This window comes from Hordeum vulgare, chromosome 6H, assembly GCF_904849725.1.
Source record: "Hordeum vulgare subsp. vulgare chromosome 6H, MorexV3_pseudomolecules_assembly, whole genome shotgun sequence".
Classification (NCBI taxonomy): Eukaryota; Viridiplantae; Streptophyta; class Magnoliopsida; order Poales; family Poaceae; genus Hordeum; species Hordeum vulgare.
The window spans coordinates 58,222,351-58,294,439 of NC_058523.1; the positions used below are offsets into that span (position 1 = coordinate 58,222,351).

Sequence of the window (72,089 nt, forward strand, 5' to 3'; positions counted from 1 at the left end):
GTGCTGCCGGACAATTTTGTGAAGATGTTGGACGGTCATCGGCCACAGAACATGAAGCTGAGGTAGGCCGGCAACGGGCTTCGCAAGCTGTGGGACGTGGAGGTGGCGTTCGACATCGATGGAAGCATGTACCTAGATCGTGGCTGGAAGCAGTTCGTCCGTGCCTACGACCTACGACACGGGTACTTCCTTGTCTTCAGGTACGACGAAAACGCCACGTTCGCCATGAAGGTGTTCGACACGACTATGTGTCGGAGGCGCTACCAGGACGACGACAATGCCAGTACGCTCTGTCTCTTCTTCCTATCCATTAGGCTATGTCTCACACCCATTTTAAAAAAAACTTTTTTGCATTTGGCAAGGAAATGGGAGCAAGAGCAGCGAGTATTGTGACAGGTGCTATGTCTACGGCAGCAACGACTCTGGCTATAGCAAAAGTAGCAGCGACTCTGGCTACAGCAAAAGTAGCAGCGACGATGGCCTCGCGATGGTGATCCCACAACTGGGCGACAGGGCCATGCCAATTCTGGTAGAGGAGTACATCCCACAGCCTGGCCTGGGGCTTCGCCGCTCTAAGCGCATCAGGATGATGAAGGAGAAGGTGAAGAAGCAGGAGTGAAGATCTTAAGAACCTGATGGAGCTTTAATCTTTATAGTGTAAACCTTTTAAGTACGATAGTGTTGAACTGTTACTTCACTTTTAAGTATGATGGTGGTGTGCGTGATGAAATTTTGTGCATGCTCATGGATGCTCATTGATGAAAGATAAAATTATTTCTTTTTGTGCTTGCTCATGGATGCTCCTTGGTTGGTGTATATAACAACCTAAATTAACCCCTAAACCAGCCCCTTTCAAAAAACTCAGCTTCAGCCAGGTGCTGACGCGTGGATGCCTTTTGGTCCCGGTTGGTGTCACCAACCGGGACTAAAGGCCCCCCCCCCCCCCCCCGCCTGGCCTGGCCGCAGCGGCCACGTGGAGGCCCATCTATCCCGGTTGGTGTAAGAACCGGGACTAAAGGCCGAGGGCATTAGTAACGACCTTTTAGTCCCGGTTCCAAAACCGGGACAGAAGGCCCTTACGAACCGGGACAAAAGACCCTTTTTCTACTAGTGTGATAATACGTATAAATCAATTGCACACGTACGTGGACTCACTCAATGCATCATGCTAGCCCAATGCATGTTTGGGTCTACTTACAAATCAACAACCGGGTTCTGTTCACTGATCCACGTTAACATCATCGCTCATGTGTACTCCCTTGGCTCCCCTAGGTTATCTTTCGACCAAAGTCGTGAAAGCTTGTGTTCGAGTAGAACCGGAGCATGTCGAAGTAGAGTGTGTTATTGTTCATCCTTGCATGGAGTCCATCCACAAAAAATAGACATATGTAAAATGGAGAGATCCAAAAATGAAAAATGGTTGCAGGGCAAAATTTTGGGCGGGAAAGGAATTTTTGGGCGGCAAAACAAAATTTTGACCGGTAACACAGAGAGAGGTAGGGCATTTTGCCAACCTGACCCATTTTCAAATTCCTCCGTCGACCTACTACATGTACCTTATGGACTCAAATTCCTTTTTGTGCAAAACACCCACATTTTCACGCCTGTTAAACAATTAATCATGGTAATGATAAGTAGCATATTTAAACCGGTACATATGATACATTTTACAAGTAGCAGAAGTATCGCCACCTCACCATCGTTTTGCCTGACTCTGTCCCCCCTATTGGGGAATGTAGCATGGGAAACAAAAATATTCCTACGCACACACGATGCCTATCCATGGTGATGATCATCTGCGAGAGGGGAGAGTGAATCTACATACCCTTGTAGATTGCTAAGCGAAAGCGTATACAACGCGGTTGATGTAGTGAAACATCTTCGTGACCCAAATAGCAGCCCGTCCCACAATCTCATCACGATCCGTCCCGCGATCCCATCACTATCCATCCCGATCTAGTGCTGAACGGACGGCACCTCCGCGTTCAACACACGTACAGCTCGACGATGATCTCCGCCTTCTTGATCCAGCAAGAGGGGGCAAAGAGGTAGATGAGTTCTCTGGTAGCGTGAAGGCGTGACGGCGATGGTAGTGGAGCTAGTCCAGCAGGGATTCACCTAAGCTCCGCTGAAAACTAGACTAGAGGAGAAACGGATCTAGAGAGAGGGCAACACGTGGCTGATTATTGTTGTAACCCTCAAAAGCTCTAGTATATATAGGATGAGAGGAGGGAGGCCGCCGGTCCTAGGGCTGCCCCTTTGGGTCAGCCGAAGTGGGAGGAGAGGAGTCCTCCTCCAATCATACTCCTAGTAGGATTAGGATTCCCCTTCCACTTGGAAACCTTTTCCACCTTTTGTATTTTCCCCTTATTTTCTACTTCAGCCGCATGGGCCCTTAGAGGTAGCTTCGGCCAGCCCACCAGGGGCAGGTTTGCCTCCTCTCTTGGCCCATGAAGCCCTAGGGTCGTCACACCCCTCCTGGTGGTCCCCGGCACCCTCCCAGCACTCCCGGTACACTACTGATTAGCCCGAAACCTTTTCGGTGACCAAAATAGGACTTCCTATATATTAATCTTTACCTCCGGACAATTCCGGAGCTCCTTGTGATGTCCACGATCTCATCTGGGACTCCGAACAACCTTCGGTCACCAACACCTACAACTCAACTATACCAAAATGTCATCGAACCTTAAGTGTGCAGACCCTGCGGGTTCGAGAACTATGTAGACATGACTGAGACACTCTCCGATCAATATCCAATAGCGGGACCTAGAAGTCCATATTGGATCCTACATATTCTACGAAGATCTTTATCGGTTTAACCTCTATTTCAAGGATTCAGTTAATCCCGTATGCAGTTTCCTTAGTCCTTCGGTATGTTACTTGCCCGAGATTCGATCTCGTATCTCCATACCTAGTTCAATCTCGTTACCGGCAAGTCTCTTTAGTCATTTCGTAATACAAGATCCCGTGACTAACTCCTTAGTCACATTGCTTTCAAGGCTTGTTGTGATGTTCTATTACCGAGTGGGCCCCGAGATACCACTCCGTCACACGGAGTGACAACTCCCAGTCTTGATCCATGCCAACCCAACAGACAACTTCGGAGATACCTGTAGAGCACCTTTATAGTCACCGGGTAACGTTGCGACATTTGATACACACAGGTATTCCTCCGGTGTCCGGGAGTTGCATGATCTCATGGTCATAGGAACATATACATTAACATGCAGAAAACAGTAGCAATAAATTGACACGATCATATGCTATGTTCATAGTTTGGGTCTTGTCCATCACATCATTCTCCTAATGATGTGATCCCGTTATCAAGTGACAACACTTGTCTATGTCTAGGAAACCTTGACCATCTTTGATCAACGAGCTAGTCAATTAGAGGCTCACTAGGGATAGTGTGTTGTCTATGTATCCACACATGTATTTGAGTTTCCAATCAATACAATTCTAGCAAGGATAATAAACGATTATCATGAACAAGGAAATATAATAATAACAAATTTATTATTGCCTCTAGGGCATATTTCCAACAGTCTGCCACTAGCACTAGAGTCAATAATCTAGTTCACATCACTTTGTGATTGTAATGAATCTAACACACATACAGTTCTAGGGTTCGATCATCCCTTGCTTGTGAGCGAGGTTTTTAGCCAACGGGTCTGAGCCTTTCAGATCTGTGTGTGCTTTACAAATCTCTTTGTCATCCTATAGATGCTGCTAGCACGCACCATTTGGAACTATTCCAAATGACTGTTCAACTATATGTATCCCGTTTACTACTCAGAGTCATCCAGATTAGTGTCAAAGCTTGCATCAACGTAACCCTTTACGATGAACTCTTTTATCACCTCCATAATCGAGAAAAATTCCTTAGTCTACTAGTTACTAAGGGTAACTTTTGACCGTTTTCCAGTAATCCATTCGTGGATCACTTTTGTACCCCTTGACAGATTCATGGCAAGGCACACATCACGTGCGTTACACAGCATATCATACTATAGAGCCTACGTCTAATGCATAGGGGACGACCTTCTTCCTTTCTCTTTCTTCTGTCGTGGTCGAGCTTTTGAGTCTTACTCAAATTCACACCTTACAACACAGCCAAGAACTCCTTCTTTGCCGATCTATTTTGAACTCCTTCAAAAACTTGTCAAGGTATGCATTTCATTGAAAGTTTTTTTATCAAACATCTTGATCTATCTCTATATATCTTGATGCTCAATGTTCAAGTAGCTTAATCCAAGTTTTCCTTTGAAAAACTCCTTTCAAACAACCCTTTATGCTTTCCAGAAATTCTACATTATTTCCGATCAACAATATGTCAATCATATATTCTAACCAGAAATTATATAGTGCTCCCACTCTCTTCTTTGTAAATACAAGTTTCTCATAAACCTTGTATAAACCCAAAAACTTTGATCATCTCATCAAAGCGTATATTCCAACTCCGAGATGCTTGCTCCAGTCCATAGAAGGATCACTGGAGCTTGCATACTTGTTAGCATCCTTAGGATTGACAAAACCTTCTGGTTGTATCACATACAACCTTTCCTCAAGCAAACCGTCGAGGAAACAATGTTTTGACATCCTATCTGCAAGATTTCACAAATAATGCAGAAAATGCTAACACAATTCCAACAGACTTTTAGCATCGCTACGAGTGAGAAAGTCTCATCATAGTCAACTCTTTGAACTTGTCGGAAACATCTTTGCGATAAGTCGAGCTTTCTTAATGGCGACTTTTCACCATCATCGTCTGTCTTCCTTTTAAATATCCATCTGTACTTAATAGTCTTACAACCATCAAGTAGTCCAAAGTCCACACTTTGTTTTCATACATGGATTCTCTCTCGGATTTCATGGCCTCCAGCCATTTGTCGAAATCCGTGCCCACCATCGCTTCTCCATAGCTCGTAGGTTCATTGTTGTCCAACAACATGACCTCCAAGACCGGGTTACCATACCACTCTGGAGTAGTATGTGACCTTGTCGACCTACAAGGTTTGTAGTAACTTGATCGTGAAGCTTCATGATCACTATTATCAGCTTCCACTTCAATTAGTGTAGGCGCCACAGGAACAACTTCATGCGCCCTGCTACACACTGGTTGAAGTAATGGTTCAATAAACTCATCAAGTTCCACCATCCTCCCACTCAATTCTTTTGAGAGAAACCTTTTCTTGAGAAAGGACCCGTTTCTAGAAACAAACACTTTGATTCCGTAGGATGTATACCCAACTGTTTTGGATGTCCTATGAAGATGCATTTATCCGCTTTGGGTTCAAGCTTATCATGCTGAAACTTTTTCACATAAGCGTCGCAACCCCAAACTTGTAAGAAACGACAGCTTAGGTTTCTCCAAACCATAGTTCATATGGTGTCATCTCAATGGAATTACGTGGTGCCCTATTTAAAGTGAATGCGGTTGTCTCTAATGCCTAACCCATAAACGATGGTGGTAATTCGATAAGGGACATCATAGTATGCACCGTATCAAATAGGACGCGGCTATGACGTTCGGACACACCATCACACTATGGTGTTCCAGGTGGCATGAGATGTGAAACAATTTTCACATTATCTTAATTGTGTACCAAACTCGCAACTCAGATATTCATCTCTATGATCATATCGTAGACATTTTATCCTCTTGTCACGATGATCTTCAACTTCACTCTGAAATTACTTGAACCTTTCAACAATTCAGACGTGTGTTTCATCAAGCAAATACACTAGTATCTACTCAAATCATCTGTGAAGTAAGAACATAACGATATCCACTGCGTGCCTCAGCACTCATTGGACTACATACATCAAAATGTATTACTTCCAATAAGTTACTTTCTTGTTCCATCTCACTGGAAAACGAGGCCTTCAGTCATCTTTCCCATGTGGTATGATTTGCATGTCTCAAGTGATTCAAAATCAAGTGAGTCCAAACAATCCATCTGCATGGAGTTTCTTTATGCGTTTACACCAATAGGCATGGTTTACATGTCTCAAACGATTCAAAAGCGAGTGAGTCCAAAGATCCATCAGTATGGAGCTTCTTCATGCGTTTTACACCAATGTGACTCAAGCAGCAGGGCCACAAGTAACTGGTACTATCATTACTACTTTGTATCTCTTGGGAACAATTTCATGAACATGTCTATCACTACGATCGAGATTCAATAAACCATTGAAGGTATTTAATCAAGCAAATAGAATAACCATTATTCTCTTTAAATGAATAATCGTATTGCAATAAACATGATATAATCATGTCCATGCTCAACACAAACACAAAATAACATTTATTTAGGTTCAACACTAATCCCGATGGTAGAGGGAGCGTGCAATGGTGATCACATCAACTTTGGAAACACTTACAAAAACCATCGTCACCTCGCCTTTAGCTAGTCTCCGTTTATTTCTTAGCTTTTATTTCGAGTTACTAACAGTTAGCAACCTAACCGGTATTCAATACCCCGGTGCTACTAGAAGTACTAGTAAAGTACACATCAATATCATGTATATCCAATATGATTTTGTCGACTTCGCCAGCCTTCTCATCTACAAAGTAACTAGGGTAGTTCCGCTCCAGTGACTGTTCCCCTCATAATAGAAGCACTTACTCTCAGGTTTGGATTTAACCTTGGGTTTCTTCACTAGAGCGGCAATTGGTTTGTCTTTCATGAAGTATCCCTTCTTACCCCTGCCCTTCTCGAAACTAGTGGTTTTACTAACCATCAAAAAATGCTCCCTTTTGATTTCTACTTTCGTGGTGTCAAACGTCGCGAATAGCTCAAGGATTATCATATCTATCCCTCATATGTTATAGTTCATCATGAAGCTCTAGTAGCTTGGCGGCAGTGACTTTGGAGAACTATGTCAATCACTATCTTATCTGGAAGATCAACTCCCACTCGATTCAAGCGATTGTAGTACTCAGACAATCTGAGCACATGCTCCATGACTGAGCTTTTCTCCCTTACTTCGCAGGCCAAGCAACTTGTCGGAGGTCTCATACCTCTTGACGTGGGCAGGAGCCTCAAATCCCAATTTCAGCTCTTGGAACATCTCATATGTTCTGTGACTTTCAAAACGTCTTTGACGCCTCAATTCTAAGCCGTTAAGCGCTACACACTGAACTATCACATAGTCATCAAAAACGTGTATGGCAGATGTTCGCAACATCTACAGACGACACTCGAGGTTCAACACACTGAGCGGTGCGTGTTGGAAATATGCCCTAGAGGCAATAATAAGTTAGTTATTATTATATTTCTTTGTTCATGATAATCGTTTATTATCCATGCTATAATTGTATTGATTGGAAACACAATGCATGTGTGGATACATAGACAAAACACTGTCCCTAGTAAGCCTCTAGTTGACTAGCTCGTTGATCAAAGATGGTCAAGGTTTCCTGACCATAGGCAAGTGTTGTCACTTGATAACGGGATCACATCATTAGGAGAATCATGTGATGGACTAGACCCAAACTAATATACGTAGCATGTTGATTGTGTCATTTTGTTGCTACTGTTTTCTACGTGTCAAGTATTTTTTCCTATGACCATGAGATCATATAACTCACTGACACCAGAGGAATGCTTTGTGTGTATCAAACGTCGCAACGTAACTGTGACTATAAATATGCTCTACAGGTATCTCCAAAGGTGTTCGTTGAGTTAGTATGGATCGAGACTGGGATTTGTCACTCCGTGTGATGGAGAGGTATCTCGGGGCCCACTCGGTAATACAACATCACACACAAGCCTTGCAAGCAATGTGACTTAGTGTAAGTTGCGGGATCTTGTATTACGGAACGAGTAAAGAGACTTGCCGGTAAACGAGATTGAAATAGGTATGCGGATACTGACGATCGAATATCGGGCAAGTAACATACCGAAGGACAAAGGGAATGACATACGGGATTATATGAATCCTTGGCACTGAGGTTCAAACGATAAGATCTTCATAGAATATGTAGGATCCAATATGGGCATCCATGTCCCGCTATTGGATATTGACCGAGGAGTCACTTGGGTCATGTCTACATAGTTCTCGAGCCTGCAGGGTCTGCACACTTAAGGTTCGACGTTGTTTTGTGCGTATTTGAGTTATATGGTTGGTTACCGAATGTTGTTCGGAGTCCCGGATGAGATCACGGACGTCACGAGGGTTTCCGGAATGGTCCGAAAATGAAGATTGATATATAGGATGACTTCATTTGGTTACCGGAAGGTTTTCAGGCATTACCGGTAATGTACCGGGAATGACGAATGGGTTCCAGATCTTCACCGGGAGGGGGGCCACCCACCCGGGAGAGTCCAAGGACCTTGGGGGTGGCGCACCAAGTAGGTGGGGTCAGCCCAAGGATTTCTTACGCAAGAGAGAAAGAAAAACCAAAAGAAGAGAAAAAAAGGGAAAGGTGGGAAAGAAGACAAGGACTCCACCTTCCAATCCTAGTTGGACTAGGATTGGAGGAGGACTCCTCCTCCTCTTGGTGGCGCAGCCCTTGGGGATCCTTGAGCCTCAAGGTAAGCCTCCCCTCCCCTCCTCCTATATATATGGAGCTATTAGGGCTGATTTGAGACAACTTTTGCCACGGCAGCCCGATCACATACCTCCACGGTTTTTCCTCCAGATCGTGTTTCTGCGGAGCTCGGGCGGAGCCCTGCTGAGATTAGATCACCACCAACCTCCGGAGCCCCGTCACGCTGTCGGAGAACTCATCTACCTCTCCGTCTCTCTTGCTGGATCAAGAAGGCCGAGATCATTGTCGAGCTGTACGTGTGCTGAACGCGGAGGTGCCGTCCGTTCGGCACTAGATTGGAGCGGATCGTGGGACGGATCGCGGGACGGTTCGCGGGGCGGATCGAGGGACGTGAGGACATTCCACTACATCAACCGCGCTTCTCACCGCTTCTACTGTGCGATCTACAAGGGTACGTAGATCGGAAATCCCCTCTCGTAGATGGACATCACCATGATAGGTCTTAGTGCGCGTAGGAAATTTTTTGTTTCCCTTGCGACATTCCCCAACAGTGGTATCAGAGCTAGGTTCATGCGTAGATGTCTTCTTGAGTAGAACACAAAAGTTCTTGTGGGCGGTGATGTGTGTTTTGCTGCCCTCCTTAGTCTTTTCTTGATTCCGCGGTATTGTTGGATCGAAGCGGCTCGGACCGACATTAATCGTACGCTTACGAGAGACTGGTTTCGTCGCTACGAGTAACTCCGTTGCTCAAAGATAACCGGCGAGTGTCGGTTTCTCCAACTTTAGTTGAATCGGATTTGACAGAGGAGGTCCTTGGATGAGGTTAAATAGCAATTCATATATCTCCGTTGTGGTGTTTGCGTAAGTAAGATGCGATCCTATTAGATACCCATGGTCACCACGTAAAACATGCAACAACAATTAGAGGACGTCTAACTTGTTTTTGCAGGGTATGCTTGTGATGTGATATGGCCAACGATGTGATGTGATATATTGGATGTATGAGATGATCATGTTGTAATAGTTAATATCAACTTGCACGTCGATGGTACGGCAACCGGCAGGAGCCATCGGGTTGTCTTTAAACTAACGTTTGTGCTTGCAGATGCGTTTACTATATTGCTAGGACGTAGCTTTAGTAGTAATAGCATGATTAGCACGACAACCTCGATGGCGACACGTTGATGGAGATCATGATGATGGAGATCATGGTGTGACGCTGGTGACAGGAAGATCGTGTCGGTGCTTTGGTGATGGAGATCAAGAAGCACATGATGATGGCCTTATCATGTCACTTATGAATTGCATGTGATGTTAATCCTTTATGCACCTTATCTTGCTTAGAACGACGGTAGCATTATGAGGTGATCTCTCACTAAAATTTCAAGATGAAATTGTGTTCTCCCCGACTGTGCACCGTTGCGATGGTTCTTCGTTTTGAGACACCATGTGATGATCGGGTGTGATAGACTCAACGTTCACATACAACGGGTGCAAAACAGTTGGACACGCGGAACACTCGGGTTAAGCTTGACGAGCCTAGCATGTGCAGACATGGCCTCGGAACACATGAGACCGAAAGGTCGAGCATGAATCATATAGTTGATATGATTAGCATAGAGATGCTTACCACTGAAACTATTCTCGACTCACGTGATGATTGGACTTGAGATAGTGGATTTAGATCATGTACCACTCAAATGACTAGAGAGATGTACTTTTTGAGTGGGAGTTCTTAAGTAATATGATTAATTGAACTAATTGTCATGAATATAGTCTAATGGTCTTTGCGAATTACGATGTAGCTTGCGCTATAGCTCTACTGTTTTTATATGTTCCTAGAGAAAATTTAGTTGAAAGTTGATAGTAGAAAACTTTGCAGACTGAGTCTGTAAAGCCGAGGATTGTCCTCGTTGTTGCGCAGAAGGCTTATGTCCTTAATGCTCCACTCGGTGTGCTGCACCTCGAGCGTCGTCTGTAGATGTTATGAACATCCGACATACACGTTTCTGATGACTACACGATAGTTCAGTACAAAATACTTAATGGCTTAGAAGCAAGGCGCCGAAGACGTTTTGAAACGTCACGGAACAAAAAAGATGTTCTAAAGAGATGAAATTGTGATTTCATGCTTGTGCCCTTGTTAAGAGGTATGAGACCTCCGACAAGATTCTTTGTCCATGAAGTAGAGAAGAAAATCTCAATCATTGAGCGTGTGATCAGATTATCTGAGTACGACAATCGCTTGAATCAAGTGGGAGTTGATCTTCCAGATAAGATAGTGATGGTTCTCCAAAGTCACTGCCACCAAGCTGTGAGAGCTTCGTGATGAACTATAACATATCAAGGATAGATACAATGATCCTTGAGCGATTCACGATGTTTGACACTGCGAAAGTAGAAATCAAGAAGGAGCATCAATAGTTGATGGTTAGTAAAACCACTAAGTTTCTAGAAAGGCAAGGGCTAGAAGGGATACTTCGTGAAACGGCAAAGTAGTTGCTGCACTAATGAAGAGACCCCAGATTAAACCCAAGCCTGGGACTAAGTGCTTTTGTTATGAGGGGAACGGTCACTGAGGTGGAGCAACTCTAGATACTTGGTAGATAAGAAGGCTGGCAAAAGTCGAAAGAAGTATATTTGATATACATGATGTTGGTGTGTACTTTACTAGTACTCCTAGTAGCACGAGGGTATTGGATACCGGTTCGGTTGCTAAGTGATTAGTAACACGAAATGAAAGCTACGGCATAAACGGAGACTAGCTAAAGGCGAGGCGACGATACGTGTTGGAAGTGTTTCCAAGGTTGATATGATCAAACGTCGCACACTCCCTCTACCATCGGGATTGGTGTTAAACCTAAATAATTGTTATTTGGTGCTTGCGTTAAGCATGAACATGATTGGATCGTGTTTATTGCAATACGATTATTCATTTAAAGAGAATAATGGTTACTCTATTTGCTTGAATAATCACCTTCAATGGTTTATTGAATCTCGATCGTAGTGTTATACATGTTCATGATATTGGTGCCAAAAGATACGAGGTAATGATGATAGTACCACTTACTTGTGGCACTGCCGCTTGAGTCATGTTGGTATAAATTGCATGAAGGGGCTCCATGCTGATGGATCTTTATACTCACTTGATTTTGAATCACTAGTGACATGCAAATCATACCACATGAGCAAGGCCTTGTTTTCATTGAGATGAAACAAGATAGTAACTTGTTGGAAGTGATACATTTTGATGTATGCAGTCCAATGGGTGCTGAGGCACACAGTGGATATCATTATGTTCTTACTTCAATGACGATTTGAGTAGATACAAGAGTATTTACTTAATGAATCACAAGTCTAAAATATTGAAAAGTTCAATTCTGTTTCAGGAGTGAAGTTCGTCGTAACAAGAGGATAAGCTGTCTACGATATGATCATAGAAATGAATATATGAGTTACGAGTTTTGGTACGCAGTTAAGACAATGTGGAAATTGTTTCGCAGTTCATGCCACCTGGAACATCATAGTGTGATGATGAGTTTGAACGTCATAGCCACGCACTATTTGGTATGGTGCATGCTATGATGTCTCTTATCGAACTACCACTATCGCTTATGGGTTATGCATTAGAGACAATCGCATTCACTTTAAATAGGGCACCGCGTATTTCCGTTGAGATGACACAGTATAGACTGAGGTTTAGAGAAATCTAAACTGTCGTTTCTTGAAAGTTTGGGGCTTCGACACTTATGTGAAAAAGTTTCAGTCTGATAAGCTCGAACCCAAAGCGGATAAATGCATCTTCATAGGATATCCAAAACAGTTGGGTACATCTCCTATCTCAGATTCGAAAGCAAAGTGTTTGTTTCTAGAAACGGATCCTTTCTAGAAAGTTTCTCTCGAAAGAATTGAGTGGGAGGGTGGTGGAACTTGATGAGGTTATTGAACCATCACTTCAACCAGTGCGTAGCAGGGTGCAGGAAGTTGTTCCTGTGGCGCCTACACCAACTGAAGTGAAAGCTGATGATGGTGATCATCGAGCATCGGATCAAGTTACTACAAGCCTCATAGGTTGACAAGGTGGCGTACTACTGTAGAGTGGTACAGTAACCCTGTCTTGGAGGTCATGTTGTTGAGCAACAGTGAATCTACGAGTTATGGAGAAAGCAATGGTGGGCCCGGATTCCGACAAATGGCTGGAAGCCATGAAATCCGAGAGAGGATCCATGTATGAAAACAAAGTGTAGACTTTGGAAGAACTACTTGATGGTCATAGGACTGTTGAGTAAAGATGGATCTTTAAAAGGAAGACAGACGATGATGGTGATAAGTCACTATTAAAAAAAGCTCGACTTGTCGCAAAGATGTTTCCGACAAGATCAAACGGTTGACTATGATGAGACTTTCTCACTCGTAGCGATGCTAAAAGTCTGTTAGAGTTATGTTAGTAGTTGTTGCATTATTTATGAAATATTGCACATAGGATGTCAAAGCATTGTTTCCTCGACGGTTTCCTTGAGCAAACATTGTATGTGATACAACCATGAGGTTTTGTCGATCCTAAAGATACTAGCAAGTATGCAAGCTCCAGCGATCCTTCGATGGACTGGTGCAAGCATCTCGGAGTTGGAATATACACTTTGATGAGATGATCAAAGATTTTGGGTTTGTACAAGGTTTATGAGAAACTTGTATTTCCAAAGAAGTGAGTGGGAGCACTATAGAATTTCTGATAAGTATATGTGGTTGACATATTGTGGATCAGAAGTAATGTAGAATTTATGTAAAGCATACAAGGTTGTTTGAAAGGAGTTTTCAAAGGAATACCTGGATTGCGCTACTTGAACGTTGAGCATCAAAGATCTATGGAGATAGATCGAAAGCGCTTAATAGAAGTTTCAACAAGATGCATGCCTTGACAAGTTTTTGAAGGAGTTCAAAATAGATCAACAAAGAAGGAGTTCTTGGTTGCGTTGTGAGGTGTGAATTTGAGTAAGACTCAAAACCCGACCCCGGCAGAATAAAGAGAATAGACGAAGGTCGTCTTCTATGCCTTGGCCGTAGAATCTGAAGTATGCCATGCTGGGTACCGCACCTGATGTGTGTCTTGACTCAAAGTCTGTTGAGAGGTACAGAGAGTGATCCATGATTGAATCACTAGCAGCGGTCAAAATTTATCCTTAGTAACTGATGGACTAAGGAATTTTTCTCGATTATGGAGGTGGTTAAAAAGCTTGTCGTAAAGGGTTACGTCGATGCAAGCTTTGACACGAATCCGATTAACTATGAGTAGTGAAACGGATTCGTATAGTAGAGTAGATATTTGGAGTCTTTCCGAATAGCACATAGTAGCAGCATCTATAAGATGACATAAATATTTGTAAAGAACACACGGATTTGAAAGTTTCAGAACCGTTGACTAAAACCTCTCTCACGAGCAAGACGTGATCAGACTCCATAACTATATGGGTGTTGGATTCGTTGGAATCACATGATGATGTGAACTAGATTATTGACTCTAGTGCAAGTGGGAGACTGTTGGAAATATGCCCTAGAGGCAATAATAAATTAGTTATTATTATATTTCTTTGTTCATGATAATTTTTTATTATCCATGCTATAATTGTATTGATTGGAAACACAGTGCATGTGTGGATACATAGACAAAACACTGTCCCTAGTAAGCCTCTAGTTGACTAGATCGTTGATCAAAGATGGTCAAGGTTTCCTGACCATAGGCAAGTGTTGTCACTTGATAACGAGATCACATCATTAGGAGAATCATGTGATGGACTAGACCCAAACTAATAGACGTAGCATGTTGGTCGTGTCATTTTGTTGCTACTGTTTTCTGCGTGTCAAGTATTTGTTCCTATGACCATGAGATCATATAACTCATTGACACCGGAGGAATGCTTTGTGTGTATCAAACATCGCAACGTAACTGGGTGACTATAAAGATGCTCTACAGATATCTCCGAAGGTGTTCGTTGAGTTAGTATGCATCGAGACTGGGATTTGTCACTCCGTGTGACGGAGAGGTATCTCGGGGCCCACTCAGTAATACAACATCACACACAAGCCTTGCAAGCAATGTGACTTAGTGTAAGTTGTGGGATCTTGTATTACGGAACGAGTAAAGAGACTTGCCGGTAAACGAGATTGAAATAGGTATGCGGATACTAACGATCGAATCTCGGGCAAGTAACATACCGAAGGACAAAGGGAATGACATACGGGATTATATGAATCCTTGGCACTGAGGTTCAAATGATAAGATCTTCGTAGAATATGTAGGATCCAATATGGGCATCCAGGTCCCGCTATTGGATATTGACCGAGGAGTCACTCGGGTCATGTCTACATAGTTCTTGAGCCCGCAGGGTCTGCACACTTAAGGTTCGACGTTGTTTTATGCGTATTTGAGTTATATGGTTGGTTACTGAGTGTTGTTCGGAGTCCCGGATGAGATCACGGACGTCATGAGGGTTTCCGGAATGGTCCGGAAACGAAGATTGATATATATAGGATGACTTCATTTGGTTACCGGAAGGTTTTCGGGCATTACCTGTAATGTACCGGGAATGACGAATGGGTTCCGGATCTTCACCGGGAGGGGGACCACCCACCCGGGAGGGCCCAAGGACCTTGGGGGTGGCGCACCAAGTAGGTGGGGTCAGCCCAAGGCTGTCTTGTGCAAGAGAGAAAGAAAAACCAAAAGAAGAGAAAGAAAAAAAGGGAAAGGTGGGAAAGAAGAGAAGGACTCCACCTTCCAATCCTAGTTGGACTAGGATTGGAGGAGGACTCCTCCTCCCCTTGGTGGCGCAGCCCTTGGGGCTCCTTGAGCCTCAAGGCAAGCCTCCCCTCCCCTCCTCCTATATATATGGAGCTATTAGGGCTGATTTGAGACAACTTTTGCCACGGCAGCCCGACCACATACCTCCACGGTTTTTCCTCTAGATCACGTTTCTGCGGAGCTCGGGCGGAGCCCTGGTGAGATTAGATCACCACCAACCTCCGGAGTGCCGTCACGTTGTCGGAGAACTCATCTACCTCTCCGTCTCTCTTGCTGGATCAAGAAGGCCGAGATCATCGTCGAGCTGTATGTGTGCTGAACGCGGAGGTGCCGTCCGTTCGGCACTAGATCGGAGCGGATCGTGGGACGGATCGCGGGACGGTTCGTGGGACGGTTCGCGGGGCGGATCGAGGGACGTGAGGACGTTCCACTACATCAACCGCGCTTCTTAACGCTTCTGCTGTGCGATCTACAAGGGTACGTAGATCGGAAATCCCCTCTCGTAGATGGACATCACCATGATAGGTCTTCGTGCGCGTAGGAATTTTTTTTCCCATGCGACGTTCCCCAACAGTGCGTTAAGGACATAAGCCTTCTACACAGCAATGAGGACAATCCTCAGTTTATGGACCCAGTCCGCATAATTTCTACCATCATCTTTCAACTAATTTTTCTCTAGGAACATATCAAAATAGTAGAGCTACAACGCAAGCTACAACATAATTTGCAAAGATCTTTTGACTATGTCCATGATGATGAGTTCAATTAATCATATTACTTAAGAACTCCCACTCAAATAGACATCCCTCTAGTCATTCGAGTGGCTCATGATCCAAATCCACTAACTGAAGTCTGATCATCACATGAGTTGAGATTAGTTTCAATGGTGAACATCTCCATGTTGATCATATCAACTATATGATTCATGCTCGACCTTTCGGTCTCTTGTGTTCCGAGGCCATGTCTGTACATGCTAGGCTCGTCAAGTTTAACCCGAGCGTTCCACGTGTGCAACTGTTTTGCACCTGTTGTATGTGAACGTTGAGTCTATCACACCCGATCATCACGTGGCGTCTCGAAACGATGAACTGTCACAACGGTGCACAGTCGGGGAGAATACAATTTTATCTTGAAATTTTAGTGAGGGGTCACCTTATAATGCTACCGTCCTCCTAAGCAAAATAAGGCGCATAAAAGGATTAACATCACATGCAAATCAAAAGTGACATGATATGGCCATGAACTTGTGCTTCTTTATCAACATTGTCAAAGCACCGACATGATCTCCATCGTCACCGGCGCTACACCATGATCTCCATCATTGTGCTGTCATCGAGGTTGTTGCACTATCTATGTTGTTACTACTAATGCTACTACTAGCGATAAAGCAAAGCATCTCCAAGTGCAAAAATAATTAAAGACAACCCTATGGCTCCTGTCAGTTGCCGTAGCATCGACGTGCAAGTCGATATTTAACTATTACAACATGATCATCTCATACATCCAATATATCATATCATGTCTTCGGCCATATGACATCACATGCATACCCTGCAAAATCAAGTTAGACGTCCTCTAATTTGTTGTTGCATGTGTTTACGTGGATGCTATGGATATCTAGTATGATCGCATATTACTTATGCAAAGCCACAACGGTGATATGCAAATTGCTATTTAACCTTCTCCAAGGACCGCCTCGGTCAAATCTGATTCAACTAAAGTTGAAGAAACAGACACCCGCCAGTCATCTTTATGCAACAAGTTGCATGTTAGTCGATGAAACCGGTCTCTCGTAAGCGTATGAGTAAAGTTGGTCTGGGCCGCTTCAATCCAACAATGCCGCCGAATCAATAAAATACTAAGGAGTGAAACAAATTTAACATCAACGCCCACAAACTCTTTTGTGTTCTACTCGAGTTATCATCTACGTATGAACCTAGCTCCGGCACCACTCTTGGGGAACGTAGCATGGGAAACAAAAAATTTCCTATGCACACGCAATACCTATCCATGGTGATGATCATCTGCGAGAGGGGAGAGTGAATCTACATACCCTTGTAGATCGCTAAGCGAAAGCGTATATAACGCGGTTGATGTAGTGGAACATCTTTGTGATCCAAATCGCAGCCCGTCCGCGATCCCATCACGATCCATCCTGATCTAGTGCTGAACGGATGGCACCTCCGCGTTCAGCACACGTACAGCTCGGCGATGATCTCCGCCTTCTTGATCCAACAAGAGGGGGCGGAGAGGTAGACGAGTTCTCCGGCAGCGCGACAGCGTGACGGCGATGGTGGTGGAGCTAGTCCAGCAGGGCTTCTCCTAAGCACCACTGAAAACTAGACTAGAGGAGAAACAGATCGAGAGAGAGGGCAACACGTGGCTGATTATTGTTGTAACCCTTAAAATCTCTAGTATATATAGGATGAGAGGAGTGAGGCCGCCGGCCCTAGGGCTGCCCCTTTGGGTCGGCCGAAGTGGGAGGAGAGGAGGAGTCCCCTTCCACTTTAAGTGGAAGGGGAAGGCCAAACCTTACATGTGTAGACCCTGTGGGTTCGAGAACTATGTATACATGACCGAGACACTCCCCGGTCAATATCCAATAGCGGGACCTGGACGTCCATATTGAATCCTACATATTCTACGAAGATCTTTATCGGTTGAACCTCTATGTCAAGGATTCAGTTAATCCCGTATGCAGTTCCCTTTGTCCTTCGGTATGTTACTTGTCCGAGATTTGATCGTCGGTATCTCCATACCTTGTTCGACCTTGTTAACGACAAGTCTCTTTACTCGTTCCGTAATACAAGATCCCATGACTAACTCCTTAGTCACATTGCTTGCAAGTCTTGTTGTGATGTTGTATTACCGAGTGGGCCCCGAAATACCTCTCCGTCACACGGAGTGACAAATCCTAGTCTTGATCCATGCCAACCCAACAGACACCTTCGAAGATACCTGTAGAGCATCTTTATAGTCACCCAGTAACGTTGCGACGTTTGATACACGCAGGTATTCCTCCAGTGTCCGGGAGTTGCATGATCTCATGGTCATGGGAACAAATACATTGACATACAGAACACAGTAGCAATAAACCGACACGATCATATGCTACTTTATAGTTTGGGTCTTGTCCATCACATCATTCTCCTAATGATATGATCCCGTTATCAAGTGACAACACTTGTCTATTTCGAGGAAACCTTGACCATCTTTGATCAACGAGCTAGTCAACTAGAGGCTCACTAGGGACAGTGTGTTGTCTATGTATCCACACATGTATTTGAGTTTCCAATCAACACATTTCTAACATGGATAATAAATGATTATCATGAACAAGGAAATATAATAATAACCAATTTATTATTGCCTCTAGGGCATATTTCCAACACCCCCTCCCACACACTTCTCATTCGGGTTTCCCATCATTTTTCTTGCTAAAGTTTCGTATTTTCTACCACTTATTTATTCGATGTTCTTATTTCTAGCGTGTAACCCCTTCTCACCCTCTAGGTTTTTAGAGAAAAATTTAAATTTTGAGACACCAACCGTCATATAGATTTATATTTCCTTCAATAAGAATGTACTTCCTCTGATCCTAAATACTGCTGTTGGAAAAAATTAAACTACTTTGTTCCAACAACAAGTATTGTGGTCAAAGGGAGTAAATAAAATGTATGAGTCGTTCGGGAATTCTAGTACTACAAAGCAAGCAAGTTATCAGCAACGTCATGATAGAAATTTATACAAATAGAAGTTCACTGGCAACGGAACAAATGGAGGGGGCAGCGGCGGAAGGGGGTGGGGAAAGGGCGCGGGCTGAAATGTCCCTCCCGTCAACCGCTTTCCTATGATACGGGGTACCGTAGAGGCAAGACGGAAACCTGTGTTTTTACGGGTCGGGGAGGGGATTTTGCCACGCCTCTTAAAAAATTTTACGGGGCGGAGGCATTTGCGGGGTCTGATCGAACAACATTTTTTACGTTGACCCGTATTTTGGGTGTTATTTTGCGGGTCGGGATATTATACAGGGTTTGCGATAGATGCTGTTATAGGGCTAGAGGTGCTCTTATTGAAAAAAATAAAAGTGGGCAGACGGTGGCCGGCCGGGCTACTGGGACCCACCCCAGAATTTGGCCAAATACGGGCACATACTCGCGCGACTCCCGGGCCGGCCGTTGTTCGTCCCCCTCCCTCCCGCCCACTCCTTCCACCGTCGCGGACGGCGGCAGGTCGGCGGCGGGGGCCCTCCGCCGTCACACCACCACCGGCGTCCGCGCTCGGCTCCCGCAGACCCAATCCGGGGTAGCCCCGGCGATCGAGGGAGGCGGGTCTCTTCGATTGGCCTCGATCCCTCCGACGCGATTCGGGTGGGAGCCGGTGAGGCGGGGGACGGGGCCCTTCCGGTTCCGAGCGAGGACGACGAGGAGGAGCATCGGGGATGAGCAGCGCGGCCGTTTCCGGGGTGGTGTCGAGGAAGGTGCTGCCGGCGTGCGGCGGGCTGTGCTACTTCTGCCCCTCGCTGCGCGCCCGCTCCAGGCAGCCCGTCAAGCGCTACAAGAAGATCCTCGCCGAGATCTTCCCCGCCACGCAGGTACGAATTTCTACCTGTGACTTCCTCTACCTCGCCCTTAATTTCGTACCACTCTGCAGAAACATGACACATTTTCTTGTGACTGCAGGAAGAGGAGCCGAATGAAAGGAGGATCGGGAAGCTGTGCGACTATGTGGCTCGGAACCCTCATCGCGTGCCAAAGGTACTTTGTTTACTCCCTTCATTGCCCCCTGGACCTATCCACTAAACAATTTACAGCTACTGATAGACCTGCATTCTCTTGCATCATTGCTAACTATGCAGATCACAGAATACTTGGAGCAGAGGTGTTATAAGGAGTTGAGAAAGGAGCAGTACGGCTTTGTAAAAGTAGTTGTGCTGATATACCGCAAATTGCTGGTCTCTTGTAAAGACCAGATGTAAGTCCTGTTACCGAATCCGGTTTTTACGTTGCAGATGGTTTGTTCCATTCCACAGAGAGCAGTTCAGATGTTTGGCTTTTAACTGAAGATAATTTCTGTACCTGAAGTTCTCTTCGAATGGCTCTGAAGTCTAAGAACTGATTCGTTCAGTGCAGGCCATTACTAGCAAGCAGCTTACTGAGCATCATATGCACTCTCTTGGATCGCATGAGGCACGATGATATGCGCATCATAGGGTGCGAAACCTTGTTCGATTTTGTTGTCACTCAGGTATCCCATTTGTCTAGCCAGTATTGGATGACTTTCTTTACTTTATAATAAATAATTCTGTTCTACGCTAAAAGAAGCTTCTGATTTCTAAGTCCATTCCAGGTGGATGGCACATATCAGTTCAATCTGGAAGAACTCGTGCCAAAACTCTGTGAACTAGCTCAGGTGGTAAAGGTGCAAGAGAAGTCTAATGCACTCCGTGCATCAGCCCTTCAAGCCCTTTCGGCAATGGTATGTCCCCTGCATGATTTTTTTTTGGTGGAATGCGCTACGTGATATGATGAGTATATGCCGCTGTACTGCTTTTTCCTGGTATTTACTGCAAATCATATCAGATAAGCATTCCACTCTGGTCAAACAAATGCGAAAGGGTCGCAATTTTGAAATCATGTTAACAATGCCAAGGTGTAACACTAATCAGAATTTCTGTTCTGTAATACCCATTGCAATTCAGTGGATCCATGATTCACTTTATGTTATTATAACTAGCATTAGGTGATTACTTTGAATCCTGATAGCTCTATTTTCTCATCATTCTGTTAAATTGTGTTAAGCGCACAATTAGAAATACCTAGTTGTTTGGTGCGACGGGATTACCCAACTCTTCAACACATTTCCTTCATATCATGGGGCTATCCCCAAGTGGTTTTGTGCACTTTTTAAATATCCGCGACCTTCATCCTCTCCGATCACTTTCTTATTCCAATTTATGTACATGTCACTGCAAATTAACTGAACTAATTATCCTTCAATATTGACATCAATTCATTTTCTTGTGTTGCACAGATATGGTTTATGGGCGAGCTTTCTCATATCTCATCAGAGTTTGATACTGTGAGTAGCCGTCGATAGTTCTTGAATTCTTATACCTTCAGCTGTCAAGGCGCTGATAAGATAATCTATTCCTTTCGTTGTGTTGGAGAAATTTGCTCATATGCTAAATAGCATGGACGTCTGCTCAATTATTATGACAGCTGTCATAGATTTCATGCTCCATCTGTGACTCTAGTATTTACTTCTACAGATTTTGTTTAGATTGCTGGATGCGGTTGTTTTTCACCATACTGAGCTCTCATTTTCTTATGATTCCTTTTAAACATAACCTTTAGGTTGTTCAAGTAGTATTGGAAAGCTATAGTCCTCAAAAGATGCACAATGACAATGATGGCGTTGAAGCTCAAGGCAGTGGGTGGACAGAAGTCCTTAAAGCAGAGGGTCGTGCCTCTCCCTCTCCTTCCCCATTTACCATCTCTAGGACAACTTCTTGGAAGAGCATAGTTAGCGATAAGGGAGAAATCCAATTGCCTGTGTAATATAATCTTCTTTGAACTTCTGTTACTTCAGTTCGTCACCACCTCATGTTTCGTGTGCCGTGTTTCTTAACCGACTCATGTACTGCAGGGAAGTCACCAAGGATCCTAACTTTTGGTCAAGAATCTGCGTACACAACATGGCCAGGCTATCCAGGGAGGCAACCACTTTCCGTCGTGTTATTGAGTCCTTACTTCGTCACTTTGATAATAATAATTCATGGTCATCCCAGAGCACACTTGCTCTCTCTGTTTTATTGGATATGCAAATGTTGATGGAATATTCAGGTGCTCTATTCGTCCCAGAACCTTTCATATTGTACATGCAAGTTTTTATTTATTTGATTTAACCAGCTTCTGCAGGGCAAAACACAAACCTCATGATGTCAATATTGGTAAAGCACCTTGAACACAAGTCTGTATTGAAGCAACCAGAGATGCAACTTTGTATCGTGGAGGTGATAACTGCACTTGCAGAACAATCAAGAGCTCAGGCTTCAGCAGCAACCATAGGTGCTATAAGTGACCTTGTGAGACATATGAAGAAGACATTGCGTGTCGCTGTTGGCAGTGGAGATTTGGAGGTGATAAAGTGGAACGACAAACTCCGGAAGTCTGTTGATGACTGCATAGTTCAGCTGTCAAAGAAGGTCCTTTTGTCTCAAACTGACGCTCATTTTGTGGCATGCTACTTTCTGCTCTTTACTTATTTACTCATTGCAATTCAACCAGAATCTTCTTAGTGTGGTTTACATAACAATATTATGGTTACTTTCAAATTAAACTCTCTCCCTTCATAGCCATACAACTTATTGTCTGGTTTTATTGATCAGGTAGGTGACGCTGGACCTGTCCTTGACATGATGTCTGTGATGTTAGAGAACATATCGCGCAGTCCTCTTTTTGCCATAGCAACTACATCGGCAGTTTATCGCACAGCCCAAATAATAGCTTCTGTTCCGAATTTGTCATATAAGAATAAGGTACGCTCTTGAAACACTTCCTCTTTAATTTATCTTGGTAGCAATACTTGTGTTCTTGAAACGTAGAAATACATGTGCTTTGGAAACTTATTATCCATCATATTTTTCAGGTATTTCCTGAGGCACTCTTTCATCAGTTACTGTTGGCAATGGTTCACCCTGACCATGAAACTCGTGTTGCTGCACATCGTATATTTTCTGTTGTCCTTGTCCCATCTTCTGTTTCTCCCTTTCCTCATTCGACATCCCCAGATCAGCATAATAAGCATGAAATTCAGAGGACACTCTCAAGGGCTGTCTCTGTCTTCTCATCTTCAGCTGCTTTGTTTGATAAGTTGAGGAGGGACAAAAGCTCCTTCGGAGAAAATACACAAGATGGAAGCAGGAATAGAATTTTATACAGCATTGGTGATGAAACTGCTTTACCCAAGGATCTGTCGGGTTCACAAAGCCATAGACACAGCTTCCGAGTTCCTAAATTGTCTGTTAAAAGGGTTTCATCATCATCTTTGCGATCTCCTTCTACATCCCTGAGGGAAGGTCAAAATTCGTCAACTGAATCATGTAATGAAATGGTATGTTCTGTCATGTGAACCTCATCCCAATCTTGGGTTAGTATATGACAGTACCTGACATGCTATTGACATATAAGCAAATCCTTTACTGCGATTAAGATCCTTCTAATTATTTTTCTTATACCTCCAGGAACGTACTTTCTTAAGACTAAGCAGTCACCAGACCACACTTCTGTTGTCATCCATTTGGGTCCAAGCGGTTTCTCCTCAAAATTCTCCTCAAAATTATGAAGCTATTGCTCATACTTATAGTTTGCTTCTATTGTTTTCTGGGTCAAAGGTACTTAACTGCCATCTGTTATATCTGTGTCTATGTTTCCATAACTCTATGTAATTTTCTTGTTGCTTTCAATGCTTATTCTTAACTGTGTGTGTATAAACCAGTTAGTTTTGAAAATCTGTCTTATGTGATTTGCTGATTGTATATGAGAATTTCCTCATCTAATATTATTGTCATTTACTGCTGTTCTTATAGTTCTTATTTTCGGTAGTCTGATATAGTGATATATATGTCTCATTTGCAATATTCTTTATAGACTATTGGCACTCAGTTTCATGATATGGTTTACTCTCTTATGTCTTCTTCCTTTGTTCCTTCAGATAGCAATCTTCGAGGCTCTTGCTCAGAGTTTTCAAGTTGCATTTTCTTTAATGACACATTCACTCCGGGAAACAGGTAAGCTTGCTAAACTACCGAAGTAGTATCTGCAGTAAAAGAAACACAAGTTCTACTTTCACATCACAGTTAAAACTATGCACCATATGCCTAACGATTGCTGGAGTTCCAATTGGTTTTAATTCCTTCATAATCATGTAACCGTTTGCTCTTCCTTGTTTCCTTTAGGTTCGCTGCCACCATCTCGTCGTCGGTCCTTGTTTACTCTGGCTACATCTATGACCATTTTCTCTTCAAGGGCTTTCAATGTGGCACCTCTTATCCCAATTTGCAAATCTATGCTCAATGAAAAAACAGTAAGTGTCTCATCAAATTCACTTTGTTTATTGTATAGTTTGCCTTTTTATCAAACTGTATGTCCGCGAACATGCTTCTTGGCAATTGAACAAATTGTTGAAGGGACATTTAGTAATGCATTCACAGAATTACTTTCAGTTTCACCAATCGCAGATCACATTGTGCCCATTGGTACATTTGTCCTGTAAAATTGTTCTTGGAAGAAGTTTTTGTGCGTTGATGTATTCTCTCCTTTTCTTAACTCGATATTTTACTTTTTGTAGGTGGATCCTTTTCTTCATTTAGTACACGAGACTAAACTTCAGGCTGTGAACGATTGCTCGGAAGATCCATCAAAGACCTATGGATCACCAGCAGATGATGCTGATGCGTTGAAGTCTCTTTCAGCCGTAATATTAATAGGGGGGCATTCACGAGAATTCATGACCTCTACAATCATGAACAGCATAACAGATTTACCAGATGTAATATTCCGTACATTCTTCTTATACATCTCTTGTATTATCCGAATGAAATTCCATGCACCATACGAGTGATAACCTTTTCCAATTTCTTCAGATGGAGTTAGAAAGTATAAGAAGTCAACTGCTAAGCGACTTCTCTCCTGATGAAATGTGTCCAACAAGTGCTCAATTTTTTGAAGTGCCTAGCAAAAATCCACTGTCAGTGTCGGACGATGATTTCTTCCATCAGGAGGTATATATATATATTTCACTAATATATATCTCATTTTCTTTGCTGTTATTAAATACATGGAAATTTCAAGCAGGCCACACCTATCAGTATGGCTAATGGAGCTACACCCACAGGAAATCTTTTGGGTATCGATGAGCTTTTACAAACAGTACGTTCTTGCTCCCAGAAAGCATTGCTAGTAAATGAAATGCTTGTGTTCTGTTATTTCTTTGTTTTCTACAATCTTCCAGTACTCATGGAGTGAATATTTTTTGCCGTAAGCATAAGATATGCTTATCCGACGAAATTATATTATCAATTTACACCGATGTCTTCGCTTTCGACAGGTCGACGCTGGCGCATCTTCTCAAACAGAAAGGTACTCGGTGTCAAGGGCTCCTGACCTCCCATTCAAGGAGATGACTAGTCAGTGTGAGGCTCTCTGTATGGGAAAACATCAGAAGATGTCTGTATTCATGAGCTTCAGCGGCAGCAGGCAAGCAGCTGACCCAGGAAACAAGATCGGGCACACGGAAGCAATCCATATCTCCAACGAGCAGGTGCGGGGTGTATAAGAATTTACTTTCGAGGTGCCTCTTATCGTACCAATGCATTAAATTAAATATCTACAGACACCGAAATACTATGTACGAAGTCGTCAAATAGGGAAGCTGAAAAAAAACCGGCGATCTCCAGACAATAGGCACGACTATGCCATTTTTTTTAGGAATCAGAATCAACAAGGGATTATGGATTGCACTTAGTTAGGCGAGTGGCTAACCTAGTGACCATTTTGTGGTGCAGAACACAAACCCTTTCCTCCAGGAAAACTACCCAGACGATGGTGGCAAGTTACAGGCTGCTGATGGATCGCAGCAACAACATTTGCTGAAGCTGCCGGCATCAAGCCCGTACGACAACTTCCTGAAGGCCGCTGGCTGCTGATGCTCCAGTACAGGGAACCCCGACGTGTGTATGATACGGAAGATCATCGCGTGCGTAGGGAAGTAACAATGTGTCATTGCCATGTGCCCCTTGGGCTCAGAAGCCCAGCATTTCATCCTCTCACGTTCGGTCGTATGTCCAAGTTTACGCCACTGCAATGTTTTTTGGGCAACTTTTCCTCTCCGCCTGTGTATATTTGTAATGTAACATTGTCTTGTATATCTGCTGGCATGCAGTCTTGTCTGCGCCACTGCGTGGACGTGTGTCAGGTCTGCGAGCTTCCAAGAACTCATTAGCCGCGTAGAGCAGCTCAGGCAGCGTGATCGAGCAAGGAGTTCTACTCAGACTCCGGCTGCATGCTGCCAGTCTGCCGTCTCTCCGTAGGCGTTGCTCTGTTAGTCGAACGACCACTGCATGATGCGTGACATCGAGTTAACTGCAGGGAGAACAAGGCACGCTTGACGCGTTGGGAGGGAAGGCTTAGCAGCGCCGTACTAATCGCCGGTCACTTGGGCACAGTCTTCCACAAAGAGCTTAAGCCATTTCTCATTGCCATGGACTCCGCGGTGGGAGCATCCAGAACATCTTCCAGCAGTGAGCTAGCGTCAGCATTGGGGAGGGTCTCTGAGAAAATCCTCTAGGGCGACGCTGCCTGACCTATCAACTAGCAGAGCATGCTCAACTCTTTCCTTCAGCCCCAACGTACGCCTCCCACAGTTATTTTCCACTCTTTTACAGGAGTACGTTTTACAGGAGGAAACAAAAACAACCACACACGCCCAAGACACGCCATTTCAGTGCCAAACTGGCGCAGCCTTTCAGCATAATATGGTGAACGAACCGAGTACGACCTTGTCACATGCCAAGCTACAAAATCTTCAGTCATCTTATCACCTAGAGGAATTTTCAAAATTCTTGCAGCATCAGCCTGTCATAAAACCGTCCGTAATGAGAGCTTCATCCCGATACCCTGTGATTCGGTCAGCTAGTTCATCACGTTTGTGGCGAAGTCACTAGGGAAAAACGAACACATATGAGGCTCCATTCGTAGAAAATTTGCATATTTGTTGATGGAAAAAACCACTAATCCACGGGCCGGGAAGGGAGGAAGTGGCGGCCGGCCAGGGGAGGGAGGGGCAGCGGCGTGAGCAGGTCTTGCCGCTGGCGACGGGGACAGTGGGTAGACCGGCTGGACAGCGGTTGAGCAGCTTGGGGAGGACTCATTGGTTCTTTTGCTTTTTTAAGGAGGAGTTTTTGATAAAAGAAAAAGTCTAACGACGTCTATCTCAAACCGTTAAGCCACGTTGACAAAGACTGGACCCATCTTTCATAATTTGGTTTAGAGCGAGCGAATCAGGAGACTAGTGTTTTTTGCAAAAAAAACTAAGGGCACCACTCTGCGCCGACGCACCAGCGCGAGCGCTCCCGTCGGTCGGGCGATCTGACTGCGATAGCCGTTAGATCTGGCATCTCGTCCCCGCTCTGCGCTGGCGCACAACCCCGTTCGCCTCCGACCTCCTGCCGCATGAGCACCCCATCCCTCTCCCTCCGTCGTCGCTGCTCGTCGCCGTCGACGCTCGTGCGTGCACAAGCTTGTCCCCCGGAACTCCGGTTTGGAGCTTTTTTTCACTTTGGTTGAAACTTTTTCTATGTCGCTTGAAGTTTTTTTCACAACGGTTGAAGCTTTTTCCATGACGCCTGAAACTTTTTGCTGGTTATAGCAAAAATGACAGGCTTTCCTCGTTGGTTTGTGGTTGAAGCTTTTCAAACATATGGTTGAAGCTTTTTATATCGTCGGTTGAAAGTTTTTTCATCACCGATTGCAGCATTCGCGGTTTGCGTGGTGGGTGGCCCTTGATTCCCCTCGTCTCTGGTTGAAGCTTTCGACAATGCCGGTTGTAGCATTTTTTATCGCCGGTTTGAAACTTTTTTCGTCGCCGGTTGCAACATCTTGTCTCTGTCATAGCTTTTTGTCTTCAACACCGATGGCATCCGATGCGACTCCATGACGGCCGGCGGGACGAGATCCAACAGGTAAGGCACGCCGGCTTGAAGGAACACCGCGGATCTTTCCAACGAAGGCAGGGACCGGAGATATCGACGGCAGCAGCGCAGGGGCGCGCTCGGAGGGAAGTACGCGAGGGGGCGACGACGGCCTACGCAAAGCGAAACTCGCGATCCGCGTAGGTCGAACGAACGCGGTGCGTCCGGTCGAAACGGTTCGTCCGACGGACAGTGTATAAACGTTTTTCAAACATTAAACGCAAAATTAATGATTTTTGACACAAACCCATAAAACTATGGTTTCTACAACCCTAACCTTGGATATCGATGTTTTTTTGCAATTCACTCGGAGCGTACAGCCATGGAACTCCACTGCCTTGACGCAGTCCGTAATGCAGAATCTGGAGTTTCCCATGGCAGTGAGAGTAGGCCCATCAGCGGCCTGCTGCTTGTCACTCCACAGCCTGTCCTTGGCCATCTTCGACTCGAGCTGCTCGTGCATGGCACTAGCTGTGCCGCCGCTGTTGCTGCTATGGGAGACGACCTGGCAGGTGCCGATGTGGGCATGTGGCCGTCCTCGTCAAGACCGACCCAGGCGTCCAGGTGGCCGTCGAAGTAGCCTTGTCCCTCGAACGGCAGCGCCCATTCCCCGTGGCACCTCCACTCGCAGTCACCATCACCCCCGGTGGCGTTGAAGGAGAAGGTACGTCTGCAGAGTGCATGGACGTACTGCCGGTGCAACATAAGAAAGCGGACACGAAGACGGTTCGCCCGTCCGGGTGAACGGCGTAGGAGGATACCCTTTCATCGATGGTGAACGGCGACGACGCAACACTCCTCCATGACCAGTCCTTGCTCTGGATCAAGCGCATCTGGTTCTCTTGAGAGGAGGACATCACCTCGACGCGCTGAGGCCGTTCCGTGAAGTAGTAGGCGAACGACGTAGATCGCGATATCGTGTCGGCGGCGGGCAAGAAGACGTTGGAGGCTTCGAGCAGGGCGTCCGGCAGGGAAGGGCCGGCGGTCAGCCCCCCCCCCCCCCCCCCCCCCCCGGCGGGTGTCCGTGTCGTACGCGAGGGTCACAGGGTGCTCGCCGTGAGGATCTGGCTGCCCAGGGAGGTGAAGATCATGCGAACAGAAGGTGCCGGCGAGACCAGGCGTACCCGCGTAGGGCAGGGGTTTTGCTGAGGACGAGGGCTAGGCTACTGTCGCCGTCGTCGTCGATCTTGCGGATGGTGTAGCCGCTCTGCCGCTGTCCCAGTCATCCAGCACCAGATAGAGGTGCCTCTGTCGCTTGTGCTTCTTCGACTTGGTGCTCGGCTGCCCTTGCGCGTGCTGCAGCTTATTCCTCCCGCTTCCTCCAATTGTCTCCTCGCCGGAGCTCATCTCGGGGAGTCGAGATCCGATTTTTGAGAGGACTGGTCATGAAAAACGGTATACGAGATTTGAAATTGGATGTGATCTGCCAATGGGGTCAGAGGGCCGCGTATTTGTAGGGCCTGCTAGACAATAGGGGCAAAATTGACAAAAATGACCTCTCGGGGGAAAGAACTCACGAAGTGACCCCTTGGTGAAAATATTTCACAGGCCTGACCCTTTTGTGTGGCGTCCGACACCTAGGCGCCACACTACACTGTGACGCCTAGCCGTTCGACGCCACACCCCCCGACCACCTGGCAGGGAGGGCCCACCCCCCAGGCCGTGTGACGCCTAAGCCTCAGGCGTCACACATTGTAATGTGTGGCGCCGAACGCTTAGGCGCCACACATTGACTTAACTAGCCACGGGCCAGCCCCCCTCCCCACCCCCTCCCCACCCCCTCCTCATTCCCCTCCCCCAGCCCCCTCTCCCAGCCACTGCCCCCTCCCTCAAATCCTTCTCTAAATCACCAAATCTGAAGGTTTGGACCGGGCATTTGTTGTCCAATCACTCTTCTATGGTAATCCCCACCTCTCCCCTCATTCTCATCCAAAGAAAAATCTTTTGTGGTCTTTTTTTTTTTTGCAAATTTGAGGAAACCCTAGTTTTTCATGAAATGTGGGATGTAGATGATATTGTTGTATTTGTTTGTAAGTTAGGATAAGGGGTATGATGGGGTTAGGATTAGGGTTGTTTGGATGTTTGCATTATGGTTGTTTTAGGGTTAGGCTAGGGTTAGGCTATGGTTAGGCTAGGGTTAGGGATGTTTGGTTGTGTTAGGGTTATGATGGGGTTAGGGTTATTTGGAAGTTAGGCTAGGGTTATTGTAATTGTATGATTGCTTATAAAAAAGGTTCTATGTTTTGTTGTTTAGGTATGGGAAGAACATGTGTTTATGTTCATCACGTAGACAAGGATGCCTTTTTAAAAGGAAATATTGATCCGGACCCGGATGAGCTTGACATGGTGTTCGATTTGTGTCCTACCTATGGTGAATTGTTGGAACAAGTCCGAAAGGATTTGAATTGGATGGACCCTAGTGATGTAGTTGAGTTTGATGGTAGGCATAATGTGGGATTCGAAATGCACATTCGTTGGAAGACCATGCGTGTCAACTCCGAGCAACGTTGGCTTGCATACAAGGATACGGTGGCCGAATCACTAGACAAGGCTCTAGAGTTATTTGCCATCAAAACAAATGTTCCTAACTTCTTGGATTTGAACCGGGTTGCCTCTTCGATTGTTGAAGCTATTCCTGCACCCATCAACGAAGAGGCCAACATTGAACCTCTTTCTTGTGTCGATGAGGCCAACGAAGAGGTCAGCATTGAACATGAACCATTGGTAGAGGCTAATGATGAGCACGATGATGATGAGAATGATGGTAATGTTCTTCATGACAACAATCTTGGTGATTTGGACAAATATAATTTGCAAGAGACAATGGACCATTCTATTCCGTACTCACGTGGCTATGCCTCTGAGTCTGACGATGAGGGTCCCGATGAAGAAGTTGATGAGGAAGGGTTCACGGCAATGGAGGCTGAAGCTTTCACGAAGGTATTAAAGCGTGATCACCGGACACCATTGTCCGAGGATCTTAGCCTTGCGGATGAAGCCGTGGTTGACGGAGGCGAAGGCATATTGTTTGGAGTTAGGCCACCTTCTCATCGGGACACACATGGGAAGAATATTATTTTGCCGGGGTCAAAGTTCGAAACATTCTTTGAACTGAAGATGTGGTTGGATGAATATTCTGTTACGCATTATGGGCCACACAAAGTTGTTCATTCAAACATGAAGCTGCGTTACATGGTTGCATGTGAGGATAGAGGGTGTCCTTGGATTGTCCGTGCAAGACCATGGAAAGGAGGGCCAGGATGGAACATTGTCAGTTGTATGCCTCACATGTGTCAAGGCAAGAGGGTTGATGGTGCCCTTTCGTCGCAAAGCCATAGACAACTCACCTCCGAGTTCATCGCTTATAGGCTTTCCAACTCCATCTCCTCTCTTCCTACAATGAGCATAAAAAGCGTACAAGACCTTGTGAAAGCCCTCTTTCACTACGAGGTGAAATATGGTAAGGCATGGAAAGCAAAGCAAGCCGCATTCAAGATGTTGTATGGTGATTGGGAGGAAGCATACAACCGCATACCTAGGTTGTTGGGAGCTATTGCCCACACTAACCCGGGCATGGTTCATGTGGTCGAGCCGTATGGGGAGAAAACAAGGATTCTCAATGGAAATAGGGTCCGCGTATTTGGCCGTGCATTTTGGGCATTTGAGCAATGTGTGAGGGCTTTCCAACACTGTCGTCCTGTCATCTCCATCGATGGCACGTTTTTGACCGGACAATTCAAGGGCACTTTGTTGGTTGCAATAGCAAGTGATGCCAATAACCGGTTGATGCCTTTGGCTTTTGCTTTGGTTGAGGCAGAGAACAATGTTAACTCGGAAGGGTTCTTGTATATTTTGAGAACCAAAGTATTACCATTTGAGAGGGAAATATGTGTCATATCGGATCGCCATCAAGGCATACATAACGCGGTTGACATTGTCATTCCCGGCCATGCTCCTTTGCATCATCGATGGTGCATGAGGCATTTCTGTGCAAACTTCTACCGGGCATGTGGTAGCAAGGAGTTGGTAGATGATCTTCAAGATTGTTGTCAAGCATTTTCGGACAAACGATTTGCAAGATTGTACAATGCTTTGCTTGTAAACAAAAAACTTGATGCAGGTGGGCTTGAGTTTCTTAACAGGCACATTGAACTTCGGGCCAAGTGGGCACGAGCTTATGACGAAGATGGCCGAAGATATGGTCAAATGACAAGTAACATGGCAGTATGCTTCAACCGGGTGTTGAAGGGTGTCCGTGCGTTGCCGGTGACGGCAATAGTTCAATACACATTCGACAAGTTGAGAGCATATTTTCTAAAGTACTCGCAAGAAACAGATGATCAGATTGCGGGAGAGAACAAGAAAAAGTATAAGTACCAGTTTCCACCAAAGGTTGACAAATGGATGGTATTTCAATCACGGAAGGCTGACTCCCAAACGGCTACCCTGTACAACAACGAGGATTGGACATACGAAGTGAATGAGCCCGGAGGAACGACAAATGATGGCCAGCAACACGGGAATAGGGCGTTCAAGGTATCTTTATCCTTGTGTGATTGCTCTTGTGGGAGGCCAAGGTTGCTTCATCTCGCATGCTCGCATTTGTACACGGCAGCTCGCAGTAGGAATGTGGACGTCAACCATCCACTAACCGTGAGGGAGTCCGAGTTCTCGATCATGACCACAAAGCATACATGGGCTCCTAGATTTGAACCATACTTTGACCAATTACAATGGCCGGAGTATCATGGAGTACAACTATGGCCCGACCCAGAGTGGAAGGTTGTGAAACTGGGAAGACGAAAGACAAAGCGTTTTAGAGGAGACATGGATGGATGGGGCCATGGTGGTGGCAGAGAAATGGGGAACAACCAATTCCAAGATCCTACCGAGAGATCACATTGTGGAGATTGCGGTGTAACAGGGCACAACACAAGAAGGTGTACGACGCGAAAGAAGAAGTCCAAAAACAATGATTCCAGGTCAAGCCAACCAAGTCCTAGCCACCCAAGTCCTAGCCAATCAAGTTCAAGCCAACAAGGGACGGGTCAAGGAAGCACGAGCCAACAAGGGACGGGTCAAGCAAGCACAACCCAACAAGTTCCTACTCAACATGTTCCTAGCCGACTTGGGCTTACTAGAGGACGTGGTGCTAGAGGAAGTGGTGGTGGTAGAGGCAGGGGTGCTGCTAGAGGCAGGGGTGGGATAGGTCGTGGTGGTGCTAGAGGCAGGGGTGGGATAGGTGGTGGTGCTGCTAGAGGCAGTGGTGGGATAGGTGGTGGACTTACTAGGATTGGTATGTGTGGATACCTACGAGGACCATTTTCGTATGTCACATATTTGACTTATCTTTATCATGTTGTTTTTCATGCTCCTTTGTGTGTTATTTTACTAACTATGAGCTTTGATGCCTGTTTTGTAGGTATGGCCGCTTCTCAACCCAACAAGGCAAAAGAAGAGTGGGGGGAGGAGAAGGATGCAGCCAGTGAGGAGCAGTGGTTGATGGAGAGGGCTGCAAAGAAGTTGAGAGAGGAGGATGCAGCGGAAGCGCGAAAGAAGAAGGATGAGGAGCATAAGGCAAAGATGGATGAGGAGTGGCAAATGTTCCTTGAGCATAATCGATATGAGGCTAGGATAAAGGAGAATGACAGGAAGACGCTAGAGAAACGTAAAAAAGAATATGAAGCTAACTTTAACAAGATGTGGGCAGAGGGCGCAGCAAAGAGAGAGCGGGAGCATCAACGCTTCACGGAGAGGGTTAAGGAAGAGGCTTCAAAAATGCGCAAAAGGGAAGAGGAAGAGGAAGAAGAGAGGAAGAAGAAGAAGGGAAAGGGGCCTTGCTCGACCCAATAGAGCCGTATGCTTCTATTCTATGTGTTGTTGAACCCTATGTGTTGTTGAACCCTATGTGTTGTTGAACCTTGTTCGCTTGCGCGCTTTCTTACTATAAAACTCCACCATGTATGCACTTTTGGACGTATGTTCTTTAAGAACCCTATGTATGTTTGAACTCCACCCTCTTTGTGTTGTATGTTTTAACTCTAGTATTATTGTGTTGTATATTTGTGATGTATATTTGAACTCCTCCACCACTATGTGCTGCAGTTTTCAGCATGATAGAATGTGTGGCGCCTAAGCCTTGGGCGTTGCACATGTGTGGCGCCTAAGGCTTAGGCGCCACACATGTGAAATAGAGTAACAGAAAGTCGGCATTTGGGATGCCAGTAGGTTTTCAATTGTGTGGTGCCTAAGGCTTAGGCGCCACACATGTGCAACGCCCAAGGCTTAGGCGCCACACAATTGAAAACCTACTGGCATCCCTAATGTAGACTTTCTGTTACTCTATTTCACATGTGTGGTGCCTAAGCCTTAGGCGCCACACATGTGAAACAGAGTAACTTGGCTACTCTTTTGATGAGTAATGCTCATCCTTGATCCTTATCCTTTTGTTGGTCTTAGTAACTTGGCTCTCAAGTGCTAGTACTCTGTTTCACTTTGTTCTCATTTTGTTGGTCTTAGTTTCACTTTGTTCTCATTTTGGTCTTAGTTTCACTATGTTCATCTTAGTTTCACTTTGTTCTCATTTTGTTGGTCTTAGTTTCACTATGTTCCCATTTTGTTCTCATTTTGGTCTTAGTTTCACTATGTTGGTCTTAGTTTCACTTTGTTCTCATTTTGGTCTTAGTTTCACTTTGTTCTCATTTCATCAAGACTTTCTTGCATTCTGTTACTCTGTTTCATCAAGACTATGTTTCTCATTTCATAAAGACTTTGTTGATCCTTATCCTTATCTTAGTCTTCTCAAGTGTTGATACAACTTGCTGAAATTAAGATACAACTTGCTGAAATTAAGATACAACTTGCTCATACAACTTCGTGAAATCTACTGAGTCCAACGTGGATATTTTCCTTTTCCATCACTGGCTTCTTCTGCTGCCTTGGCCGCACGAGCTCTTTCTCTCTTTCTCTCCCTCTCAGCTTCACGGGCTTGTTCCCGCTGTCTGTAAACCTCCTCCAGCCGTAGTTTCTCTTCTTGGTTTTTCCTTATCATCTCATCAAGAAAATCCCTCTGCTCCACACAGTACTCTTCCCACTCTTTCTTCTGCACTGCTTTCTCCTCTGCTTCAGCCTTCTCGCCGCGCTCTTCCAAGTCCCAGCTAGCCCATGCACGGCGACCTCTTTCACGAATCTCGGTCACCTCCCAGTCCGGCATTTCCGTGTCAATCCAACGATAGTACATGCAGAGAGGAGGAGGAGACTACCAGGAGGATCAGATTCAAGTAAACAATAATATCAAGTAAACAATAATCTGGATGACTTGAGCATACCGGAGGCCTGATGTACGCAGAAATAGATTAGGGTGGATCAGATTCATAATTGGCGCACATGAAAAACTTCATGCCCAACCAATCTGAAAAATCCTCCACCTCCTTCACCTTGCAGAGATCACCGCACCAACATCGAACTGCTTCCACACCCCGAGGCAAACTCGCACTCTTCATTTTCTTAGGCCTGATGCTTTGATCCGAGCAAGGCAAACTCATATTGACTAAAGCGGTGGTAGTGTTCTCAAGTGAGGCTGGATGACGGAGGCGGTCCAATGCCTCCTTTTATAGACCGAAGAAGGGAAAGGTGGCGGGAACGGAGGAGGGAAAGGTGGCGGGAAAGGAAACGTGGAAATTTTGGCAGGAACGGAGGAGGGAAAGGTGGCGGGAAAGGAAACATGAAAATTTTGGCGGGAGCGGAGGAGGGAAAGGTGGCGGGAAAGAAGACGTGGAAATTTTGGCGGGAACGGAGGAGGGAAAGGTGGCGGGAAAGAAGACGTGGAAATTTTGGCGGGAACGGAGGAGGAAAAGGTGGCGGGAAATAGTGTGCTTTGAGATGCCAGTAGGTTTGCACATGTGTGGCGCCTAAGCCTTGGGCGTTGCACATGTGTGGCGCCTAAGCCTTGGGCGCCACACATGTGAAAACCTGCTGGAAGCTTAATTTTGACGGCAATACAACATTTTTGACAGCAACTAAATGGTTCACAACAAGTGCAACAACATCATCATATATTTAGACAACATTTTTGACAGCATCATCATCATATATTTAGACATCAACTAAATGGTTCACAACAAGTGCAACAGCAACTAAATGGTTCACAACTCGAAATAGTTCACAACAAAAGTAAATGGTTCACAACACAAGTGCAACACCAACTCCAAATGGCTCCGGTTCACATCTTGGGGCCTCGTCCCCTCTTAGAAACTAGCTTCTTTCTTCTGGCAACCACAAATTGCTCCGTGTCATCCGACTCATCGTCATCGTCATCCTCATCCTCATTGTCCATGCTTCTCATCCTTGACAAATGAGAGCCCCCGGCGACCGGGTTCTTTCCTTCCGCATAATCATCCGGTGAGTACCGCCTAAATTCCTTCCTAGGCTTTAACATGTAAGCGGAGCGTTAGAAAGCCTTCAACGTCATCCCGTCCGCAACCTAATACATATGAAGGTTGGAAGTTCAAAGTTGAAGGTTGAAAGTGCAAAATGTTTTATGGCTATGTCATACCTCAGGAGTGTCAACATCATCCTCTACAGTATTTCTTTGGGTATTAGCTGTCGAGGTAATGTCACCATCGTCCATACGAGCGCCCGAAGAAGCTGAATCGTGTAGAGTATTTCTTTCAGATGAACCGGATCTCGAAGGTGAAACATATTCAGGGTCACGACAACCTAAAATGTTGGATAGGCGCCGTAACTTCTGGCCCTGTTCTTGTTAGATTCAAATATAAATGACATATATAAGGTAACCTATAATGTTGCATTCGTGGGCAAAATAATAATAATGACACAACACCTTTATGAAAAGACGAAGTACAGATTCTCCCTTCTTTCCTCCAGGTGTGTTATCTAGAATATCTTCGGACTCATCAGCTTGTTTCTTGACCTCTTTGCGCTATGATCACAAGACAATGACATGCAAGTGAATAGGTGTATTAGAATTCATACTTAACATAGGTGAGCACACTTACCACAAAGTTCAGGACAGGGGCGAAGGAAGTTTGGTACCCTTCGCGAATTAACTTGTTGTAACGGCCTTGGGCAAGTGCATCGTACTCAGTGGGTTCTTCCAATATGTCCTCCTCGTAAGCCGGCGGACAAATCTCGACACGAGTACTCTCCTGAAACCATCTTACGTAGTTGTTGAACGCAAGCGGACAATGCTGGCGGTACTGGGTTCGTCGTATGCTCGAAGCTGCCTGCACACTTTGCTCAAACATAATGACATAGCTCTTATGATGCTTCTACCAATCCTTGATCTTTCGCTGCCTCCTCCTATCCAACCTGCTTTTAACAAAACACATCAGTAGCTCGCTCAACACTAAGAACAAAACTAATCAGTACTTATTTTTTGTTACCTGTGAAGCTGTGTGTCCGTGTCAACCCACTCCGGCGGGTGTGGCTGAAAGAACCCAAATTGATGCATCATACGATGCGGGAGATGAAACTCAACCGCCCAATTGCATATAAGGGGACAACGCATTAGCCAAAGATGTCTTTCCTGCATGCATAGTGGATTGAGCTCGAACGTGTGTGCATCACCAAAGTTTGGCCCGACACCATATGGCTCCCATTCCACCTACAACACAACATAAAAGGCAAAATTCATTTTACTCACAACATAAAAGCTGGAAGTCAACTCTGAAACCATCTTACCTGCTCGGGGGTAAGCGAATCCATCTCGTTGGTGTATTGCTTGTACAATAGGTTCACTTTGCTTGCCACCTCCGATACCAAGTCCCACTTGTAAGCCCATGTAGGTTGCCGTACAGGGTTGCCGTGGTCATCCCAGGTATTCCACTGTGAGCTTTTAGGGCGTCCAATAGGTAGGCGTTCCCAGCTCCATACTGAAAGTAGGAGCATACAATCACCAACTCCACCGTCCTTTGTCGTCATGCGACAAGCATCGTCCAACTACAAGTAACAACAAACATGCATCAATTTAGCAGAAAAAGATAACAGAGAGTACTTAATACTAACAATTTATTACCTGCCGATACAAGTAAGCCAGTGCGGCCGAGCCCCAGCTGAACTTGTTGTCGAAAACAGTCAACGCCTTCAGCCACATCCATGGAGCATTCTTGCATGTGCCGTCAGCAAAGATAGTCCTAGAGATGACGTACCACATGTACACGCGAGCATACCTCTGGATCACCTCGCCATCTGCGTCCTCGGGACAATGAGCAAAGTTCGCGGCAATCCAAGTGAAAGGAGCGCCGGCCGGGACTCTATCTTTCTTCCCTCCATCTTCTACCCCCGGCCCCTGCGGCGACATACCAATAAGAGCCTCCATTTGTTGCCGCCATCCCTCGGAATCAGTGCTCATACATAGAGGCTTCCCCTCGATCGGAAGTGCGGTGATCATGGAAACATCTGGAAGAGTAACGTCATCTCTCCGGTCCGGAGGTGAAAACTATGTGTCTCCGGCCTCCAACGATCAATAAGTGTTGTGACTGCCGCAGCGTTCAGATTGGGCGTTGACCGACTCACAAGCTGCACGAATGGAAGGAGTCCTGCCATCTCGATGTATGGGGTGTACCGCTCATCGTACTGCATTACAGACGATGCCCCATGTGACCGGATCTTCAAGGGCGTAAGCTCCTGCAAACAGAAACGAGAAGAAGATATCAAGTGCTTATTACATTTTCAAAAAATTGCTCATCTACTAATCATTTTCTACTTACCATTTTCTTCTCCGACATGAAATAGGCCCGGTGTTCAACGTCATAAACATTATTCAGAAGCCACACCATCCTACAAATCACAAAAAAATAATCATATTCAAAAAATTACTCATCTACTCATATACTAACTAATATTCAAAAAATACTCATATTCAAAAAATTACACCATCCTACAATCCACTAATCTACATATCCTAACTACTCAAATCCTAAGAACTCATATGAACTACTACTACTCATATACTCATATACTAACTACAAATATGAACTACTACTACTAATACTAGTTGAGTGCCCGTGCGTTGCCACGGGTTAATAATAAATGTTAACGATCAAAGAACTGCTTTGCTTCAAAAACATGTGTCAAACATGATAACTTCATTCTCTAGATGCCTCACACCTATAAACCTGCTTCAGTATTAACATTTCGATATAGGTCGTCCAAGAAGGTTTTTTTCTTTCCAAAACCTTTGGAATAGCTCTAGTAAGCTTGAACTGAATTTTCGCATATGTGATGAACAAACTCTGGAAGCAACAGTAACTTCACGATGAATCGAACATAAAAAATATGAAACAAAGTTGTTTTTTACACAAACCCGTAGAACCGTGGTTCTTGCAACTCTAACCTTTAATGTCGATATTTTTTACAATTCACTCAATGGTTTGTGGATAAGGATTTGACAGAACTTTGGACCGGTTCACCGACACCTATCACTGGCCAAATTTAGATGGTTTTCGAGAGCACGGTGCATTTTTTTTGGGCTCAATTTAATGCGCTTCAGAGCTCCCTCGATCAGCACATAATTCACATGGCCAATGTGATTAAATCACGATGCCAGTTCAAGATCAAAAGAAGTACTCTGTCCCATAATGTGAAAGTGAAGTACACTGCATTTTTTACATGAGTACACGGCATTTACTTGCCTAGGAGACGGAGACAGCACTGGAAACATGAGAGATTCCACAACTCACCGCGCGTCAGTTAGCTACAGATTACAAACTATGCAAAGTCTAGCAGTCTCAGTAACACACTATATAGCAAGCTCAGAGCTTGAAAGCCAAAACTTACATCGCCAATACTGCGCTGTACTGAGCCAAGACGAAAAGAAACAGATCATCAAAGAATGCAATACATGCGCAAAATAGAGTGGTAACCAATCGTCTGAGGTTCTGCATTTACATGTGTTTGGCCATGGGACGGCGGAGGCAGCCGTGGTCATTGCTGTGGCCGATGCGGACGCCGCCATGGACTCAACATGGTGGATCTGTCGAGGAGCAGCAGGAGGATAAGGAACGTGGTTGACAAGCCGAACGTATACCTGTGGAGTGGTAGTCATGGCCGCAGTTTGCATCAGAGCGAAGAAAGATAATCTTAGGTTCAAAACGATTCATGGTACGGAACTACCTAGTAGTAGAGCTTCTTCTCCAAAAGATTACTGAGAGCAACCACTGCAGGAAAGATATCAAAGGTTGTTAGTTTCCCAAGGATGATAACAGTGGTAATGTTATGGAACACCGAACTTTTCAAGGGTGGACATGAAAAATTCAGATGGAATTAGCAAGGCGGTTGAACAATAAACAAATACTCTGTATTATATAATGGTTTCCTTTTCCAAGTTACAGCTCCAAATAACGTAACCGAAAAACAGAACCGACATATCATGCAACATATGTTTTCAAGTGTCATTGTATTTCATTACTACCAAGTCTAGCATGCCTGCGGGTTGCAGCACACTGCATTTTCACAAAATGAATAGATGAAAGGATAACAAGAAAATGAGTTCAGTCTGTAGTTGCGGATAATTATTAGATGAAGTATTATTAGCATTTGACATAACTTTGGTAAATGAGCTCTATTCACGTCACAAATTTGTTTATCAATAATCATCACAACCAGTCAAAGCATTTTCATGTAAAGTAGTTGTCGTTTAAATTTCAATTATTAATGACCACAATGGATTACTCCTGAAGTGTATTATATGCATATGAGGGAGAAGAATATAATTGCTGCGACACATCATTTAAGCATCTCAAGCAACAATTTTCTACTCCCTGCATCCGGAATTACTTGTCGCATAAATGGATAAAAAAGGATGTATCTAGAACTAAAATAAATCTAGATACATTCATTCTTGTGGCAAGAACTAAAAACATTGGGATCTACAAGGTAATTAACAACTTTTCACTTCTACCAATGATTATTAAACAAAAAGAAAATGGTGCATGAATCGTTGTTTTCAAGTTACAAGAATGTTTTTAATACCTGAAAGCTTGGGTACCCAAATGATAGTCGCTCGATAAATAAACAAATAGAATTGAAGTGATTCAGTTGGCTATTTTATTAATGCTTCAATATGATTTTATCAATTTGACAATTGTACTGAATGGTATGTGGACTAATACATCTAAGCTAGCACCACATTGCCATGCCATCTTTTGTACGCGCCATAGCTGAGTCATAACCCATCTGGCCCTGATCCATCTTGGCCCTTATACTATCCTCTCACTCCAATGGTTAACACTACACTCCAGCCTGCATAGTCAAAATAGATGTGTTCCCTTGAATAATGAATGTTAACATTACCGGGCATGTATACACTATGTATACGCACAATATATGGCGATAAAGTCCTAAAGTTTCTCAATTTCTGTAGATCCCAAAGCTGGACACCATCAACAGCGGCAGTTTAGGGAATGGTAAAAAATCATAATAACAAAGGCATCCAACATTGTACTGCACATTGTTTTATGGGACACATATATAATGGCAGGAAATAATCATTTTCAGAGAAGGGTATAACAATGTTGGGTCCAGGATGCCCCTCAAACATTGAAACATCTGACTACTGACAAAAAAGGTCATTAGTAAATATATATCAACCACAAACATGTGTGATCATCTGAAACATATTCCAAACAATTGGAGTACGAACCTGAGTCTTCACATGCCAAATTTTGACAAAGTTCAGTAGTTCATGTTCCAAGGATGATACCATCCAGGTGGAAAGACGCATATGTATATCCCTGGCAACCTGATAAAAAAATTTAGCACTACATACACATGTATGCAAGTACACACATGAGAAGTGCTGAATGTTGCCTATGCGAGTGATAGGTGAGAGGGAGGAACATGCGTTAAAATGTCACAGAAGCACCCGGTACCTGGCAGCGGTCACAAAATACTCCTGAATTGCATGCACAGTAATATTTTACGAAAAAATGAGCCCAAAATGACAGTAACTCTAGAATCAAAATATTACTCAATGGTGCAAATAGAGGCATATGAGAGAAACACTATCCAAATGGAAGTATGGAAGTGTACACCACTTCCTGTAAAAGAAGTTGCAATGTTCTCCATACCATTCGTACTGAATAGACTAAAAACATATTTATGGAGACATTAGCTTCTACTTTTTTATTCTGTGAGCAAACGAAAATTTTGTCCTTAAAGCTTCACAAGCGTCCCAGATTCTAACCATCAACTCAGCTCATTGATCAACACACAGAAGCATACCATTCATAAATTACCTTTAGGGTATCTAACGAAGAAGAATATGAAGTGCTTGTAGAAACAATGGAAAACGCTGCTGCTCAAAGTGTTTGATATTTCACTCTATAATACTTCATATCTGACCATCATGGAATTGCATAGATAGTAGCAGGAACTCAGTGATACCCATTAGTTGAAACAACCTGTAGTTTGAAGATGCCCAACCGAGCATATAAGATTTTATCTCAAGGACAAGATGAACAAAAGAATTGGCCGGCTCCTCTTTTAAATAAAAAATTGTGGCCTTAAATCTCATGGAAAGAGCAAAGATAGTCTATTTTCAAGCCACTTTGCATAATGAAAATACGAACCCATAAGTGAAAGAAGTGAGAATTAACTTCTCCTGAGCTAGATAAGAAGAACAATATAAAGGCTCTTTTACATCTATATATCCTCCCCATCTGCAAACAATTAGCATTGATACATCTCTCACTATGATTGACAACACCACTCATGCGCAGATCTAGCAAGGACGACACTACCACAGTTGTCACCATGGACAACTCAATAAAAGGCAAGTGATATGCTTGTGCTCTGCATCTCTCGCCACAAGCGTCCACGTCCACAACCATGGACGCTGACATGGTTGTTGGTGTTTGAATCCACAGCTAGCACTGCATTTTCATGGGCAAATTGCTTTACACATGATCTTGTTTTAAAAATTAAACTACATCATTTAAGAAAAAGATGCACAGTCCCTGATAGCATGGATCTGCAAAATAGCACATATATTTCTGCAGAATACACAATAGCACATTCTATAAAAATTACTCTACGCAATAGCAAATAAAATATGCACAATAGCACACTGAAAGATAATGAACACAAATGAGTTGGGAGGGAGATAGATGTGATACTCACACTTGATACCTTTTAGCTACCAATGCATGGAACGACATGTTGCGGAGGAGATCAGGGTGGAAAGTAGTTCAGACCAAACCTTCGCTACAGAGCCAGGTAAGTCATTCATAATGTGTGGCAGTGTAGGATCTAGTGAACAAGCAGTTGACTGGTTTGATTGAAATACTAACCTGATCAAAAACAGAAAATAGGTGAGCACTAATGAAAAAGACATCACCGCATCTGGGACAACCATGGCATGCCAACCACACAGGCATCATGAACAACCATCACTGTCGCTTCCTTCAATCCATGACGACTGAGAGGCAGCATCTCGTGCATGACAAAGCAGAGGTGGACCTGTGCTCGATCTGGTCGCCCTCTATGCCGGGTTGTACATGATGTCCCCACTCCATCCCTACAAGCTGCCGTCTTGGAGGAGAGGGTGATGCAGACGGATCTCCTGGGTTGGCCAGCTCGTTCACCATGGATGGTGGTGGTGGGGAGGTCGGCAGGTAAGGATTTGGTGGTGGTGAGGATCCTGCCACCAATGTCGCCGCCGCGAGGAGTAGTCAATCCCTCTTTCCCTCCCTCCCACTTCCCTTCCTCTGTTTGTGGTCATGAATGGGGCTCGGCGAAAGGCGGCCTTGGATGCGCACGCGATAGAGCATCCCCTGGATTCTCCTCAGCTCGGCCAGCGCCTCCCGGGCGTTGGGCCGATCGTCCTTGTTCGGCGCCACGCACCGGAACGCCAGCTCCGCCACTGCCTCCACGCTGGGCATCACGTCGGGGAGCTCGTCGAGCATGGGCGGGTAGACCACCTAGCTCCCTCAGCTCGCCGGTCTGGATCTTGGACACCACCCAGTTCACGAGCGTCACATCCCGCCGCTCCCTGCCCACGTCCACGGGCCGCAGCCCCGTCACCAGCTCCAGCACCACCACGCCATCTCTCGCCCGGTCGTCGTCGAGCAGGCGTCGAGCCTCGCCAGGAACCGCGACACGCCGAAGTCGCCGAGCCGGGCGCGCATGTCGGCCTCCACGACGTGCGGCTTCACGGCGAAGTGGAGGTACTTGAGCGTCGACGCGATCTGGGCCGCCATGGCGATTCGGGTCTGCCAGGGCAGAGGCGGTGGCGCCGCCATGCCCCGGCGGTGGAGGTGGTGCGAGAGGGTGCCGTTGGGGACGAAGTCGTAGATGAGGAGCAGCGCGCGCGGGTCGGCGCAGAAGCCGTGGAGGCAGACGAGGTGCGGGTGGCGGAGCACGGAGAGGATGAGCACCTCGTTGCAGAAGGACTTGGTGATGGTGGCGGAGGACGGGGACGGTGACGGCGGCACGTGCAGCCGCTTCACCACGGCGGAGCGGCCCACGGGCAGGAGGCACACGAGGTACAACATGGCGCCGTCGCTGGAGAAATCCATGGTGCGAGGCGGAGCCACAGCGAAGATGGCGGCGGGCGCGGCCCATCATGCACATAGCGGCTGCGGCGGACTCAGTCGGATCTGGAGGAGAGAGAGAGAGAGAGAGAGGAGTGCAGCATGGAGGCGAGGGGATTGGGGGCAGCGCCGATGTGAGGGGGGTCGGGCAGATGCGGGTGGGAGTTGTGCGGCGGGATGTGGGTGGGAGTCGTGATGGGGGGGGGGGTTGATCGTGGTGATTACTTTTTTTTCTAAGGGTTTTTTACTGGTTTATCGTCTGGTTTATTGTCTGGTTTATGGAGGGATTGAAAAAAATCGGTGGAACGATGGAAAGGCTAGCGGTAGGGGGGGGATCGTTGGAGGTCGAACCATCACGACGGCAGATCCCCCTTTAATAGTAGAGATACTCATATACTAACTACTAATACTAACTACAAATATGAACTACTACTACTAATATAGTCATATACTAACTACTAATACTTACTACAAATATGAACTACTACTACTCATCTACTCATATACTAACTCATATCCTAACTGGTCAAATCATAAGAACCTACTCAAATCAATCTACTCAACAAAAACCTAATACACTTGGATAGAAGGATGGGAAACGGAAGGGATGGGGGAGGAGATTACCTTGGGGGATAAATCCAAGGAAGAAATCACCAGATCTGAAGGAGATGGGGGAGGGGATTAGGGATTCGAAGAGAGCCAGCCGCCGCCGTTGCAGTTTCTGTTTGAATGAGGGAGGGGAATGGGGAGGGGGTGGGGAGGGGGGCTGGCCCGTGGCCAGTTAAGTCAATGTGTGGCGCCTAAGCGTTCGGCGCCACACATTACAATGTGTGACGCCTGAGGCTTAGGCGTCACACGGCCTGGGGGATGGGCCCTCCCTGCCAGGTGGTCGGGGGGTGTGGCGCCTAACGGCTAGACGTCACACAGTGTAGTGTGGCGCCTAGGTGTCGGGCGCCACACAAAAGGGTCAGGCCTGTGAAATATTTTCCCCGAGGGGTCACTCCGTGAGTTCTTTCCCCCCAGGGGTCATTTTTGGCAATTTTACCGACAATCGGAGCCCGATGGAATTCTGTTTTATTTTTTGAGAAATTGAAATTCTGTTTTTTAGGCACGCAACCACTGTGCCAGGCCCAGTGCTGCTACCGGTCTGTAGCACCTGTCCAACCCAAAAGCCTGGCAAACCCTATTTGGGGCTACAGGCGCCGGTTATAGTGCAATTTACCTAACCGGTGCGTGCAGCAGGATTCGATCCTACGATCTCTTAGACAGCCGCACGATGCAATAACCATTCCACCATCGGTTGTTCAGCTACTGCTTCTTTCATCTTTTCTACTAGTATGTCTTTTCAAATTCAATGGACTTTTGAAAAAAAATGATAAACTTTTATAAAATTCGATGAACTTTTTTTCAAAATTGGTGAAAGTTTTTAAAAAAATGATGAACTTTTATCAAATAAGATGAACCTTTCCAAAAATCGGTGAATTTTTTTTAAAATTTGCTGAACGTTTTTAAATTTCGATGAACTTTTGAAAAAATAATGATTTTTTCGAATTCGATGAACATTTTTTGAAAATCTGTGAACTTTTTTTGAATTCGGTTGACCTTATAAAAATTGAATGAACCTTTTCAAAATCCATGATATTTTTTTGCGGGGAAAGACCGTTTTATGATCAAGCAAGGAATCGATCTTCACAACCTATTGAATTAATTTGTCATTGTTGATTTTATATTAACTAGCACAATTGGCCGTGCGTTGCAACGGAATAAATTTTTGACACAATTGTGCAAGCACAATGCTTATAGTGTCGTATTTACTATGAAGAACAACGTATCTCTCCTGTCCACCAAAATGTTGAATATAGCAACAAACTATGGCATCTGGTGGCATGAAGTCGAACGTCACATGCCAAAATCTTGAAGAAATGTGTGCATTAAATGCACATAGCAAAAGAGTCCGTGCATTGCAATGAAGAGAAGAAAATACCGCACAACCCTAACCCGGTAACCATGACTAAGACCCCTATAGATCTTGCCAAGGTGTCTCTCTCGACATAAGATGAGAAATCTTTTTTTTCATGCAAGACTCTGCTGAGGCATACATGCAAGGTTATCGACGGTTTCTTTTGTCTCAAATCTGTCTTTGATGAGATGTTCATTGTAATCCGGGTCAATGAAAGAAAAATGGATCATACACTGTTGATTAAGGTTGCACCATAAATAGAATTTTAAAAATATTTAACAGTTAAATAACATAATATTTATATTCTACACATTTTTAATCAATTTTCAAATATAGCATGTTAAAATTAAAGTTAGTGTTTAAAAGATATGGGTATTTAGAAAAAATATTATTTGTTCTAGACGAACTGCGAGTTAATTATACAAACGGCAGGGTGTTTAAAATTTGCCTCGGTCGCGGCGGGCATGGGCCGCGCATGGGCTCCGGCTCTGTCCCCGACGCGATGTAGTAGCCCCTAACGTGCAAAAGCCCCATCCCCACCTGCGCGGGCTCTAGACGCCTCCTTTGCCAACATTGCTCGCACCGGAAGGGTGGCCATAGATGGACAGTCTGGAATAGGTATGACGTGGAGCAGTGTGCGCTAACATGTCCGGTCATTTTTATATTGCCTTCAAATTTGGTTTCATTTGAGATACCTTGTTTAGTTTGAACGGTTTAGACGAAAATAAGAGGTCTGTGGTTGGATCATTTTTAATCAAACACTGACCAGGTCGGACAGCGTATCAGCAGTTTAGCGGCGAAATAGATTTCGGGCAAACACTGACCGGGCCGGGCGTTTTAGGCCCTGTTTGTTTCATAAGTCTTAGGACTTTTTTAAGTCCCAACTTATAAGTCATAAGTCCCTACCTGTTTGTTTACAGGGACTTATAAGTCCCGAGTCTCTACCTGTTTGTTTACAGGGATTTATAAGTCCATGTTGCACCTGATAAAATACACTTGTTCACATAACCATGCGGACCAGAAAACTCCAGCGATGCAGAAACGGGGCGACGGGGGAAGAACCAACGCAGAAACGGGGCGGCGGGGGGGACGAACCGAGGCAGAAAACGGGACGACCGGGCGGCGACGGGGCAGGGCGGCGACGGGGCGGGGCGGCGACCGGGCGGGGCGGCGACCGGGCGGCGACGGGGCGGGGCGGCGACCGGGCGGCGACGGGGCGGGGCGGCGACGGACCGGGAGGCGACGGGGCGGGGCGGCGACGGACCGGGTGGGCGGCGGCGATTGGGGCCTGCGAGCGACGAGGGGTAGGGCGGTGCGAGCGACGAGGGGTAGGGAGGTGCGAGCGACGAGGGGTAGGACGGCCGCCACTCGATCGACGCGGGAGACTTTTTCCGCGGGCTAACGAGCAATAAGTCCCAATAAACTCCTACTAGAGAGTCTTATTTGATAAGTCCCAAATCATCATAATAAGTCCCAATAAATCCCTTGTGTTTGATTTAGGTGGGACTTATAGAGACTTTTTTAAGTCCCAAAACCAATAAGTCCTTGAAAACAAACACCCTCTTAAACGTTTAGGCATAAAATAAGTTTTGAACGTTTATGGATGAAATATGGTCTGTTAGTTATCTACTTACCGCAGCTTCTGGGTCTTTCGGTTTGCATCCCCTGTTATAAAAAGCCTTGTGTCTCACACGTGAAAACCAGGAAGAGACGAGGGGTAGCGGTGCGTGGGACCCCTAATGGGCGTTATTTTTAAATATTGCATTTTTTATTTAATTTAAAAAATAATGAGTTGGATAAGAAATAAAAATAAATGTGATCATGTCGGCCTAGCCAAGGCTAGATAGGGCTAGTTAGATCCTATCGGCTACGGCTAGGCCTATCGGCCTAGCCTGTCGGCCCTCCACTTAGGTATTAATCGGCCTTGGCTAGACCGATTAATACTAATCGATCTAGCCATGATTAATTAATACTAATCGACCTAGCTGTAACCAATCTCTCCCTAATAATAAAATAAATTCGGTTTTTGGTCGTTCGTCTTAAAAATTACCTTTAAATTTTGCATAAATTACCCACCATGTCACCGGTAAGTAATAGAAAACGTTTCACAAAGCGAAAAATCTTGAACTGGGCCGGCCCATGTAAAAACCTCCTATATTATGCTCTGCATGTTGGGAGAATATCCAGCACACCGTATGTCCCGACCCATGCACAGACGCCTACTTTTAGTTCCGTTTTTTTTCAGTTCCGTTTTATTTTGTTATTTTAAATAAATTAGAACTTCAAATAATCTTTAAAATTTTAATAAAATGAAAAATATAAGTCAACATATTTAAAATATTAAAATGTTTGTGACTTCAAAAACTGCTCGGAGTTTTGTAAAAAATACTTGCATATACAATAAAATGTTTGCTATTTTAGAAAAAATGTTTGTACAATAAGCAAAGTCCATGATCTCAAATACAATACCATGTATTAAAAATTATTAAAGGCATTTAACAAAATTCTTTCTAATTCAAAATATGTTAATGCATCTAAGAAATGTCCTAAAATTTTAAAAATAGCTAATGCATGTTTTGATAGTTTCTTTTTTTTATTTAAAATTTTCCGTTCCATTTTTGTCTTAAAATTTTAAAAATAGCTAATGCCTGTTTTGATAGTTTCTTTTTTTAATTTAAAATTTTCCTTTCCATTTTTGTTTATTTATAAGTTAAATAATTTAGAATTACAAAAACTTTTGCATATTAACAAATAGGAATTTTGAATTAAAATGCTGACGAATTTTTATTTTGAATTAAAAATAGGATTCAAAAAAGCGCCGGATTTTATATTTTTTTGCAAATTCCAAAACAACGTCCATGAATTTAATAAATATATGACTGATTTATAAAAATGGTTGTTTATTCAGAAAAGCTTCATGCGTTTCAAAAAATGTTTGTAAATTTAAAATAAAATCCTCCAACATAAAAAATTATGTTCGTCTTTTCTTGAATTGGTCGCCCATTCAAAAGAAAATATTTAAACCCATTCGAAACATAAAAAATATTCACGATTTCTAATAAATGTTTGTGAATTGTAAAAAATGTTCGCGATTTTATAATTATTCCCATATTTGTAAAATTGTTCACGAAAGATCTAATGTATTTAGTTAAACATTAATGCTTATAAGTCTTTGTGACAATATACCTGTGTGAATTTTGAAGAATTAACTGTTGGATGGATCGGATTATTATTGTATGTTTTCTAAAAAGAAATTCTTGAAATTCAAAATAAATCTTTGAGTTACCAAGATTTTTGACAACCATGATATATATTTTTTGAAAATGTAAAGATTGCTTCAATTTTTTAATAAATTTAAAAGAAGAAACATTTTCTTGCATTTGTGCACAAAATTTCTAAATCAAGTGATGATATGTGAACATAATATGGTCACCATCATTGAAGATTATGTTTTTTTTCTTCCGTGGCAACGCACGGGCCTTTTGCTAGTTAATACTAATTGGTGTTGGCAAAACCAATAAGTGCATAACTTTTTTTCTGTGTAATGATTTTTTGTGTCCACGATATCAAAATTGCCCATCTATAATTTTCCTGCCAATTTTCTCACATTTTTTCCGCCATTTCTTTCCCGCCTCGCTTTCGCGCCATTTCTTTCCCGCCTCTTTTTCCCACCATTGCACTTGTCATGTGAGTCTATAAAACAAGGCATTGGAACTGTATTCCTCCATCGTCCAGCTACACTTGAAAACACAAACTCTCTAGTCATTATTAGTTTGCCTTGCTTGGATCAAAGCATTAGGCCTAGAAAAATGAAGAGTGCGAGTTTGCCTCCGGGGGTGGAAGTAGTGCGTTGTTGGTGCGGCTATCTTTGCAAGGTGAAGGCTGAAGGAGGTGACGAATTTTTCAGATTGGTTGGGTATGGAGTTTTTCATGTGCGCCAATTACGAGGAAGATCTACCCGTTGCTATTTCATTGTACATCAGGCCTCCGGTATGCTTCAGTCATCAAGAATAAACACGTTGTTGATATTATTGTTGACTTGATGTTTATATTTTTATTTTTGTTGTAGTCTCCTCCTCCTCTGTGCATGTACTATCGTTGGATTGACACAGAATTACCGGACTGGGCGGTGACCGAGATTCGTGAGAGAGGTTGTCATGCATGGGCTAGTTTGGACGCGGAAGAGCACCGCAAGAAGGCGGAAGTAGAGGAGAAAGCAGAGGAGCAGAGAGAGTGGCAAGAGTACTGTGCCAAGCAGAGGGCTATGCTTGATGGGATGAAGAAGAAAAACCAAGAAGAGGCACTTCGACTGGCGGAGGTGTAAAGACAGCGAGAGGAGGCTCGTGAGGGTGAGAGGCACAGAAAGAAAGAAAGGGTTCATGAGGCCAAGGCAGCAGAAGAAGATGGTGATGGAAAAGGAAAATATGCATGTCGGACTCAGTAGATTTATGTTATTGTATCCTAAAACTGTTTCTTAATTTCAGCAAGTTGTATCTTAATTTCAGCAAGGTGTATCTCAATTTGAACATGTTAAGTTTTCCTGCCTCGCTTTCCCGTCATTTCTTTCCCGCCTCGCTCTCCGGCACCTATAAAACCCCTCTCCACACTAAGGTGGGTAAGCAGTGTAGTCTAGTAGCTTACTTTCGTCAAGATGTCCCATTATCCTTTTGATCGTAGTTTTCACTCTCGTATGTCCGAATATCTTCTGCGCTTAGCTACCAGTTTCAAGATAGACAATAGAATAGTTTCATGGGACAAACTCATCAGTAGTGACACGCTACTGAATGAGGTTGCTCACCCATTAGCTAGGAAGGGGTGGCCTCCAAGGATATTTCAGGAGATACGAAAAGAACTTATGAGGTTGAATGAAAGATGAAAGAAGAAAGGCCAACACATACACGATGCAGTAAAACGTCCATTTTTATGGATGGACGACAGTGAGGACGAAGACGATATCTTCATGCCGAGTACCAAGGACGAGAGTACCTCATCGTCGAAGGCAAGAGCTCTGCGTCTACGAAGGACAAGAGTTCTGGATCGACGGAGGATGATGATGATGCCTTCATGTACTTTAGTCGTGCCTTTTAATTCAGATGTATTTTACATTATTTGTTTGTAATCTCAAGTTGTCGGGACATTATGTTCTATCTAAGCACAACGGTGGATGCATTTGTTGGTAGTATAAGTGTTATCCCCGCTAAACCAACTGAGCATAGAAATAGAACATGAATATGTCTCACACATAAAATAGACATATGTCTCATACATAATTAGATAGGCATGTATCTAATGATAGATAGAAGCCTCACTGACAACGTCTGCCTTGGCGCTCTGGGGTGTGCGAGACGTACTCCAGCCAAACCTTGGGGGACTAATGCTACGAAGAGGAATCTCGGACCCGCCCTGATCGTTGTGTGTATCCTGTATGGGCCATGGTGGAGGGGTCGAAAACATGTCCAACCACATGTTTGGCTGCGATAGTGGTTCTTCTTGTTCACTCGCGCACCCGGATCCGGACGACGACGCCTCCTGATATGCATAGGATCCTGCAAGAGGGACCACCACCACCTCCACCTACAACTCCACCACAACCACCACCTCCACCTACAACTCCACCACCACCACCACTACATCCACCTCAATCTCCACCACCACCACAAAAAAAATGTTCAACACAACCACCACGAACTACCCCATCACGAGATCGACGGATGTCTTGACTCCCCTAACCCTCTATAGTCCAACTACAGTGGAAAATGAGGAAAAACAGCTCAAATTTAGTGTAGAAATGAGAGAGTTTTAAGATGGGGGGAGAGAGAACGAGGAGCAGGAGAGAAAGAAAGAAGATAAGGAGGAAGAAGAAGGGGGGAGCGGGCTGGCTGAGGCCAAGCAGCCTCCTGTCAGCTATGCCAAGGCCGACAGTCCCGTCGGCTGCGCCAAGGCCGAGTGCCTCCCCTCCTGGCCGAGCGGCTGTGCACGATGTGGCTGAGCCAATCATCGGCTACTACGTGGCCGACTGGCCAATAATCGGTCGTAGCAAAGCCGACAAAATCCCATCGACCACGAGAAGGCCGACTGAAGCCAGTCGGCTTCGGTGCGGCCGAGGCCGTGTTATTTTTGGAAAAAATAAATCAAAATAGTGTATTATTTTTAAAATTAAATAAAAAAAGAAATATTAAAAAAACAGTTGTCTCTTGCAAACCGGTTAGAGGTAGGAGTATTATTTACCATCGAGTGAACAAAGTGACAAAGTGAGTCCCCTTCTCCTCCAGATCCGAGTGTCCCCACCGCGCCCGAGCACCTCCTCTCTCCCCCGGATTCCAGTATCCCATAGGCAGCCTCAGCCCCATCGGCGATCTACGTCAAGTCGCCGGAACCTGCGCACTGATGCGCGCCGTTGCGACTCAGCATGCCCGCGTCCTCCGGCACTGGCCTCGTACACCTCTATCTTTTCAAGAACCGCGATGCGGACTACCTAGAAGCCTCCGTCACCTACATGCTTCATCCTCGAGCTCCTCCCTCCTCTGTCGTCATTCGATCTGGCCTACCTAGTCACCATTCTGTGGATCCCCAGCAGCCTCGCACCTCCAAACCTGATTCCTCATTGCTTCCTTTCCTCGCCCCAGCCTGTTCCACCACAACCATATCTTGTGTCTATCCTTCCCCCGGTCATGGTCCGCCACATATTTCTTCTGTTTCCATCCCTTTCCCTGCCTTTTTTTATTTCTAAATTCTGATGCGGCTTGTTGATTCTCATGGCAACTCTAGCCACATATAAACCAATGAGAATAGCTGTATATCAGCGAGGTGGGACTCTAGGTGACCGCACTTGTAGCACAACCCGCACCGCGCTCGTAGTAGAACCCACTCGAAGCCGAGCCTCTCCAGCGTGCCAGAGACCCCACCACCTCTGGATCCGCGCGGGGGCTTTGTCCGCAGGAGGCAAACGACCGACAGCGAGGGGAGGAGGAGAAATGGGCGGTGGGGCGGAGGCTGCTGCGTAGGCGACGAGATGCGTCGGAGTGATGCTTCCCAGTTTTATTTTAATAAAAAAAGAAATGGTTTCCCCACTTAAGGACTACGGGTTGATTTCGAAGAAACAGAGTTTTTTTGGCAAAATCACCGACGACGTACGGGCAGAAGCGATCCATCCTTTATTATCTAGCATACCCTCTAAAAATGCAAACTGTAAAACTAGGATACTGATAAAAAAAGGCATTTTAAGGGTCCATTTTAGCTACGACCAAACAGAAACTATAAAACAAACTCTAAAACTGGGATAAAGAGCTCCTTTCTCCGGTCCGACGACCGCCGCCCCATCCTCCAGCCGGCTCTGCCGGCCACGCTGGTCGCGTCCAACCCTGTCGGCCCCGCCCCGTCGCCCATCGGCCATGCCCCATCGCCTGTCGGACGCGCCCCTTCCCTGTAGACCGTGCCCCATCACCATGCCGGTTGCGCCCAGCCTCGTCGGCCACGCCTTGTCGCCTTTCGGCAATGGCCCGGCGCCCGCCGACACTGTCCTGCTCTGTTGCCAGTTGCGCCGGCCGAGTCGTGCCTCTTAGTCGGTCGTGTCGGGAGGATTCCGGCAGTGAGGCTGAGGTCATGGGAGGCCATAGCGAGGTTTATCTCGTCCAGTTCAAACCGTCAACAATCGATTGGGCATCCAACAACCTTTTCCGACATGCGGTGATGAATTCCGGCGAGTTTAGGGTGGATTCCCGCATACTCCGCGACAACGTGTTTGCTCCGACGAGGTTTGATCGGTATATGCCCCTTAGAATCGGCCTTCCAACCTTCAAAAATTAGGGTTTCGGGTGTGGCTTTTCCGTGCCCCTTAAAAAATTTACGGGTTGAACCATTTTTACGATTTCTGTTGTGCACACATTTTGCGGCAAAACTGAGGTTTCATCACTTATACGGGGTCCGCTAGAGATTCCCTTAGTAGGTATATAGATTTGATCAAACTTTATAAAGTTCTAACTTGATACAATTCGAAATTGCGGAGTAAAAGGAAATGGAAGGAGTGTGGAAGTATGTTGATCTTTTGCGTGTGCAAACCATACTCTACGCCCTAGGGCGCTCTTTTCTTCTTCTTTTTCACTTTCACTTTTTTATTCTGTTTATTTTAAATAAAATAATTCTTAAAATTAAACTCCAATTTCGTTCGTCTGTGCCATGCAATTAACACCACATAGTTGTGAGTGTTAGAGATATGCCCTAGAGGCAATTATGTATGATGATATTTTCTAAGTGTTATAAATAAAGATAGTCTTTAGACATTGTTAATGATGTATGTTAACAGGTACGTCACTTGTTTGTGAGACTATGCATTGTATGATGACTGTCCCAAATGGTCCTTAATTGAAAGGATTGTGTGGATGCACAACCATTTAGATTAGCATATGACACGACAGATGGTTCGGTCTCACTAACCATGCAACATTGGATGCTAGCCGGATAATATGGACTAAGAAAAATCTGGTCAGATTCGATGTAGTCGAATCCGAGTCTAGATAAGGTCTGCGTTGGACACACCCAACTATGAGACGAAGTGATAGGTCATGTGTGAGTCTCTAGTACAACATACGTTCTATGTCATAAGACCGAGCTGACGCATGTACTCGGGATGGTGACACGCTTGCTTTGGACCGACCAAACGCTACTCCACGACTCGGTAGTTACAAAGATAGGTTTCGGGGTTGTCCAGACCCATGCTGCGAGACATGGTCGAGCAAGATGCAATTTGCCCCTTCGATCAGGAGAGATATACTCTCGGCCCCTGGATGATGTGACGTGGATAAGCATGGCCATGCGATGAGGATTATGAGATAATCCGAATGTTGGTCGGATTCACCAGAATGAGAAAGAGGTCGTGCTGCAACAAGGATGACCATGTCGCCTTGTGCACGACACGATATATCGTTTGGACAAGTGAAAGCACATATGCTCCCTTGGTGGTTTTGATAATTCATGACAACATACATTGTCTCTTGGACTAACACTTTTACCTAGTATATTTCAGGTATAGTCCACAGAGAGCTTTGGCTATAGGACTGTGAGGAGATGCCCCTCGATGAAGGAAGGAATAGGATTGGATCAAGCTTCAAGCAAGAAGACTCTACATTTTATATTTGTGAGAAATCACTTTGATTCCATAGTAAATCCAATACTCTTAAAAGGGGATGAGGTACTATGATGAATAGGTTGCTCAAGTGCTTAGAGATAGCCACAAAAAAATACTCAGCCATTCTCCCACAAGATATATCCATCCCAAGCCAAATATGAAAAATCGGTGCCACCAACATTTCCCACTCGGCTATACCGATTTTATAGTTAGACAAATCCTATGCCAAACCCACCATCTCGGTACAACCAACAATCATATCGGTGCCACCGAGATTGGGTGACCAACTTTCGGTTAATCTAACTTCAAGTATCGGAACTTCCGAGTTTGAAGTCGGTCTCACCGAGTTTGGAAATCCAATCTAGGTCATCGTATCGGTAGCACCGAGATTTATATATCGATCTCACCAAGAATTCAAAAGTCGCCACATTTAGTACAACTCGGTACCACCGAGATTCATTTCGGTGTCACCGAGTTGGGCAATAATGTTGTAACGGTTGGATTTTGGGGGATGCCTTTATATACCCCTCCACCTACCTCTCACTCGTAGAGTAAGCAGTCAGAACACACTTACACTTGCCAGATTGATTTTTCTGAGAGGGAGCCACCTACTCATGTGTTGAGATCAAAAGATTCCATTCCAACCATTTGAACCTTGATTTCTAGCCTCCCTAAGTTGCTTTCCACAAGATCAATCTCTCCTACCGCTGCCAAATCTGAGAGAGAGTGATTGAGTATTGAGGAGACTATCTTTAGAAGCACAAGAGCAAGGAGTTCATCATTCTACCACATATATTACCTTTTGGAGGGTGGTGCCTCCTGGATTGGTTAGGTGTCGCTTGGGAGCCTCCTACTTCGTGTTGTGGAGTTGAACCAAGATGTTTGTAAGGGAAAGGAGATAGAATACTCCGTGAAGATCAACTATGAGTGAGGCTAGTCCTGTGTGGGCAGAAGCCATGGTGGAATAGACAAGGCCGCTTCTTCGTGGACCCCTTGTGGGTGGAGCCCTTTGTGGACTCTCGCAATCGTTACCCTCTATGGGTTGATGTCTGATACGTCCATTTTGCATCATACTTTTATATCTATATTTATTGCATTTTGGGCTATTAATACACATTATGGTACAATACTTATGCCTTTTCTCTCTTATTTTACAAAATTTACATGAAGAGGGAGAATGCCGGCAACTGGAATTCTGGACTGGAAAAGGTGCAAATCTTAGAGACCTATTCTACACAGCTCTAAAAGTCCTAAAAAATTACGAAGAATTTTTTTGGAATATATAAAAAATAATGGGCGAAAGAAATACCAGAGAGGACCCACTAGGTGGCCCCAAGCCAGGGGGCTCGACCTACCCCCCGACCGCGCCCTACAGGCTTGTGGGCCCCCTCGCAGGCCTCCGGTGCCCATCTTCTGCTATATGAAGGGTTTTGACCTGAAAAAACATATTAGAGCTTTCGGGACGCAACGCCGCCGTCTCAAGGCGGAACTTCAACAAAACCAATGTAGAGCTCCCGCGGAGCTATTTCGTCGGAGAAACTTCCCTCTCGGAGGGGGAAATCAAAGCCATCGTCATCACCAACGATCCTCTCATCGAGAGGGGTTCAATCTCCATCAATATCTTCATCAGCACCATCTCCTCTCCAAACCCTAGTTCATCTCTTGTATCCGATCTTTGTCTCAAAACCTCATATTGGTACGTGTGGGTTGCTAGTAGTGTTGATTACTCCTTGTAGTTGATGCTAGTTGGATTATTTACTCGAAGATTATATGTTCAGATCCTTAATGATTATTAATACTCCTCTTATCATGAATATGAATATTCTTTGTGAGTAGTTACGTTTGTTCTTGAGGACATGAGATAAGTCTTGTTATAAGTAATCATGTGAATTTGGTATTCGTTCGATATTTTGATAAGATATATGTTGTCTCTCCTCTAGTGGTGTCATGTGAACGTCGACTACATGACACATCACCATTATTTGGGCCTAGATGAAGGCGTTGGAAAGTAATAAGTAGATGATGGGTTGCTAGAGTGACAGAAGCTTAAACCATAGTTTATCTGTTGCTTCATAAGGGGCTGATTTGGATCCATATGTTTAATGCTATGGTTAGGTTTATCTTAATTCTTATTTCGTAGTTGCGGATGCTTGCAAGAGAGGTTAATTATAAGTGGGATGTTTGTCCAAGTAAGGACAGAACACAAGTTCCGGTCCACCCACATATCAAATTATCAAAGTAACGAACGCGAATCATATGAGCATGATGAAAACTAGCTTGACATAAATTCCCATGTGTCCTCGGGAGCGCTTTTCCTTATATAAGAGTTTGTCCAGACTTGTCATTTGCTACAAAAAGGATTGGGCCACCTTGCTGCACCATTGTTAGATTTGTTACTTGCTACCCGTTACGAATTACCTTATTACAAAACTATATGTTACCAATAATTTCAGTGCTTGCAGAGAATACCTTACTGAAAACCGCTTGTCATTTCCTTGTGCTCCTCATTGGGTTCGTCACTCTTACTTATTAAGGACTACTATAGATCCCCTAAACTTGTGGGTCATCAATACTTTTTTGGCGTCGTTGTCGGGGAGTGAAGCGCCTTTGGTAAGTGGAACTTGATAAGGAAAAATTTATATAATGTGCTGAAATTTACTGTCACTTGTAACTATGGAAAATAATCCTTTGAGGGGCTTGTTCGGGGTATATTCACCCCGATCGGAAGGACAAAGAGATGCCCCTCAACCTGCTGCACCTACTGAAAATATTTGTTATGAAATTCCTTCAGGTATGATAGAAAAACTGCTAGCTAATCCTTATGCAGGAGATGGAACACTACATCCTCATTTGCACCTAATCTATGTGGATGAAGTTTGTGGATTATTTAAGCTTGCAGGTCTGCCCGAGCATGATGTCAAGAAGTAGGTCTTTCCTTTATCTTTGAAGGAAAAGGCGTTGACATGGTATATGCTATGTGATGATTTGGATCATGGAACTACAACCAATTGAAATTGAAATTTCATCAGAAGTTTTATCCTATGCATCTCGTTCATCGTGATCGGAATTCTATTTATAATTTTTGGCCTCGTGAAGGAGAAAGAATTGATCAAGCTTGGGGAGGCTTAAGTCATTGTTATATTCATGCCCCAATCATGAGCTCCCTAGAGAAATTATTATTCAAAAAATTTATGCTGAGCTCTCTCGTAATGATCAATCCATGCTCGACACTTCTTGTGCTGGTTCCTTTATGAAGAAAGGTATTGAATTCAAATGGGACTTATTGGAAAGAATTAAACACAACTCTGAACATTGGGAACTCGACGAAGGTAATGAGTCAGGTATAAGATTTAAGTTTGATTGTGTTAAAACCTTTATAGACACCAATGCTTTTCGTGATTTTAACACTAAATATGGACTTGACTGTGAGGTAGTAGCTTCATTTTGTGAATCTTTTGCTACTCATGTTGATCCCCCCAAGGAGAAGTGGTTTAAATATCATCCTCCCATTGAAGTTAAAGTGGTAGAACCTATTAAAGTTGAAGAATAAAATATTATTTTTAATACTGATCATGTTATTCCTACTGCTTATATTGAGAAGCCACCCTTTCCTGTTAGGATAAAGGAACATGCTAAAGCTTCAACTGTGGTTCGTAAGAGTTGTACTAGAACACCTATACCTCCTGAAAAAGTTAAAGTTGAACCTAATATTTTATTGTTAAAGATATCTTGGTTTATAATATTGATGGGCATGTCATTTACTTTTGTGATGAAGTCGCTAGAATTGCTAGACTTGATACTAAGGGTAAACATAGACCTATTGTTGGCGTGCGTTTTGTTTTTGTTAAAATAGGAGATCATTGTTATCATGGCTTATGTGATGTGGGTGCTAGTGTGAGTGCAACTCCCTTTACCTTTTACAAAGAAATTATGAATGATATTGCACCATCCGAATTAGAGGAAATTGATGTCACCATCAAGCTTGCTAATAGAGATACTATTTCACCAATTGGGATTGTTAGAGATGTTGAAGTCTTGTGTGGGAAAAGAAAGTATCCTACTGATTTTCTTGTTCTTGGTTCCCCACAAGATGATTTTTGTCCCATTATATTCGGTAGACCGTTCTTGAATACTGTTAATGCTAAGATTGATTGTGAAAAAGAAACGGTTACTGTAAGTTTTGGGGATGCATCTCATGAGTCCCGTTTCTCTAAATTTCATAGACAACCCCATGACAAAGAATTGCCTAGTAAAGATGAAATTTTTGGTCTTGCTTCTGTTGCTGTACCTCCTACCGATCCCTTAGAACAATATTTGCTAGACCATGAAAATGATATGCATATGAATTAAAGGAATGAAATAGATAAGATTTGCTTTGATCAACAACCTATTCTGAAACACAACTTACCCGTTGAAATACTCAGGGATCCTCCTCCACCCAAGGGTGATCCCGTGTTTGAGCTTAAACAATTACCTGATACTCTGAAGTATGTTTATCTTGATGAAAAAGAGATACATCATTTATTATTAGTGCTAACCTTTCAGAGCATGAAGAAAAGAGATTATTGAAAACTCTGAGGAAGCACCATGCCGCTATTGGATATACTCTTGATGATCTTAAGGGCCTTAGTCCCACTCTATGTCAGCACAGAATCAATATGGAGCCTGATGCTAAACCAGTTGTTGATCAACAACGACGATTAAATCTTAAAATGAAGGAAGTGGTAAGAAATGAAATACTAAAGCTTCTGGAGGCAGGTATAATCTATCCTATTGCTGATAGTAGATGGGTTAGTCCCATTCATTGTGTCCCCAAGAAGGGAGGTATTACTTTTGTTTCTATAGATAAAGATGAATTGATCCCGCAAATAATTGTTACAGGATATAGAATGGTAATTGATTCTAGGAAATTAAACAAGACGTTTTATTGATCATTACCCTCTACCTTTTATTGATCAAATGCTAGAAAGACTATCCAAACTACACATTTTTTGCTTTTTAGACGGTTATTCTCGCTTCTCTCAAATACCTGTATCAAAAGAGGATCAAGAGAAAACCACTTTTTCTTGCTGATACGTCCATTTTGCATCATGCTTTCATGTTGAATTCATTACTTTTTGGGCTGTTATATTACTTGTGGTACCATATTTATGCCTTTTCTCTCTTATTTTGCAAGGTTTATTTGAAGAGGGAGAATTCAGGCAGCTGGAATTCTGGACTGGAAGAGGAGAAAATCCTAGTCCACTATTCTGCACATCTCCAAATGCCCTGAAAATTTACGTGTATTTTTTCTGGAATATATTAAAAATACTGGGCGAAAGAACTACCGGAGGGGGACCACCAGGGCCCCACAAGCCCCCACTCCGCCACCACCACCCTGGTGGCGGTGGGCAAGCTTGTGGGCTGCCTGAAGGCCCACTAGCCCCCCTCTTTTGCTATATGAAGCGTCATGGTCTGGAAAAAAATCAGGAAGGAGCTTTTTCGTGGTTTCGCTGCCGCCATGAGGCGGAACTTGAGCAGATCCAATTTAGAGCTCCTGCAGGACGATCCTGCCGGGGAAACTTCCCTCCTGGAGGGAGAAATCGTCGCCATCGTCATCACCAACACTCCTCTCGTCGGAGGGGAGGCATATTCATCAACATCTTCATCAGCACCATCTCCTCTCCAATCCCTAGTTCATCTCTTGTAACCAATCTTCGTCTCGCGACTCCGATTGGTACTTGTAAGGTTGCTAGTAGTGTTGATTACTCTTTGTAGTTGATGCTAGTTGGATTATTTGGTGGAAGAGTTTATGTTCAGATCCTTGATGCTATTCATTACACCTCTGGTCATGATTATGATTATGTATTGTGAGTAGTTACTTTTGTTCCTGAGGACATGGGATAAGTCATGTTAATAAGAGTCATGTGAATTTGATATTCGTTTGGTATTTTGATATGCTGTATGTTGTCTTTTCCTCTAGTGGTGTTATGTGAACGTCGACTACATAACACTTCACCATATTTGGGCCTAGAGGAAGGCATTGGGAAGTAGTAAGTAGATGATGGGTTGCTGGAGTGACATAAGCTTAAACCCCAGTCTGTGCGTTGCTTCGTGAGGGGCTCATTTGGATCCACTAGTTTAATGCTATGGTTAGATTTTGTCTTAATTCTTCTTTTGTAGTTGCGGATGCTTGCGAGAGAGGTTAATCATAAGTGGGATGCTTGTCCAAGTAAGGGCGGTACCCAAGCGCCGGTCCACCCACATATCAAACTATCAAAGTAACGAACGCGAATCATATGAACATGATGAAACTAGCATGACAGAAACTCCCGTGTGTCCTCGGGAGCGTTTTTCCTCCTATAAGACTTTGTTCAGGCTTGTCCCTTGCTACAAATGGGATTGGGCCACTTGCTGCACCATTGCTACTACTTGTTACTTGTTACTCTTTGCTTGCTACGTTTCAGCCCGCTACACAATCACTTGTTACCGCTACTTTCAGTGCTTGCAGTTATTACCTTGTTGAAATCCGTTTATCACAGCCTTCTGCTCCTCGTTGGGTTCGACACTCTTACTTAACGAAAGGACTACGATTGATCCCCTATACTTGTGGGTCATCAAGACTCTTTTCTGGCGCCGTTGCCGGCGAGTGAAGCGCCTTTGGTAAGTGGAAACTGGTAAGGAAACATTTATATACTATGCTGAAATTTATTATCACTTGTCACTATGGAAACTCTTCCTTTGAGGAGTTTGTTCAGGGTATCTTCACCACGAACGAAAGCACGAGGAGTTGCTCCTCAACCTGAGGTACCTACTGAAAATATCTTTTATGAAATTCCTTTGGGTATGCTTGAGAAACTGCTGGCTAATCCTTTTACAGGAGATGGATCTTCACATCCAGACTTTCATCTAATCTATGTAGATGAAGTTTGTGGTTTATTTAAGCTTGCAGGTTTGTCCGAGGATGAGGTAAAGAAGAAAGCCTTTCCTTTATCTTTGAAGGATAAGGCGTTGACATGGTATAGGCTATGTGATGATGCTGGATCATGGGGCTACAATCGGTTGAAATTGGAATTTCGTCAAAAGTTCTATCCTATGCATTTAGTACATCCTGATCGGAACTTTATTTATAACTTTTGGCCTCGTGACAGGGAAAGCATAGCTCAAGCTTGGGGGAGGCTTAAATCAATGCTATATTCATGCCCCAATCATGAGCTCTCGAGAGAAATCATCACTCAAAACTTTTATGCTCGGCTTTCTCATGAAGATCGCACCATGCTTGACACTTCTTGTGCCGGTTCTTTTATGAAGAAGGATATTGATCACAAGTGGAATTTATTGGAGAGAATCAAATGCAACTCTGAAGATTGGAAGCTGGAGGAAGGTAAGGAATCAGGTATGAATTTCCAGTTTGATTGCATTAAATCTTTTGTTCAGACAAACACTTCTAGAGATTTTAGCGCTAAGTTTGGACTTGACTCTGAGATAGTAGCTTCTCTATGTGAATCTTTTGCTGCTCATGTTGATCTTCCCAAAGATAAGTGGTTTAAATATCATCCTCCTGTAGAAAGCAACATAGCCAAAACCAATCTAGTTGAGGAGAAAATCATAGCTTTTAGTGATCCTGTTGTTCCTTGTGCTTACACTGAGAAATCACCATACCCTGCTAGGATAAAGGATTATTCTAAAGCTCCAACTGTGATACGTAGGGGTTACATTAGACCACTTGCACCCCCTGAGGAAATTAGAGTTGAACCTAGTGTTGCTATTATCAAAGATCTCTTAGCCGAAGACATAGATGGACATGTTATCAAATTCTGTGAGGACTCCGCTAGAATTGCTAAACCTCATGTGAAAGACAAACACGGACCTGTAGTTGGCCTACCCGTTGTTTCTGTTAAGATAGGAGATCACTGTAACCATGGTTTATGTGATATGGGAGCTAGTGTTAGTGCAATACCCTGTTCTCTATATGATGAAATCAAAGATGAGATTGCACCTGCTGAGTTAGAACCCATTGATGTCACTATTACGTTAGCTAATAGAGACACTATCTGCCCTCTGGGAATTGTGAGAGACGTAGAAGTCCTGTGTGGTAAGACGAAGTATCCTACTGATTTCCTTGTCCTTGGTACTGCACAAGATAGCTTTTGTCCCATCATATTTGGTAGACCCTTTCTCAACACTTTCAATGCTCACATTGATTGCATTAAGCAGACCGTCACAGTAAGTTTGGAGGGTGTGTCTCATGAATTTAACTTCTCCAAGTTTGGAAGACAACCCCATGAAAGAGAGTCGTATGGTAGAGATGAAATCATTGCTCTTGCCTCTATTGCCGTACCTCCTACGGAATCTTTAGAGCAATATCTGCTTGAGCATGAAAATGATATGCATATGGAGGAGAGAGATGACATAGATAGAATTGTCTTAGAACAACATCCTATTCTCAAGAATAATCTGCCTGTTGAACTGCTTGGGGATCCTCCCCCACCAAAGGGTGATCCTGTGTTCGAGCTTAAACAGTTGCCTGATACTCTTAAGTATGCCTATCTTGATGAGAAGGAGATATATCCTGTCATTATTAGTGCTCTCCTCTCAGAGCGCGAAGAGAAGAAGTTACTAAAAACTCTGAGGAAGCACCGCGCTGCTATTGGATATACTCTTGATGATCTTAAGGGTATTAGTCCTACTCTATGTCAGCACAAGATTAAAACTGATCCTGACTTTAAACCAGTTGCTGATCATCAAAGGAGATTAAATCCTAAGATGAAAGAGGTCGTTAGAAAAGAAATATTAAAGCTTCTGGAAGTAGGAATCATTGATCCTGTTGCTCATAGTGATTGGGTAAGTCCAGTACATTGCGTACCTAAGAAGGGAGGTATCACCGTCATTCCTAATGATAAGGATGAACTAATCCCACAAAGGATTATTACCGACTATAGAATGGTGATAGACTTCCGGAAATTGAACAAGGCAACCGGGAAAGATCATTATCCTTTGCCATTCATCGACCAAATGCTAGAAAGGCTATCAAAGCACACACACTTCTACTTTCTAGACGGTTATTCAGGTTTCTCGCAAATACCTGTTGCACAATCTGATCAAGAGAAAACGACTTTCACCTGCCCTTTGGTACCTTTGCCTATAGACGTATGCCTTTTGGCTTATGTAATGCACATGCCACCTTCCAAAGATGTATGATGGCTATATTCTCTGACTTTTGTGAAACGATTGTCGAGGTTTTCATGTATGACTTCTCCGTTTACGGGTCTTCCTTTGATGATTGCCTCAGCAACCTTGATCGAGTCTTACAGAGATGAGAAGAAACCAACCTCGTCTTGAATTGGGAGAAGTGCCACTTTATGGTTAATGAAGGTATCGTCTTAGGACACAAAATCTCTGAAAGAGGCATTGAAGTTGATAAGGCTAAGGTTGATGCAATTGAGAAAATGCCTTGCCCCACAGATATCAAAGGTATACAAAGTTTCCTAGGTCATGCTGGTTTCTATAGAAGGTTCATTAAAGACTTCTCTAAGATTTCTAGGCCTATTACCAACCTCTTGCAGAAGGATGTTCCTTTTGTTTTTGATGAGGATTGTGAGGAAGCCTTCAAAATACTTAAGAAGGCTTTGATAACCACACCTATTGTTCAACCACCTGACTGGAACTTGCCCTTTGAAATCATGTGTGACGCTAGTGATTATGCTGTTGGTGCTGTTCTAGGACAAAGAGTTGACAAGAAGTTGAATGTCATTCACTACGCTAGTAAAACTCTAGACACTGCCCAAAGAAACTATGCCACTACGAGAAGGAATTTTTAGGAGTCGTGTTTGCATGTGAAAAGTTCAGATCTTACATAGTTGACTCCAAAGTCACTATTCACTCTAATCATGCTGCTATTAAGTACCTCATGCAGAAGAAGGACGCTAAGCCTAGGCTGATCAGATGGGTTCTCCTGCTACAGGAATTTGATTTGCACGTCATTGACCGAAAGGGTGCTGATAACCCTGTAGCAAATAACTTGTCTAGGCTAGAGAATGTCCTTGATGACCCACTACCTATTGATGACAGCTTTCGTGATGAGCAATTAAATGTCATCCGCACTTCACATAGTGCACCGTGGCATGCCGATTATGCAAACTATATCGTAGCCAAATACAGACCACCCAGTTTCACCTATCAACAAAAGAAGAAATTCTTCTTTGATTTGAGGCACTACTTTTGGGATGATCCTCACCTTTATAAGGAAGGAGTAGATGGTGTTATTAGACGTTGTGTGCCTGAACATGAACAGGGACAGATCCTGCAGAAGTGTCATTCCGAAGCCTACGGAGGACACCATGCTGGAGATAGAACTGCCCATAAGGAATTACAATCAGGTTTCTATTGGCCCACTCTCTTCAAGGATGCCTGTAAGTTTGTCTTGTCTTGTGACGAATGCCAAAGGATAGGGAACATCAGTAAGCGTCAGGAAATGCCTATGAACTATTCACTTGTCATTGAACCATTTGATATATGGGGCTTTGATTATATGGGACCCTTCCCGAGTTCCAATGGGCACACTCACATCTTAGTTGCTGTGGATTACATTACTAAGTGGGTAGAAGCTATCCCCACTAAAAATGCTGATCACCACACCTCTATTAAGATGCTTAAAGAAGTCATATTCCCAAGATTTGGAGTCCCTAGATATTTGATGACTGATGGCGGTTCACACTTCATTCATGGTGTTTTCCGCAAGATGCTAGCTAAGTATGATGTCAACCATAGAGTTGCATCTCCTTATCATCCTCAGTCTAGTGGTCAAGTTGAGTTGAGTAATAGGGAGATCAAGTTGATCCTACAAAAGACCGTCAATAGATCTCGAAAGAACTGGTCTAGCAAACTTGACGATGTATTATGGGCTTATAGGACTGCTTATAAGAATCCCATGGGCATGTCACCGTATAAAATGGTTTACGGTAAGGCCTGTCATTTACCTCTTGAGCTGGAACAAAAAGCTTATTGGGCAATCAAAGAGATCAACTTTGATTTCAAACTTGCCGGTGACAAGCGGTTGTTTGATATCAACTCGTTAGATGAATGGAGAGCCCAGGCATATGAGAATGCCAGGTTGTTCAAGGAAAAGGTTAAGAGATGGCATGACAAATGAATATAGAAACGAGAGTTAAATGTAGGTGACTATGTCTTGCTATACAATTCTTGTTTGAGATTCTTTGCAGGCAAGCTTCTCTCTAAATGGGAAGGTCGCTATGTTGTCGAGGAAGTATATCGTTCCGGTGTCATCAAAATCAATAACACGGAAGGAAATTTTCCTAGAGTGGTAAATGGTCAAAGAATCAAGCATTACATCTTTGGTACTCCCATAAATGTTGAGACCAATATCATCAATGTCATAACTCCAGAGGAGTACATAAGGGATGTTTATCAGCCCGTTTCAGACCTTGAAAACGAAGATGTATCTATTTCGGCAAGAAATTGGATTCCGATACTTTTCCAATAGGAAATTTCTTCCGTTTTGGAATTTTTGGAAAATTAGAAAAATAAAAAGCAGTCCGGAGAGCAAACGAGGCAGCCACAAGGGCCCACTCCGGCATCACCCCCCTGGTGGCGGTGGGCAAGCTTGTGGGCACCTCGTGTGCCTCCCGGACTCTGTTTTCTTGCGGAGGACTCCTTCTGGCCCAGAAAAAAATCAATATATAGTCGCCCGAAGGTTTTGATTTCCGTATCGCGCAGTTTTCCTCTGTTTTCGTTGCGAGCTTGTTTCTGCCGCAGATTTAGAGCAAAGATGTCTCAGGAATCTATTGGGGAGAATGATCTTCACCAAGTTCATGAGGAAGTAGATGCTGATCTGAAAAGAGTAGAAGTCACAGAAGCCAGGGACCAAGCTAAGGAGAAAACCCAAGCTAGGGAGGAAGTTCAACCTATGTTCAACATTGAAGACGTTGAAGGAGTAGATTTTCTCCAAACCTTCCTCCACGTGCTGTCTCCATCCTTGATTGAACTCTTGAGGTTTTGCGAAACAACTCGTGCTCGCAATATTTCTCTTTCTCGTGAAATTGTTTTGCTGGAAAACCATGTCACAGATCTCAAAGGTATAAATCAAAGATTGATAGCTCTCTTGGAATCAAAGGCGACAACAACACCACCATCACCACCAAAGGAAAACAACTAAGCATTGGTATGGGCAATCCCGTTGGCTTCTGCCAAGCTTGGGGGAGTTGCCCTGGTATCGTATCACCTTTATATCTTTTGCTTTTACCTTTGTTTTAGTTCTTTCCTTTTCAGTTTTTATTTCTTCTTTTGGAGGAATAAGTCTTTAGTTTTTAGTTTGAGTCTTTTGTTTTTGTCTCTCCCCCGATGTATTCGAGCTTACGAGCTATATAATAAAGAGTGTCATAGTCAAGGGCTTTGCTTTGTGCCATGATCAAAAGTATGAAAAGAACGATAGCATGAAAGATCATGAGACGATCCTATGCAAAGTGATAACTTCACTTATGACACGTATGATGATTGAAACTTGTTGAGAATAAATCAACATAGACCTCAGTCATTGTTGCAATTAATAAGAAGTAATAAGGAAAGAGAGGTTAACATATAAATATACCATCTTAGACACTTTTTACAATTGTGAGCACTCACCAAACTATTACATGCCTAGGAGTAGATGTTGGACAAGGAAGACAACATAATGAATTGTGTTTGCTTGGTTCCAAACAATGTTATATGATTAGAGATCCCTTAGCATGTGACGATTGCTTCCACCTCATGTTAGCCAAAACTCCCGCACCAAGTAGAGATACTACTTGTGCATCGACAAACCTCCAACCCAGTTTTTCCATGAGAGTCCACCATACCTACCTATGGATTGAATAAGATCCTTCAAGTAAGTTGTCATCGGTGCAAGCAGTAAAAATTGCTCTCTAACATGTATGGTCTATTAGTGTGTGGAAAATAAGCTTTGTACGAACCTGTGATGAGGAAAACATAAAAGCGACAGACGGCATAATAAAGTTCTTTGTCATAGGAGGCAATATAAAGTGACGTTCCTCTGCACTAAGAGGACACACATTCAAACCTCAAAAGCGCATGAAAACCTCTGCTTCCCTCTGCGAAGGGCCTATCTTGTACCTTTACTTTTTACCCTTGTAAGAGTCATGGTGATCATCACCGATTCCCTTTTTGCCTTTGTCTTGGCTACCGTCACATGCTTGGGAAAGATCTATATTCATATATCAACTTGGAGTTGAGTACTCATGCTTTATTGTTGTTGACTTTACCCTTGAGGTAAATGGTTGGGAGGAAAAACTATAAGCCCCTATCTTCCTCTGTGTCCAACTGAAACTTTGACACCATGAGTACCACATGAGTTGTAACAATTGTGGAAAACAAAAGAGATGATTGAGTATGTGGGGTTGCCTTACAAGCTCTTATTTGACTCTTTCTGATGTTGTGATAAATTGCAATTGCTTCAATGAGTATGGACTATTGTTGGTTACTTCTCGGTAAGGTTTTTGCTTCATGCTTTGCTTTGTGAAGGAATTGTTACTTTCCCATAAGAATCTTTATGATGTATTGCTGTTCTATGTGTGATCATGACGCCCTCATGTCCGTATTATGTTTTATCGACACCTTCGTCCCCAAACATGTGGACATGTTTATGGAACTTGGTTTTCGCTTGAGGACAAGTGAGGTCTAAGCTTGGGGGAGTTGATACGTCCATTTTGCATCATGCTTTCATGTTGATATTTATTGCTTTTTGGGCTGTTATATTACTTGTGGTACCATATTTATGCCTTTTCTCTCTTAGTTTGCAAGGTTTATTTGAAGAGGGAGAAATTCAGGCAGCTGGAATTCTGGACTGGAAGAGGAGCAAATCCTAGTCCACTATTCTGCACATCTCCAAATGCCCTAAAATTTACGTGGATTTTTTCTGGAATTTATTAAAAATACTGGGCGAAAGAACTACTGGAGTGGGGCCACGAGGGCCCCAGAAGCCCCCACTCCGCCACCACCCCCCTCGTGGCGGTTGGCAAGCTTGTGGGCTGCCTGAAGGCCCACTAGCCCCCCTCTTTTGCTATATGAAGCGTCCTGGTCTGGAAAAAATTAGGAGGGAGCTTTTTAGTGGTTTCGCCGCCGCCACGAGGCGGAACTTGAGCAGATCCAATCTAGAGCTCCGGCAGGACGATCCTGTCGGGGAAACTTCCCTCCCGGAGGGGGAAATCGTCGCCATCGTCATCACCAACACTCCTATCGTCGGAGGGGAGGCATATTCATCAACATCTTCATCAGCACCATCTCCTCTCCAATCCGTCTCTTGTAACCAATCTTCGTCTCGCGACTCCGATTGGTACTTGTAAGGTTGCTAGTAGTGTTGATTACTCTTTGTAGTTGATGCTAGTTGGATTATTTGGTGGAAGAGTTTATGTTCAGATCCTTGATGCTATTCATTACACCTCTGGTCATGATTATGATTATGTCTTATGAGTAGTTAATTTTGTTCCTGAGGACATGGGATAAGTCATGTTAATAATAGTCATGTGAATTTGATATTCGTTTGGTATTTTGATATGCTGTATGTTGTCTTTTCCTCTAGTGGTGTTATGTGAACGTCGACTACATAACACTTCACCATATTTGGGCCTAGAGGAAGGCATTGGGAAGTAGTAAGTAGATGATGGGTTGCTGGAGTGACAGAAGCTTAAACCCCAGTCTATGCGTTTCTTCGTGAGGGGCTGATTTGGATCCACTAGTTTAATGCTATGGTTAGACTTTGTCTTAATTCTTATTTTGTAGTTGCGGATGCTTGCGAGAGAGGTTAATCATAAGTGGGATGCTTGTCCAAGTAAGGGCAGTACCCAAGCGCCGGTCCACCCACATATCAAATTACCAAAGTAACGAACGCGAATCATATGAACATGATGAAACTAGCATGACAGAAACTCCCGTGTGTCCTCGGGAGCGTTTTTCCTCCTATAAGACTTTGTTCAGGCTTGTCCCTTGCTACAAAAGGGATTGGGCCACTTGCTGCACCGTTGCTACTACTTGTTACTTGTTACTCTTTGCTTGCTACGTTTCAGCCCGCTACACAATCACTTGTTACCGCTACTTTCAGTGCTTGCAGTTATTACCTTGATGGAATCCGTTTATCAGAGCCTTCTGGTCCTCATTGGGTTCGACACTCTTACTTACCGAAAGGACTACGATTGATCCCCTATACTTGTGGGTCATCACTTGCCCTTTCGGTACCTTTGCTTATGGACGTATGCCTTTTGGTTTATGCAATGCACCTGCTACTTTTCAAAGATGTATGATGGCTATATTCTCTGACTTTTGTGAAAAGATTGTTGAGGTTTTCATGGATGGTTTTTCCGTTTACGGAACTTCTTTTGATGATTTCTTTAGCAACCTTGATCGAGTTTTGCAGATATGTGAAGAAACTAATCTTGTCTTGAATTGGGAGAAGTGCCACTTTATGGTTAATGAATACATTGTCTTGGGACACAAAATCTCCGAAAGAGGTATTGAAGTTGACAAAGCTAAAGTTGATGCTATTGAAAAATGCCTTTTCCAACAGATATTAAAGGTATAAGAAGTTTCCTTGGTCATGCTGGTTTCTATAGGAGATTTATTAAAGACTTCTCTAAAATTTCTAAGCCTCTCACCAATCTTTTGCAAAAGGATGTTCCATTCGTTTTTGATGATGATTGTGTAGAAGCATTAGAAATTCTTATGAAATCCTTGATAACTGCACCTGTTGTTCAACCACCTGATTGGAACCTACCCTTTGAAATCATGTGTGATGATAGTGATTATGCTGTTGGTGCTGTTCTAGGACAAAGAGTTGATAAGAAACTAAATGTTATCCATTATGCTAGTAAAACTCTAGACAGTGCTCAAAGAAACTACGCTACCACTGAAAAGGAATTTTTAGCAGTTGTGTTTGCTTGCGATAATTTTAGACCTTATATTGTTGATTCCAAAGTAACTGTTCACACTGATCACGCTGCTATGAAGTACCTTATGGAAAAGAAAGATGTTAAACCTAGACTTATTAGATGGGTTCTTCTGCTACAAGAATTTAATTTGCATATTATTGATAGAAAGGGCCCTCATAACCTCGTAGGAGATAACTTTTGTAGATTAGAGAATTTCTTGATGACCCACTACCTATTGATGATTGCTTTCCTCATGAACAATTAGCTGTCATAAATGCTTCATGCAATGCTCCTTGGTATGCTCATTATGCTAATTACATCGTTGCTAAATTTATACCGCCTAGTTTCACATACCAACAAAAGAAAAAGTTTTTCTATGATTTAAGACATTACTTTTGGGACGATCCACACCTTTATAAAGAAGGAGTAGATGTTATCATTAGACGTCGTGTACCTGAGCATGAACATGGACATATCCTATACAAGTG

The 72,089-nt window shown here is 43.9% G+C and overlaps 2 protein-coding genes and 1 pseudogene across 4 annotated transcripts; 2 read left to right on the forward strand and 1 right to left on the reverse strand.

Annotated features, from left to right (window-relative positions):
* The first annotated feature begins 19,379 nt into the window (after positions 1-19,379).
* Positions 19,380-26,289, forward strand: LOC123404311 (protein SEMI-ROLLED LEAF 2-like). Of its 3 annotated transcripts, none has more exons than XM_045098236.1 (19): positions 19,380-19,890; positions 19,979-20,053; positions 20,155-20,270; positions 20,429-20,543; positions 20,646-20,774; positions 21,330-21,377; positions 21,653-21,852; positions 21,945-22,141; positions 22,208-22,503; positions 22,687-22,836; positions 22,947-23,411; positions 23,542-23,691; positions 24,012-24,087; positions 24,256-24,383; positions 24,648-24,848; positions 24,943-25,080; positions 25,154-25,228; positions 25,407-25,619; positions 25,864-26,289. In XM_045098236.1, exons 1-19 carry the CDS (start codon positions 19,738-19,740, stop codon positions 26,002-26,004), a joined length of 3,066 nt encoding a protein of 1,021 aa, XP_044954171.1. In that variant the 5' UTR covers positions 19,380-19,737; the 3' UTR covers positions 26,005-26,289. The 3 variants fall into 3 exon arrangements, with proteins under 3 accessions (XP_044954171.1, XP_044954172.1, XP_044954173.1); XM_045098237.1 differs by having other exon boundaries at positions 22,217-22,503; XM_045098238.1 differs by lacking the exons at positions 19,380-19,890; positions 19,979-20,053 and having other exon boundaries at positions 20,189-20,270; positions 20,424-20,543.
* Positions 26,290-33,471: 7,182 nt separating this feature from the next.
* Positions 33,472-33,900, forward strand: LOC123405938 (vicilin-like seed storage protein At2g18540). Its single transcript, XM_045099450.1, has one exon. It carries the CDS (start codon positions 33,472-33,474, stop codon positions 33,898-33,900), a length of 429 nt encoding a protein of 142 aa, XP_044955385.1.
* Positions 33,901-43,739: 9,839 nt separating this feature from the next.
* LOC123405079 lies at positions 43,740-44,585 on the reverse strand (annotated as a pseudogene).
* Between the last annotated feature and the right edge of the window lie 27,504 nt (positions 44,586-72,089).

Excerpts from the sequence above, each read along its gene's own strand:
- LOC123404311 (XM_045098236.1), top strand. The coding sequence starts at position 19,738 with ATGAGCAGCGCGGCCGTTTCCGGGGTGGTGTCGAGGAAGGTGCTGCCG. Across the intron at positions 19,891-19,978 it reads AGATCTTCCCCGCCACGCAG|GAAGAGGAGCCGAATGAAAG; the intron begins GTACGAATTTCT and ends TTGTGACTGCAG. Across the intron at positions 23,692-24,011 it reads TATTGTTTTCTGGGTCAAAG|ATAGCAATCTTCGAGGCTCT; the intron begins GTACTTAACTGC and ends TTGTTCCTTCAG.
- LOC123405938 (XM_045099450.1), top strand. The coding sequence starts at position 33,472 with ATGGCCGCTTCTCAACCCAACAAGGCAAAAGAAGAGTGGGGGGAGGAG.